Raw genomic sequence first — 71,469 nt, 5'->3', positions numbered from 1 at the left:
CTCCCATGTAGAGAAACAAACGGTCTTTACGTGTTTTGTTTACAGTTTCGACGTGGTTACTATGGATATGGCATTACAAAAGGAAACGACGTGAATATTTTTCCAATATTACTAGGTGTACTAGGTACTAATATTTATCTATATATAACTAGTACTAATATTTTATCTTCTTTTAATCGATTTGAGTCGTTCTTACGATAGAATCTAATTTAATCAAAATCGACTTAAAGAAGTCGATTTTGATTAAATTAGATTCTATCGTCTTTAGATTTGGATATAACCACCGCCGTAAAACTGCTATGAACAACAAAAATATTAAGTAGAAATTGTAGGTGACAAAATAATACTGAATTTATTCGACTAAGCCATCAATTATGTGAAGATTATTTTAGTCACAGTACATAAAGAAGCTGTTGAAGTTGCTGTTGTTAAACTTACTAACACGAGTAATTAGGGTAGGCGACATTTTTTTATTTTGTTAACTATATTTAAAGGCCCTTATATTATAAGAAACACCAGTGAAAAAATTGGCAATACTTTCATGATATGACTTAAAATAATTATTAATTTTTGTACCTACACGTCAAAACGCTCCATACCAAATGATACTCGAACGTGACCTCACAATTGATTAATATCTTAGCGAAAAAACGACAGCTACCTTTATGCTGATGAGGTTCTTAATAAAAGTTGTTGCAAAATTTTCGTTTTTTACGATGGTTGAATTTATTTTTATATTATACTAGATTTTTCCCGCGGCTTCGTCTGCGTCAATTTCTCACGATCATCGGTCGGAGGATCGGTCATCATTACTAGCAATATTTCACGAATGTCGATTGAATAGAAGCTCATCAGAAAAATGTAAATTTTGTATGTTCCTCACATACAAAATTTTTACATTTTTCTGACCCTATTCATCATGTCGTATCCACATTTAACTGTTTCGTGTACCGCAGGCGTCCAAGTAACTTGATCGTGCACGCAAAGCTCACAAGCTTGTTTAGACTATTGCATGTAACCTACGTATTTATAAGTTACCTCTTAAGAATTCCGCGCAGGGCCCACCAAATTTTATAACGCAAGGAGCGAAACAGGGAAAAATTCGTACCAACATTATGAAAAAAGAACGTGTTTTTCTTTTGTTTTTGCTTTGCTTCTTCTACATTCGTATTGCGATACAGAAGAGCTCTAGAAATACGGCTACAGAAATTTGTATCTGGGTACCGGCATCAGACATTGCAAACTTTTATTTATCTTCTTTACTTAAATGTTTGATTTTAGTTTCTTGTGGAAATAGAGGCCACACTAAACTTGTTCTATTACCAACTTAACGTTAATTTTAATATATGTAATTAATTTGTACTTCTAGTTATTGTAAAAATAATAAATACGTTAAAAGAACTCAGGTTCTTTTGAATTTTGAAAGGTTCTTTTGAAGATTTTCTGGAAAATCTTGTTCATTCGTCATTTAACATTTTTGTTGTATTTTCTTTTACAAAACTTGCGTTTCCGGTTTTGATTTTATTGTTAATCATTTCTATATTGGTTACTTACTTTGTTTATGGTATGGTTCTGTTGCAAATGAAAAAACCTATAAAGCCAGTCTTATGGTGTCAAACAAAATATACAAAAAAAAATATCTAGATAGAATAAATTTTCTCTTGTTGTATGACCAGGACCACACGTCGCTTTTCTTCTTAATTGGTAATTTTATATCAATCTATGATGTAATTTATACAGACGGTTATGTATACGATTCCAATTTACTAAAAATTAGAGTAGTTTAAACCCTTCTAGAATATATTCATAAAACGCTGGCAGTTAGTGTTGCCGCGCGTTAGACAACTATAGATAACATTTCGATAACTGGTTTTGGTGCAATACTATTGAAAACAATACCATCTATTGTGCAGACCATCCACGGTATCAATATTATATGTAAAATCGTAAATCAATAACGTAAATAAATAAATAAATCATTTCGGTAGTTTATGTAATATAGCAGACCAATACTATTACTAGTATCGTTAGTCTACTCATCATCACGGTTTGATCGATAGTATATTAGTTCTTTATCAATAATTGCTCCAAAATAGCTATCGATATCTATCTAGGCCTATCTAGATCTATGTATATTAAATGAAATGAATGAAATTTTTGGAGACTATGGCCTATATCCATTGACCCTATCGATAGTCAAACTATCGATAGTTCGGCAACGCTACTGGTAGTGTATCACCTCATCGGTTCAACAATTTAACTTTTTAATGGTGCAGTAAATCGTCGGAGCCAACATCGTGACGGACGACCTTCCGATCGTACAACAGTTTGTGACAAACTTGACTGTGGGTTTGTTTATTTTTTTATTTCTTTTCATGTGAAAGTCAGTGAAATCGAAATATCCTTGGAATATAACTAATCCATTGATTATCAAGGATTTCTCCAAACAATTGCGCTTTATCAAGAAAACGGCCCGTCCTGGCTTCGCTCGGGTAATACCATAAGAAATTATACAACCAAAGCTTCCTTTTGGATCACTATATCTATTATAAAAACCGGCATCAAAATCCGTTCAGTAGTTTTAATGGTATAACCAGAGACATGGATAGACAGCAGAGAGCAACTTTGTTTTATACTATGTAATGACGAGTAATCGCTTATCCAATTTTCAGCAAAGAATAGTTGTGGGTTATTAAGTATTTCTCTTCATCTGTATAGGGTTCATAATATTTCAAGATTTTCCGGCCCACTTGCATGTCACATTTGGTTATAGTAACAAACTTATCTTTGACTTTCTTTTCGACTATTGATCAACGTATTTATCATACTTTTTAGGCAATCTGAAAAAGTACTTTTGAACTTTCGCGTTGTATATTTATATATTAAACGTCAGGTGTTAAACGCGCACATACCTTTTTTATTTCCTGGATGTTTCGGACCTTGTTACAAAGGTCTGTGCGACGCCCAATCTACTAGTACAATTAAAATAATCTGAAAATATCTTCAACTGTTTTAGGACAGGTTACCATTGTAAGCTGTCCTAAAACAGGTGAAGACTTTGAAGCTGAAGACTAATTGTGTCGTGAAATGTACAGTAATAATGTAATTGTGTACAGTTGAGGGCAGATAAAACTAGCTCACCTTTTAACTATACGTGCTATAGCTATATATACTCAACCTTGACGTTGGCAAAATCATCATTTTGGCGAACGATGAAGATGTGTAAAACTAACATTGACGACGATTTGACGACCTCGGTGGCGCAGTGGTAAAGTGCTTGCCTCTGAACCGAGAGGTCCCGGGTTCGATCCCCGGTCGGGTCATGATGGAAAATGATTTTTTTCTGATTGGCACGGGTCTTGGATGTTTATCTATATATGTATTTGTTATAAAATATAGTATCGTTGAGTTAGTATCCCATAACACAAGTCTCGAACTTACTTTGGGGCTAGCTCAATCTGTGTGATTTGTCCTAATATATTTATTTATTTATTTATTTATTAACATTTTAAGATCAACTTAAAATTAATGTAAATAATTTAGTAACATACCCTTAACAACTGTTATATTTTATTTGTTTATTTTTACAATTTATTTCATCTCACACACATATTTACCGTAGTAATAAAGGCTACAACTGAAAACCAGTTTCTCTGAGTGGTAACATCGCTGAGTTATGGCCTATTTGAATTACTGCAGCATGCACATTCATTAGAATATCTGTGTGTGTTAGGATATTTAGCATGTAGTAATCCTCTTATTGATTTGTTTTTTTTTTTATATATATTATGTGTGTGTGTGTGTGTGTCTGTAGCGTTTTAAATAAACATATTTCTATTCTATCATTGTTATGTACATTTACTATAAATTATGTCCGAAATAAAGAATTATTATAGTGTTTCTCATCTTTATTATGCTCACGCGAAACTGATTTTTTTAACCCGACCAAAGTGACTAATAAGCTACTAATTAATAATTTAGTGTGTTTCATCATCAAATTTGAAGTTGTTTTTAACCGGCGGCGCTGACGTTTAGACAAAATTGCTTACTTTGCGTTTTTCTGCGCACGTTAAAGTTAACGCCAAAGTTGATGGTGCAACCGACTCTTCAAAGTTAGCAGTTAAAATTCTACGTAAGTACTTACTATGCGGAAAGTATTTAAGATAGTTGCATTTTGAAGAGTGAGATAAGTTAGTATTCAAATCTTAATAGGCGGAGTTTTGCTAAAGTGCTTGCTTCTGAACCGAGAGGATTCGATCCCCGGTCGGGTCATAATATATATATATATATATTTATAAATAGCTGTGTAATATTAACATGTGTAATATTTCGCTGTAAGACCACCGAAAATATATATATAACCTCCGAAAATAAAAAAAATAGATGTCCATTCGCTTATTACTTGCACCGCTGCATTGCTCCTTGGCAGTGACTGCAAATAGGTGGCTGCAGTACAAAGCCGCGGAACTGTTTTGGATGCAACAATTCCATTGAAATTAGCAACAGTCTGTGTGGTACAGTGACGTCTCTGAAATTAGATAACGTCCTTTAAATTAATTCCTTTGTAGCAGCACTGCTACTTTCTGTCTGTACTACTGTTAGTAAATGGCAAAAGATTCCTGAAATAAGTTGATCACTTTTTGTACTTACTCACGTTTTGTTTTTTGTTTTTTTTAATTATTATTTTTTATTTCTTTTTTTTTCTTTTTTTTTTTTGTTATTATGTGTGTGTCTGTAGTTTTTTGAATAAACTTATTTATATTCTATTCTATTCTATATTTTCCAGAAAAAATCCGCAATTTTGGCAATCATACCAGAGCTTTCAAAAATATTATCTGCCAAACATATTGTAAATGCCAAAGTTTGTGATGATTATTATGAAATTTAGTACATGGGTAGAATATAACCTGGAATAATGCACACAGGATACTTTTATAAGTGAACCAAATGAGCATTGTGTTAAATTGTACAAGTCCAAAAATATTATATGTACGTTGAATCGCAAAGACATAGCAATAATATGTATCGATTATTTTCTAAATTACGTTTATAAAAGGGTAAAGACACAGAAAACGCATTTTCTTCAAATTTATTAACAACATGTAAGACAAAATATTTCCATTTAGATCCTCGATTGTCCGACAAGAACAAAAAGCTTGGTTGTTGCTCTCCACTTGATTTGCATTAAATAGGAGATAGTGAAAGTGTAGAAACAAAGTTTGATCATTATTTTATTTCTAATCGAGCATGTATTTTTTATTTTATGTTGAGTATATGTAAGTTAGTGGACAGCCACCACATTTAAAGGTTATATTTTATTATAATATATTGTTTATGGTTATCTCATAGAGTGACATTGTTGTTGTGAAAAATGGTTTGAATTTGTAAGACGTTAAAATGTAGCTGATAGAAATAGAAGAGAAATAAAATGATTTAATATAAAGGAACTTTAATTAATTGAGGCATTCAGATCTATAAAGCCAATATTTTATTTGTTTATTAGTTTACTCTCTCTCTCTCTCTCTCTCTCTCTCTCTCTCTCTCTCTCTCTCTCTGAAGCACAGGGTCCACTTTCCTACATTTTTATCTTCACTTCACACGGTCGTCAGCATCCCTAATTATCAGACCATTGGCGGGGAGAATCATCCTTGAGGACATAAAGGTGTAAATATAAAACTCACAAATAGGAAACTAAGAAGAAAGTTACTACCTATTTTTATAGAAATTTCTTCGAGTAGACCCGCGATTGAAAAATGAAAAAAAGATTTGACTAAGATAAAATCAAACTAATACGTGTTTCAATTTTTTTTTCGTGTTTTTGTTCAAAATTCTGTCATAGTGCTCTTGACAATTACAGTGACAGACTACATTGTACTATAATTAATTAATTATACTGATTAACTTATGACAACTGCCCTTCTATGTAATTAAAATCAATATTTAAGTCATTAACTCTGGTAACTGGTAATACTCACTTATTGCTACTTGATATCTGTCCATTCTCCTCTCTTTATCAGTCTATCCTGTTATTTTGATGTAAATGAAATTAGAGTAATCTCTACGATAATATACTTTAAATAATTATTTTAGCTTTATTTCCGTACTAATCATTGTTTAGTGCATCGAATCCGCTCCCTGCAAAATGTCCCGGAAATTCAACAAAGTGCGGACGTACTATTGTCACGATTTATGCATCTGAAACAAGTAGTACTTTGCTATTTATGTTAATTTAATGTGGTCATAAAATTTAATTATTTTAACGTAATTATTCACTTACAAATACGAGTAGAAAATACTTGTAAGTTTTAAAATATTAATTTTAATTGCATTATATATGTGACTTAATTAAAAACGCGCATTCGCAACTCTTGAACCAAATCCAACTGGGATGGAAATAGGTAGTCCAATCTCTTTTCACGTATCCATGTCTCTAGTCTTTTCCTTCCAAGTCTTGTCGAAAACTCTTATGTTCATCCGACCGTCTCGTCCTAGGCCTGTCTCGTTTTCTGTGCTCGTCAATCGGTGGTATCCAGGTGGTAAGAATGTGAGCCCAGCTTTCGAAATGCATACGACAAACGTGACACATAAAGACTGTGCTATATAGCTGTAGTATATTTACTACAGCCAATCAAATCAAATTACCAATAGGTAACCAGACTAAATTTTGATTTGATGTCTCTTTGACGCACCTCCAAATTACAGAGTACACCAAAGTGATTGTTTTCAATTATGTAGTCATAATTGAAAACAATCTCTTTGGTGTTTAAAGAATTAGTCAAGATATAACAAACAACAATTTACATTCTTTGGCCGATTTTGAACTAATCAAAACGCCCTGTACTAATTGTACTTCCTTACGATGACTCCGTGAAGAAAGTTGACTTTGTCATAAAGTTTGATAGCCAGATTCAAGAAGAAAAATAGTAAAAATTGTATTTAACATACTTATTTGATCTAAAATATTTTTGGCAATTTATATATTCCTTGTCCGGTCCCCTAAAGCTGTGGCAAACGAATTGACACATAAATGACTAACGGAACCATGATCTATAAAAAGATCTATATTTTCCTGTATGGATCCCTAAAATGAAAGTAGGTATGTGTACCTACGCTCTTAAGGTTTAGAAGTAAGCGAGCAAATATATCTGGATACGCTTTTAACGTATTTGAATAAGGGGTGAAACTGTTTTGTCGTGTTATATAGGTTAAGTTTGAAATCATACTTTTCTTAAGATTTTCAGCTCGATTTATATCATTTTACTCAAATAAATGTTAAATATTTTTTCTTTGCTGATACACTACGTCATAATTTGTTACAAACGTTTTACTTTCTAAGGCATAGCCATTGTTTCTAAACGGTTAAAATTAACTATTTCTAAAATTAATTTAGGTTTCATATTATTGGTCAAATTTGCGCTATTACGTATGAGCTTCGCAATGGCTGTCCCATTCGTCAACTCGTGAAAGCTGCCCAGGGGAACAGGTCTCAAATATTTTTCCTGATAAAGTGCGTATGTATGTAATAATAAAGAAAATAAATATGGACGCTAGGAAACCTCTTTTTTACAATTGTGTTAACACAGGCCATTTTAATGGAACTCCAAACTTGACTGGATAACTAAATAAACGCAAGTCACTGGCCAATACACCGCGCTCAGCCGAAATTCTTCCCGGCAGCCATCTTGGAACGCCTAATTACAAAACTGTCATGGCGGCCAGACCCGCATTCCGCTTACAAGATTTACACTGAATGCCTGAATGCCACCCTGTGTCTAACACGTCAGGCAATCTTACGTCTTTGAAATAACGCTTACGAGGTATTCGCTGAGACATTTACTAGGTACCAGATTTTTTGTTAATTTATTATGAGACTATAGGTTTGTTTTTAATGTAGACAATAAAAAATATATATATTTTTATAGTAAACTTAAATTACCTATGTACCTAATTCAATTAATAATCTTAAAACTAACTAAAAATAATAATAACTGACTTAGTGATAATAAACTCTTATTTAAAGAGTTTTTTTATATTATTGTTGTAAATTTATGTTATGTGAAATTAAAAAAATACGGGCAATTACAAGATTTGCTAAACCACTATTTTTTTAAAACATACATCTATATTCATATTATTTATTCGCCAACCATGTGTAACAATTATTTTAAAGTAATTACAAATGTATAACTTAGTCACATTTTACAGGTATTTTCTAATCATGAGTAAAATAAATAACTAAAAAATTTCAAGACTGCCAATTACAAGTTTTCACTGTTTTCCTCTACAATATTCTATTTTATAAATTTAAAAGCGAAACCAATTCAATTCGAATAGTTTAAAAACGATTGTCGTAACTCGCAACTCAAATGGAGCTCGATTCATATTTTTTTTTCATATCGTCCAAATGCAATGTGCATTACTGAAATTGCGCCGGATTGAAGCAATTCACTCGAACATCACAAATGCATCGGCATTTAATAAAATGGACAAGACCGAGTTGCGCTTTAGCTTTTACAATTTATTGAACTTATAAATTAAAATAGTCTTTTTTAATTAAATTTCAACAATGTATTAATTTCACAATAAGAATACTACTACTTCTTCTTCATGGTCGTATTCCTCATAGCTGAGGGTCGTGGTCATTACGTAGAATGAAACACATACAACAACTTTCTTGGCATTATTAATGGAGCGGTTTGCCATTGCCTTCTCCATTTCACACACAAGTTAATAATAATCAACCAGTGTTCAGGTTTCCTCACGATGTTTTCCTTCGCCGGAAGCAAGTGGTGATCTATGAACTATACATGATTCAGATTGGTATACAAACTCATGTGGCACGAGTAGGATTCTAACCTGGAATCTTTTGATCCACAGGCGGGCGTTTTAACCATTACGCCACCACCGCTTCTATATCACGTTAATTTTAAAATATAATTGCGAAAGATTGTGAGTATGTCTGTTACCTCTTTGTACTCAAACGGAAAGGAAGACTGACTGCATGACTCTTTAAGTCTCACTCGAAAGAGTCACGCAAAAATCTACTGAACGAATTGTTATTACATTTGGTTACACGGATAGAATAACACATAGGGTACTTTTTATTCCGGAATTCCCTTGGGAGCGAGGGCCCGAGGCGCAGCTAGTCTATAGGTATTATTATATAAAGAGGTAAGCATTTGTGAGTTTGTATTTTTGAGGCGGGTAATCTCCGACACTAGCGAAAATTCAAAAATTAAAAGGTACATTATCCAAGATTGCTATAGGCTATAATTTTATCTCAAAATTCCCACGGGAGCGAAGCCCAGGGCAACATCTAGTATAGTATATATCTATAGCAAATGTTAGCTCAATACAGGTCATGACCTCGAAAGCTTGTTATTTATTCAATATGCTCGTGGCCGTCACTCTCCGACGTGTCGTCTCATTAAATTTGATTTTATTGCTGCAAAAGTTACAATATTGTAACTAGATATAAATTATATTTATTATTATCCATACTTCCATACTAATTATATAATTATAAATGCGAAAGTCGTGTCTGTCCGACCGATCTTATTCTCTATCTGACCGATTTTAATGAAATTTAGTATGCAGTTCAAACATAGGCTACTTTTTTCCAAAAACCAATCCCCAAATGACTATAATGGGGATGAAAGTTTGTACGTCGTATATATATATATATATATATATATATATATATATATATATATATATATATATATATATATATATATATATATATAATCAGCACTCTGATCACAATCATAACCTGTTTTGATATACCTTTTGACTATGTACATTATGTACTTTTATAATATTATTAGAAAAAAACATTGTAAGAAACAATAATGGTAAGCCCTTCTGGCATGATAGGGACCAACACTGTTCAAATGAGTTTCTTCCGGCATTTTTTCTCAGCAGTGGTCGTTCCGAAATGCCAGTAGTTTGTAGCTTGTGAGAAATAACTATAAATATAACAATTGACGAGAAAAAGTGCCTGTGAAGGTCTAATTTCTAAAGAAATGATTTGAATTATGAAAATCGTCTGTTCCGCTTTCGCAGATAAATTCACGCGGACGAAGTCGCGGGCAAGAGCTAGTACTTTATAAAACTACTAAATATATAGTACTGGAGGCGTGTGATTCCGCCCTAAAATAGCTCCTTATCCCCCGTGGATGTCGTATGAGACTATAAGGAAAAACATGCCCTGACGGCTGATGTGGAACGCAAGCATTCTCAGTTGACTTTAGGCAGACGTAGAGAGCGGGTCGACGCAAAACTTTGGCCACATCGAATAGAATTTTAATAAAGTAAAGCGGACCCTGGGCTCCCTCTCTTTGTGGTTGAGGAAGTAACGGGGACAAAACTCAGTTCAGAGACTTCTCTATATCGTCGTTTAATTTCAACAAATCCTTTATATTTTTAAAGTGTTAATCGCCCCTTACTAACAATATAGCTGCACAAAAAAGACCCGAGTTTTATTTCTAATTAAAAACCTTACCCGCCACAATGACTACTTTTCAGTAATCACTGCCCTCAAACGTCTACTTAAAGCGGCTATAAAAGCACTGGCCATTAAAACAATAACTATTAAACTTTAAAATTCGAACATTCCAGAAGTACGCAGTGTTGCCAGTGTAGGGTCGATTTCTGTTAAATAATAAATGTTGCCCCACGATTCCCAAGTCGTTAAGTCCAACCGGGTGACCGGTGGAAACGTGACATTCTGGGGGTTAATAAATTATATGTCTCGAATATAAAGTGTGGTTTGTTGCTTGCAATATTTATGCAAAGTTGCGTTTATTGCCTCCTTAAGGTTTTGGGATGCGACAGGGTAAATAATAAACATGGTCGGTATGACGGATTTTCTTGTCCAAATGTTCCCGCATTTCGTCCAATCCATACGCATTTCATTATCTTTATCATGCACAAGACAAAACGTCACTTAGATAAACTAAGTACAGAAGAAAGTGAGGCGGTAAAAACTACCATTAATAAGAATAAAGTGAATGCTCTCTGACATTAGATACTTTTGCTCGAAAAACGCATTCACAAATGTTGCCAGAGGAAAATAATTGAAACAGCTTTACTGTTTCTTTCTAAAATCTATGATTTCACATTTTTTTTTACTCATTATGGCATATAAACTATGAGACATTTAAACTGTAATTACTTAGCTTAGCCAAAAAACTTCCGTACCATCAACGTTCATCGCAACATAATAATAGTAAAAGTAATTCAAGGGACTTATTTTATCATGATTATGCCTAATTATCGAGTTCATACGTCCAAGGGTTTGACTAGTAAATTGGCCCTAACGATATTAAAGATCCTCTGAGGTCAAGAAGATAATATTGTGCTTACAATATATTGTCCAATTCACGCAACAACGAGTCAACTTTCGTATTCCGCACACGTACCTCCATTTTTTGCGGTCTATTGTATCGGAATGCGCGGGAAATTTGAGGTTATCTTGATTGCATTATACGTGAGTATTATTTGGAGGTACTATCAGATTATTTATATAATAATGTTCTTAATTTTGTTTATAAAAAATATAATTGAACCAGTTTATGAAGTACGTACGACATCGACTTTGTGTATTATGCATTTAAAGACGTCATCTGGGTACTAACGTGAACCCCGTCGAGAATTATATCATTGCTTGTCATTTATAGTGGTTTGTACTATGGAATTAGTGTGGTGCCTACTAATTCCATGTTTTATACAGCGACTTGAATTTAAAATGCCATATAAAATGAGAAGCACAAAAAGCGAGCGCCGCAAACGTTAAACTTATATTAACAAGCCCTGGTATGAATATGATAAACTGCAAGTTGGCGTAACGTTTGCAGTGTCCCAACTAAAACTTATGTCATTAAAATCTTTGCACACTGTAAACTAGTAGGGATAACAAACAACAAAGAAATATATTATATCACGGTCGCAAACAACAAAAATATGTACCAAATTCATACTGATAATATAAATGTGAAAGTATATTTGTTTGATCGTCCTTTTACATGAAAACGTAGATACCAATTTTGTTTTTATACGCAACTTTTAGCACGGGCGGAGACAACCCAAAATTGTATGGAGATTTGACTTACGTCAGCGCAAGACGATGTCAATACCTATCAAAAATAAGGAGCCACAACGCGGTACGTCGAAGTAACGCAGCAATGTGGCCTGGTAACTATTGCAAGGTAATAGGACGTTTCGCCGTAACGTTTATCATGTAAATTACGCTTTATGACGGCATTAAACATAATCCAAATAGGCCCAAAACACAAACATAATAACAAAGACTATAGAAATAGCATCTAAACACAAAGACTTCCAGAACCAACAATTAAGATGCAGTAATCATGGGATCTGATAATTAAGATGACTAGCAAAAATCTGAGATAACTTCGCGAGCAGATGCTGTGAGAACAAACAATACGTAGTAATTATAGAAAGGACTGAGATTCGAGGAGCGGAAAGCTTTAACTTTTTCTTCGTGTCGATTTACATAGGTACATGTGTTGACTCTAACCTGGCATGTGGTTCCTACCCTAAAATAATACCACTCCATGCCTTTCCGTTAAAGTCGAACGAGGCGACTAAGGGATAAAAAATCTTCACAAAAGCAACGAGAACATTCTGAAAGAAAATTTACCTGAAAATTTTAGTGTTTCTTATGCCTCGATTGAATTCGATCTGGTGAGACTAGTCTGGTAAAAATAGCTGTGTCATGTCATGTCATGTCATATCTTGGGCCATGAGGTTCTAATGAGCCTTTCCATATTTAAATAATTGTTACAGTTTTTCAGTTACGGTCACTTTTATTTAAATGACTTGCAAGACGAGTTACATAGAGCGTGTTTCACCACTCTCTGAGAAATTATATTCTATATCTTATTATAATCTGACAGATAAACTAACTGCGACATAATCTGCTTGAAGTGTTTGACTAGTTATCCCTATACAACACTTGCGAAACACAATTTTTGACGTTTAAGTAACATTACAAGCAGTAAAACCGATCCTTTATAATAATACATACCTATAAAATTCTATGGTTATCCCTGATGTATTTATTGCCTTTATTCATTAAATAGTATATAGTTTTTACAACGTACATAGGCGTACATGTTATTTATGTACATACTAGCTGCGCCTCGGGCGTCGCTCCCGGAATTTCGGGATAAAAAGTACCCTGTGTGTTATTTCAGGTTATATTCTACACGTGTACCAAATTTCATAACAATCCGTCCAGTAGATTTTGCGTGAAAGAGTAACAAACATTCACACATACATAAAAACTTTCACATTTATTAGTAGGATGTTATCCACAGACATTCACACACACTTGCTCACAAACTTTCGCATTTATGATATTAATAGGATCCGCCTATCTCAGCCCTAACCCCAAGTATTCAAAGCGATGACGGGCGGGTAAGCACGAAGCAGTTTACTGCTTCCAAACGTTCTTACTGTACACAAAGCCTTTGGTTAACTGCCCTAGACTACTAATATATCGACTAAAGTAGTGGTATAACCACTTCAGTGGTTTATAACATTGTGGGGCGTATGGTTCCAACCCGGGATCGTATCACTCGACATCCTTCCATGGACGTCGTTCGAGGCAAATAAGAGACACAGTCTTAACATGTAATAGACAACAACAGTGTTCCCAAGAACGTTTGACGTTGAGACGAGCGGCAGGTTTTAAAATTACAGCTGAATCGTCAAAATCGGAAAGTTTAATTTTTACGCTGATTCTAGTCTTCGCGGCGTCATAGTCCCGAAAGTCAAATTCAAATTCAAATCATTTATTCAGAAATTAGACCTTCACAGGCACTTTTTCTCGTCAATTTTTATATTTATAGTTATTTCTCACAAGCTACAAACTACTGGCATTTCGGAACGACCACTGCTGAGAAGAAATGCCGAAAGAAAACTCATTTGAACAGTGTTGGTCCCTATCATGCCAGATCGGTTTACCATTATTGTTTCTTACAATGTTTTTTTTTTCTAATAATATATAAAAGTATATAATGTACATAGTCAAAAGGTATATCAAAACAGGTTATGATTGTGATCCGAGTGCTGATGTGATGTCACTGACCAGGTATAAATAAACAAGACATCATGGCCAATCATTTCCTCGTATTTTCAGCTTAGGTATATTATGTATATATATGTTAATCAGCAGTCTTCGCAATTTTATTCTATTACTTATGTTGCCCCCTCTCAATCGAAGTGGGTTGGTCATCTGAAAACGTTACGCACTGTGGTTACACTCATCCAAGATTACATAAAAAAATATTATTCCTAGCTAGCTCATTATTTATTAAATTGTTTTCAATTAAATATTACTTGACTAATCTGTTATATTGCAAGTCTCTGGTTGCGACGTGGTATCGCGGATTTTTAAAGCTTTGTTTTGAAAGGATTTTAAAGTTTATTTTTATTAATTTTGGTTTGAGTTATTCTTGTGGATGGAAAAAAAATTAAAAATTGTTTTTAATTTCAAATTTTAACGAACAATCAAGTGATTGCTCGTTGAAATATTAAAGATATACTTAAATAGACATTTTCAACGTATTTCTGTCCTTGGTTTTTCTATCGAATCCTTTTAAATGATAATATGGACTGTAGGTCTGAAATAAACAAATTTTAGTTTATTTATTTATAAGTCATCCGCTTTTGTCTTTCTGAAGGAAATCATGGTGTTCTCATCCTTTCTGGGAGGCTTTTGCCCAGAGTACTGAGGTCGAGAAATTTCCTTATTAAATAAAATAATTATTTAATAAGGAAATTAGTAATGTGAGGTTGCGCTAGTGCAGGGTGTAACCGCCTGAAATAAATCTGAACTGTAAATATCAACTATACTACTTCGAGCAGAAGTTTGTTTTAAAAACAAGAACGCAGACTGCATTATTCCCACAGGATCCTCGAACTACTTGACGATCAAAATCGATCACCATCAAATAGATCTTTGGTAGAAGTTTCCATCATAAATATGAAGCTTATCCGATAACCGCTTGCCTCCGGTTCATTAACTAATTTATACTTGAGAAAGTCCCAGCGTTCCGGAGTCGTCTGCAAGAAACAAAACTAATGGTGTTGGCAACACGAGAACTGTAGGGAATGCGGTGTAAGCTATAAGCGGAGGCGGGAGCGGGTGCAGGATCTAGACTCAGTTGAACCGAGTCCACACGCTTCTAAAACATATAAGGTAGTTACAAAAGCATAATTAAATTCTCTCGCGCTTTGAAAACGTAAATATAATATGTATATTTTGAAGAGACTTTACACGAACTTAATAATCTCCGAAACTACCGAACCGATTTCAAAAATTCTTTCACCATTAGAAAGTTACATACATACATTATACAAGATTGCTACAGGCTAAATTTTATATCTAGTACTAATATTATAAAGAGAAAATATTTGTATTTTTGTTTCTTTTTTGTTTGTAATGATAACTTAAAACAACTGGGCCGATTATAATGAAATTGGCCACAAATGGTAGACAAAACTTTCCGGAGTGACATAGGCTTTTTTTGTTTTACCCGAGCGAAGCTGGGGCAGTCCGCTAGTCTCTTATAACTCGCAACACACAATAATTTATGGAAGGAAGCTAGGACAGCGACGGCGCAATTAGCCGTCGTAACGAACGCTTGAAATAAATATCATATCTTGATTAATGCTCCTGATAAATATTCTGATATAACTCCTTGTCACCCGCATGTCTGAAGGGACGTTACTGGGCCCTTGTGATGGAGGAATAGCCCTTCAACGGTCGTATACACGTCCTGAGGTCTAAGACATCGGTTACACGCTAATTCTGGTGTCAGTTCAGTCTGGAGTAGAGTTTTGACTGATGCCAGAATGGTGGAGAATGGACACGGTTACATGATCAGTCTACACTGACAACAGGCTGATAAAAATACGACAGTCGCCGTTTGGACACAGAACGCAACAGTCTTCTAGTCTAGTATGGATATCGTAAAGGGAAAAAGGCTTGTGCTATAATAATTATCGCTTTAGTTTAAAAAAAACGTATACGAAAACAACGTTGGATGAGAAGAAAATAGATCAATACATCTAAATTTAATTAATGAAATAAGAGTACTTAAGTACAGAAAGAAGAAGACTTTGAACTATCGGATGAAAGAAGCCTGCTACGATCAATTATTGCGAATGGTCAAACCATAACGGCGACTGACGCGAGCAGGTTACACGATCAGTCACCTGTCAGTTTTGTCATTCGAAACGGACTGACGAATATTATTTAAAATATTTGATTGTCTAGACCATCAGTCTGTCAGTCCAAGGGTAACACGATAATTCTCTCGTCATTCTGACCAGAATGATGGACTGAACTGACGCTAGAATTAGCGTGTAACCGATGTCTAAAACATCAAGTGCCACAACCGCTCCACAACTAGCGAGTAGTAAAGAGTCTCTCTTGCCCTGTTGACGGTTACATTTTCAGCTGTGGCGCCTCGTAGCTTAAATCAACCTTGGAAAAGTGAAGATTTGACTGTGAGACCACAAATATCGGCGTAAAAATATAATCTTTACAACTTTGAAGATTCGGTTGGCAACGCTATTGTTGAAAAGCCTATGTGTTCTTTAATCGCCTTATACGACATCTACGAGAAATAGACATATGAGGTAGAATGGCCTAATCAGCGAAGGCAATCAAAAATTCATTATCATAAGTTAGCTCAACCGCTGAGCAATGTGAGACCTAATAATGTTATCTATCTACTGGGCGGGTGCCAACCCAGAATGTGGCTTCTTTGAAGGCACGAATCTACCATGTCGTTACCGCCATGTGTTAGTGTGTATGTTACACAGAAACGTAAATAGAGCAATTCCACTAGAAATGGCATCTTCTATAAGTATTACCTATAGGTTGTCTGACCGGCACTTGAGCACAGTAGGTATATCAGGCTAGTCAAGCAGGAGTTTGTTAGACAATATTCGAATGGAATCAATTTCCATTATTTAGTTCATATGAATCAGGACTTTCAACCTCGTCAGTTTCGTTCATTTCGAATTTAATAATAGTAAAATAGTAGCTTTTCTAAAAAAACATAAAACACGTACTTAATCGAGATTTTTAATTTCAGTAAAGAAAGAAATTATACATAAACAAACCAAACGTAATTTTGAAAATGGGATATGGAACACACAGCGATCGGACTTTCTTATTTTTTTAATAACACTGTGTAATAAATACACTGACCAACCTATTGACATTCATCTTGGTTATGCCAAATTTCTCGAAGAAAAATTCAATTCTATTTTTAAAATTCTCTTCCCGCCTCCAAGAAGGATGGTAGTTTTTCACGACCGAGTGCCATCCGAACCGAACATGTGTTTGGCCAAGTATGAAAAAATTAAAAATTTGTAGGCTGCACATTCAACTCGTCCGCTTTCCGTGAAAATGACATCACATTAAGCAGGGAAAACTTGACGATATCTCCAACCTAGTTAACTCGCAGTAACTCACAGTTATCCGTACAAGGATTGTAAATGGCCGACCTAATATGGATTTTTGTGGAGTCTCAAGATCTGGCAAGCTTCCAGGTTCTAGCAAACTTTAAAATGTACTACCATTAGATTGAGCCCGTGAGAAATCTTCCGCAGTATTAGGCTAGTTTCGTCTCGCTTGGGAGTTAAATGTATGTTGGTAAGGTTGGACCTTGAATCCTTGGTAACATTTTAAAAGGGTTCTTTATATGTCACTTGATTTTGCCTGCTGCCCGTCTCAGTAGAAATCACATATTTTCCGGTTAAAAAGTACCTACAACACATGCTAAATAACTAAAAATCATTTGTTCACGACAAAAAAAATGTTTTTGAAACCTTTTCTTTAAGATCCAGCGACTATGATCAACTGAATCAAATGATATTTTCTCCTAATTTAATTTAGTTTCACCTGTCACGCTGTTTGTCTGTCTGTAATCAAATATTGCTAGTATATCACCTACTACAGCGGAAGTAGGTAGGTGAAAAACTAGCGAACAGAATTTTCCACGTCGTTTCAGTATCCATGATAAAGCATTATCATGATAAGAATAAACTAATGGTGCACCCAGAATCGGCTCCCGACGAGGCAACTCCTACTAGCACGGGCATGATTTTTTTTGTCACGCGTTGAATATAACAAGATCTCTGACGTCAATGAAAGCTGTCGCAAAAATGTCAATTTTGTGAAAAAAACTTTCAATTGGGGATCTATCAAGGCATATTTATTATATTAGAACAAATAGAAGCTGTTTAAAATAAAACAATAATACACAAAAAATAATTGTATTTCAACATCTTACAACTAGATGATTTACATTTTTAATGAAATATTATTGCAAACACTTCGTATACACTCATCCCTATCATAAACACACCACAGAATCACACTATAAGTCATAGTATTTTTCTTTTAATTAGGAACAAACAAGACTTTATTTAAAAACAGGAATCAAATAAATTTATCATAATTTTATAACTCATCTGATTGTATTACTTTGAAAGGTTATTTATTCATGTATTCAGTAACTATTTCATAATTACTATGTATTCGTAGTGATAATTAAAATTTATGAATTGATGTCCACTGCCGCAGGTAACGCACGTCAGGGTGTTAAGGACCTGTTTCCCTAATTATAATAAGTAAAAATTATTTAATTAATAAGGAATAGAAATAAATATTAATGAAATATTGTATGGGTATAATTAGTATATTAATATACCTTTATATATTCAAATTAACTTCTCAAACGAAGATATATATGTGTGTATACATGTATAAGGGCCCGGCCCCATTGCTGCGTCGTCCTCCGTTGCGTTGACGTCCGTCGACGTATCAAGGCAGAAAATAAGTTTCGACACATGTCATTGTCAATGTCATTGTCAAACCTATGGAAAACAACGTAGCGGCAACGTGATGCGTCGATGCACCGACGCACGACGGAGCAATCGAGCCGGACCCTTATAGTACTATTAAATAATAGTATGAATTCTGACACAACAGTACAAAATGGCACACGCTCCAACACACATGGAATCACTTTCATAAGCGTAGCAGTCAATGATCATAATTAAGTTTAATAATATTTTAACTCCATCATGTATCAAACACACCACAGACGTAATAGTAATGTTTAACAGTGCTTAAACACCGCCCGCCTTGCTCAAAGCTTTATTTTTTTACTTTAACATTCAGATTTTCAAAATTAATCAGTCCTCCAATCCACATACTATAATTATATTAAATTTTTGGTACCGCATTTGGTACTATGATGTGCGAGTCTAGACCTTATAGAAAAGCGCAGAAAGGAGCTCATAGTTTTAGTTTACCTATAGTATTGCGTCTATATGACTATCACATTACGAATTTTATTAAGACTAACCAACCCGGACACTAGCGCCAACATTACAATTTTATCAATACTAGTTTTATATACCTAATTGGTTTTGTTATACATGCGTCACACATGCTTTTTAACTTATTTTTGAAAATAATAATGAGATGAAAAAATTCTGGTATCGAGCGGGAATTGAACCCGCGCCCCCGTTTATTCGGGACAGTGCTCTTGACCAGTGCTCGAGACCATGCCAGTTCGGCTAAATGTAGAATAGTTTTTACGAAACTATACTTTATCTCACAGAGTTTTCGCTAAATTAAAAGAAATTAAAATGTTATGGAGGCTCTACTGTGCGGGTGGCCCTGTCTGAGACATAATGTTTAGCGAAATTTTACATGAGTCCTAATATGTATAACATTGTATATAATACGAATGGAACATTTTAGCTATTACTACGAAAATCGTTGTCATATTTCATATTTATTATATATAGAATAATTAGATATTATTATGTGTCTATATTACATTAACTGATATTTATAAAACGCTTTATTACCTAATTATTTAAGGCAGATGAAAGTACAGCCGGCAATTTGGGCCTTTATTTTTATGATTGATTTATTTATTAAACTTAAGTCGACTTGCATAAAGAAATACTTTTGGCATTAATTGAAAGACTGAGATAAAATATTCATTTTGTCATTTTGGCACTAAACAATGTTTAAGCAATACGGAAATATATAACTAATATTGTTGTAATAATTTTCACAAATAATATTTTCTATAAAATAATGAAAACTTCAACTGATTGAATTTAAGACCGAGCCATTTGGACATGACAAAAAAACCAGCGAATCATTAGATTAGTTCCAAGCATCCAGGAGCAGGTGGGCCATGACCTATTATCATTCTTCTCCAATTCATAGTTTATCGTGTTCTCACGCTCTCGCGTGCAATGACCCTGGCATAGGCAAAAACTATATAAATAAAAAAGAATTGCCAGAATTAATTAATGAAAATCGACTTTGTGTGAACCGCTGCACTGAACCTACCTTTACTATGAAGCGTAGTAGTCAGGTGGCACACTCCAAGTATTATAATCAATTATTATAGATGATTTTGGATAAATTTTGGATTTCGATTTTTTATGTTTTGACTATGCACATATTATCAGTAAATAGGCACCGATGGAAGACTGGTGTTCAATTTCATTCAATGAAGCCGACATATACGACGATGCCTATTTCGAATTCGATAAATAAATCACGATATAATATATGAGTAAATCAAATAAATAATGTATTGTAGTAAACACTGGAAACAGCAATGAAGGCTTATTTTATTTTATTTTTAATGCAAGCCGACTTAGTCGAAACGCATGAGAAAACATTGGAAGTAAAGCGTGCGTTATATGTCTTAATTTAAATATTCTTATGTACTTGTAAAATGGGTTTACGCCCACCATCGAATCGATTCGAAGCGAGACGCAGCGAACCAATCACATTGCAGTGTGGTTGTCGTTGCGTCACAATGGTGCAAAATGTGATTGGTTGGACGCACTTCGCCCACAGTACTTGACTTTATTTCCGAAAAGCAAACACAGCGTATAATTGGTAAACCCATGTCTGTTTGTAAACCTTTCAAACCGTCGAAAGAGAAAACATTTCGTCATATTTTCCATTTCGCTCAGATAACAGAAGTTCGCTTCTGTTCTTCGTCTATTTCTAACGTCGTTACGTCTTTCTCCTCGTGTATTTCTAATATTCGTATTAGAAATACACGAGGAGAAAGATAGAGCGCTAATATATTGTCTCACATCATGTGCCGCGATTACACTAGAGAACATTTGACGGCATCACAGCGTTCTTTAATTTTCATTAAAATTTAGCCACGATTACTCTATAGAACATTTGACGCGCAATATATCGTTCTTTTCATTACAATTTACATGAGTGAGATCGACGATGTGCTATTTCACTCGTGACAATGAAAATGAATTAGAAAGAGCGACTATGTTGTGCATGTACTACCGCCATCGTATTGTATATTCTATCTCATGTGGCTACGTTAGCTCCTTGTCTTTTTCATTCGAACCCTAATGAGTAAATAAATATGCTCAATTGCTACTATTTTATGGCTCATTTTTTAAATTCAATATCCATATTTCTTCGATCTTGTCGTTTTTATACGAATATAATACAGTACAAGTACATAACAATAATTTCATAAAAGCCTTATAAGTATAGGAAAATGTTGTATTAGTATATCACACATATTTTCACACATTATATTTGTGTAGTGTATTAAGTGTGAAATTAATGATGGTGACAATGAATAATGATTGTGACATCAAATTCAATACAAACATTTTAAGGATAGCGATGTGGCGTGTGGTTCCGCCCTAGAATAAGACCACTTCATATCCTCCCGTGGAAGTTAGGAGGGTTGACGTCAGGCAGGCGGCTGGTCGTAAAATTATTTTTATTTTGATATAACCTCGTCTTCAAGTATAATTGAGACTGAATGTACTTAATTTGAAATCACATAATGGATATTAAAACGCCATGAATATCGACAAATGTGAACGTTACAAATATCGATTGCAAAAAAAATGAAAATGGTGCAAAACTGAAATTAATAAAATCAATGTAAAATGTATGTACTTTTTTATATAATGATCAATATAAAAGTGAGTCGTGGTACGAGAATCGATTATAAAGTTAGTGCAGAAAAAAAATTGTTTTAAAATGACAATATCCGATGAATAATTTTAAGTTTCTCTTTTTTTCTACTGATTTTTTATATATTTTCTACTAAAAATGTTTAAACGCTTGTGCCTTAGCTTAATAGTTTCCAAAACTATCTGCACTCCATGTAGAAACAAATAATGGGTATGAGAAAAATAAACAAAAAAATAATCAAATTAATTAACCTCTATATTTGTTATCATCACATCGCATAGCGAATCAACATTTTAAATCATATATCGACAGTATAAACAATGGACATGCATTACAAAATGTACAGTACAATAAATATAAACATAGATTAAATTGCTTAATTTAGTTGCTTTCGAAGAGATCAGAATAGGAAAAAAACAATAAAAGATCGCGACGAAATTCAGAACCTCCTCTTTTGAAGTTGGTTAAAAATACATCGAACGTGATTGCAATCGAAAAAAAAAATTAAAAGATAATAATTTTAAATTATTGAAAAAAATATACGATTTATTATGCCATTATGGTCTCTCTCACATACACATCTGAGCGTTTTTACATTTGCATCCTCAGCGAATTCGACGGCGCCCCAGGTCCACTTTCCTACTCTATTGATTACTGGGCTGAGCACATCTCTCTCTCTCTCTCTCTCCCTCACTCTTAGAAAAGGAGCTCGTTAGAGACATCTGCCCCCAGGCTTTCTCTATTACCTCGCTAAATTGTATCACTTGAAATTGAATCCTATTATAGTAAAATTAAGGCAGATATTTGCGTCAGTTTTCAGCAGTCAATGTGTATATATATTTTACAGCCTCTAAGATTTGTTTCAACGACTCATATGTAGGCTTCACACTATCGCCGAACTCTAAGACTTGAACAGTTTGTATCAGCAATTTTATTTACCCCAATGTAAAATCTGCAATGTATACCGATTGTATCAGCCAAAGTTTAGCGAGCTGTTCGCGGATAGTGTGTAGCCAGCATTAGACCTTAAGCTAGTTAGGACCTCATCAAGTATTCAAGCTTCTTAGCACCTTACATGCGAGAATATATAAATCAATAGGCTCATAAATATACACCTTTATTTATTTGACTGTATGTTGTTCGAATAAAATAATATATACTTCCGATATCTTCGAAAGCTAATTACCGTCATAACAAACGCTGCGTCACAATTCAAAGAGGTACATATTCCCTTATCTGTTGCAGTGTTTCGTGGTCAGTCGCTTGTATCAGCCGCTCGAAGGTTTCCGCGCCAACTTGGACTTTTAATGTTTCCAACTGTAACAAGTTTTTTTACAAAAATATAATTTTTGCCACAAGCTTTCATTGTCGTCACAGTAATCTTACATGGCAATAACGCCTGACAAGAAACCCATGTCCGTGCTGTAAACGGTTGAGGAGTTACCTTGTTTGGAGCCGATCCATGCTGCACTATCAGGTCATACTTATCATAATAATGAATTTTCATGGAAACTAAAGCGACGTGGGAAATTTCAACTCTTAAGGTCAACTGGAAGTAGGGGAAGTCTAACTTGCAAAATTTGATTACACGACAGACAACGGGACAGGTGAAACTAAATAAAACCTTGTAAAAAAACAAATCTGAATTAGTTTAAAGATAATATCACTACGATAAATTTTGTTAACATTACGTTACACAACAACCACAGAATATATGAATATGAATAACAAGAATCAGTAATGAAAAAAGATATGAGACAGAGTGCGTACATCTTTTGTCCCTTATCATGTGTCCGGCCCATTCTGTATATAATATAAATAAATAAAATTTATCAAGTCACGTCAGCCCGTGTACAGGTGTTTGGACACTCGGGGCAGGCGAGCAGTTGAGCCATCGATTGTGAGAATTATCGAAATTAACCTAAATTTTATTTTGTCTACAGGGTGACTTTTTATACATTGGCAATATTTTGTCTACACGCTCAGTCAATGATTCTGAACAACTTTTAGTATGGTAGTAACTCCGAAATATAGCAAAAATAAATCAGCTGTTCTATACAAAATTAAATACCTATGTTGTGAAAACGTATGGATCAGCTGATTGTCTTTTCGCGATTTCAATGTTGCTTCCATACGAAAAGTTGTTCAGTATGGACTGAGTATGTAAAGGTATACATAGGTAAAAAGAAACACTTACCTACATTTATAACAAAAGCGAAATTAAAAGAATTCATTTTTCGGGGAAAAAAATGTGTGTGAAGAAGTCAAAATAGAGGAAAGTTGATTCAACATTCCGAATATTTGTTTGTTCACGCACCATCGACTGAGAATACACCATGTTATATGTATGTATAGATTATATATTGTCAGAAACCTGGTGGTGCACGACGGCGCGCAGGTCGATGACGCGGGCGGGATGCGCGGCGGCGAGCCTGCGCCTGCGCAGCTCGTGCGGCGCGTGCGGCGCGTCCAGCGCGCGCGCGCGCCCGCCCTCCTCCCAGCGCGCCGCGCCGCCGCGCCCTTCCAGCGGGGACGCGGGCCGGGACCCGGGCGGGGCCACCAGACCGCTGACGAGGTCACAACGAGGTTTACTCAACTCTTGTTCAAAAAAAACCGGCCGTGTGCGAATTGGACTCACGTGGAGATGGATATATACAAATAATACATACGTCCAATTTCTCTGCAATTAAGCATATGGACGATAGCATACGCAAATTTAAAACTAGCGCCATCTAACAATTTTTTCTCGAATTAATTTATAACGACCGCTCGTTTAAAAAAAACAGTAATGTTGGACTCGCGTGTGAAGAGGATTACGTACAATTAATACATCTTCCCAATTTTTCTGCAATTAAGCATAAAGACAACATCGCGCATATTTAAAACAACGCCATCTAACCAATTTCTCTCGAATTAATTAATAAATAATGAAATTTCCTAATTTAATCCCCCCCCCCTCTGGAAATCACCCTTTATTTGAAAATTATTTACTTCCTCTACACATATGTGTTTAGGTCATAGGATTACACCATCTTATCAATTTTCACCTGATGATCAAGTACACCAAATCGGAGCGAATTGGCCGTGACAGACGGACAAACACGAATGATTTTGGACCGAGAATTTTTTATAGAAATCTTCGATCTTATCTGGTTACGTCCGTCGACTATATAATTATTGCTTTCTTTAAATATGTTTTCCTTGTGCAAATAAAGAATTTACAAACAAACACTAAAGTGAATACTTACTCAATGTAAGTGCCGTTGTCTTCAGACTTCATGACGTCATTTAACACCTCGGTCAAGTTGAGGAGTATCGCTGGAAAGCGCTCCAGTACTGTTGCGTTTTGCGTCGTCAGTAAAGCCGCTAATCCTAAACCTATGAACAAACAAACAAACATACGTGTTTCACCAATAGATAGTGTAATTCCTGAGGAATGTTGAGTGAATGTAGGAGTATAATTTATAATGTGTTTACCCGAGCGAATCCGGGACAGGCTATATAGTATGTAAATGATCATCATATCGAGTGTGTTATTGCTAACAATGGTGGCAGATTCTATTATCTGTGTGATTTGTACCTATATATTTATTTACTACTAGCTGTTTCCCGCGGCTTCGCCCGCGTAAATATCCCAAGGGAATTTTCCGGGATTAAACGTACCTTATGTCCTTCTCCATGCTTCAAACTATATGAAACGGTGATGGTGTCTCTGGTCCGTACCCTACTCGTGCCATATGAGTTTGTATACCAATCTGACTCATATATAGTAATTTTCATGCGGCTACCTGCCACTAGGTGGCGGTAAGTAGTGATAAAAGTCATGTCAGATGCCTTTAGGCGACTTGAATGAAATTTGACACCAGTGTTATTGTTAACACACACGATATGATGATGATGACTATATGTATGCAAAAATTCAAGAAGAAACAAACTTACTTTCGCATTTATAATATTAGTTAGGATTCAAGTCGTATATATATAATAGTATATATAATATATATAACTCGGTCATTTTGGATAACCCTTGGAAATAATTTAATTGAGAAACGGAATCAAAGCTTATTCTCATCATACTCACCCACTACTTTCCACCTCTCGACTTGTGTAACCAAATTCATATTCTCAGTCCATACTTGAAGAAACCTGTAAATAATAAATCACATCAGCGCCATCATCACATTTTTATCAAGTTCTCGTAACCTCTATACCGAGAGGTCCCAGGTTCGATCCCCGGTCGGGTCATGATTGAGAATGTTCTGGTAATCCCTCCCTCCTTGGGAATGTTGTTATACGGGAGTATAGTACGACGTCCACGGGAGGATACGAAGTGGTCCTGTTCTAGGGCGGAACCACAAGCCACACTGTCACATAACCTCCAAATAAAATTTAGTTTTTGACATTAGTTAAAAGTATCTAATTTGACAAGTTGGCAGTTTAGTCAATTGTTGATAACCAACCTATTGAGTACTTTCCCCGGATCCCGGTCATACTCAGCGCAGTTGCTGGCGGCTTCCTGTATCGCTTTGTAGAAGAGATCGGACGATAGCAGAATAACCCTCGACACTAGAGACAGCTGCACCGACAGGACCATTGGGAGATCGTCACTTTCTAGTAGGCAGCTGAAATTATATCATAATTATATGAGGCCGCTGTCTCCCGTTGGCCGGCAACACAGAGTGTTTATCAACCAATCTTGACCATTTTATTTAATACTAGATGTTGCCCGGGGCTTCGCTCCCGTAGGAATTTTGGGATAAAATATAGTCTATAACAAACTTGGATAATGTACCTTTCTAATGGTGAAAGAATTTTTGAAATCGGTTCGGTAGTTTTGGAGATACCCGCCTCAAACCTACAAACTCACAAACGCATAAACGCTTACCTCTTTATAGTAATAATATTTAGTATTGCAATGACAAAAAAATTTAGTTCACTTTCTTGACCGTAATTAATTACAGAAAACACCATCTTTCTATTCAAATTCCAACTAATATTATAAATGCGAAAGTATGTTTGTTTGTTTGTTACCTCATCACGGTCTATCTACTCAACCAATATTTCTTACAGAAATATAAAATTTTGCATACAGATAGTTCGAAGTACGTAGAAGGACATAGAGTACCTATCGTCCCGGAAGACTAACTGTTTCCGTGGGAAATGACGCGGGCGACCCCGCGGGCAAAAACTAGTAAGTAAAACGAAAATGCTTACTGTATAACCCTAATTATAATAGGCCAAATGACTTTGACTCCTAAGAAGGCGTTTCTCTCCGGGAACGTGACGCTGATGCAAATCTCCGCCATTTTGAGAACAGTTATAACACCTTCGATCCTCATATCACTGAGCATATCTTCAAGTAATGCCATACATTTCCCACCAGCACCGGTAAGGAATTCTTCAGGACATAATAGAGTGTATGCTTGCATTATATATACGACTATTCGGAGATGTTCTGTAGACTGTTCTGTTGACAAAAAAGGCTTTTTAATTCGATAGATAGATAGATAGATAAAAACTTTATTTGTAGCCACAGTACACACACATACATCAATGTCAATACAAAAAAATAACTGACACAATAAACGGGTAAACAACAATCAGACGTAAGAAATGTGTATGTGTGCTGCAGCAATACAAAAAGGTCATGGCTCAACGATGATGTTGCTCCTCGGGGAGCAACGCGTTGATTTTCAGCCATAGCCACAGTAAGTGGAGAGCAAACAAGAAGAGTAATCAATCAGTAAATCAATAAAGTTACTTACATAGAAACAGACATGGAAACAGGAAAGAGACGCAACGATCGATCGTAACGAGATTCGATCTTATTCTTAAAAATGTCAAAGCGTACTTCAAAGTATGTTTTGTCTCGATCTGTCAATGTCTAATATTGTACAGTGCGATAGTGACAAAACATAGTTTAGATTTATATATGAGGTACTTGGGGGCGCTATGGTTCGCGCTACGTAGAAAAACAAAGGAGATGCTTTATTGCTATTTCTCTATAAACGTTGTGTATTGATACGCGGGGCTGAAACAGGCGAGTGGGGAAGCGGTTTGGCCATGATTCCGCCTCTTTCCATACGGAAAGCTACCTCTATTTGGGCATATTAAATATTAAGCTATTAAATACTGTTTGCCCTAAGCTCTACAACACAAACAACAAAGATAAGATCGAAGGCAAGAAGATATATTTCAGGACCTATACTGATCTGCATCGCAAATTAGTACCATCGACTTAAAGTTTAGTATAAATGCGATTAATTTTAGGTTCCTAAATTGAACTGAGTTGCATATGAATCATTGCGTAAAAGTTGATGGTTGGCCAGCTGAAGCTCATTTTGTAATGATATCTAGCATATTCCTAGAGTTCTATATAGATGATGATTTCATAATTTTACTAACCTAATATAGGGCACAGGTTTTCAGCCAACGACAACAATGGCGGGTCGGGCGCTTGCGAAGTCTCCAATATCGCAAGCCACAACTCCAAGGCGTCTTCTAACAGATAAACATGAGCTGGTTCTGATAGGCGGGTGGATTCGTTCACCACGCTCACGATCCAGGGGCGAACGTTCGGCGAACATTCGCCTATTGCCTGCGGGGAAACAATATATATATTTGATGTCAAATATAGAAAATCGTCACACTTTATTTTAAACAGTGCAATCTATCTATACCGTAAATATCATCAACGTAGAAATTATATGAAGTTTCGAGATACGTCAACTCATGTCAGTTTCAAACCCTACAGAAAACAACGGAGCGCGAATGAGCAATGGGAACGCGCTTTTACGCTCAGTCGTCCTCTGTCACATTGACGTCCGTTGACAGATCAACACAGAACAACATATCTACTCATCCCGTCACATCTTCATAACTTTACACGGCGCCATCTATCCGTACCTTGAGTAAATGCACAGTAGCGGACAAAGCAGCAGCCCTCAGCATGTTGTGGCTGGCCGCGTGCTGCCACAGCTGCGGCAGGTAGGCGAACAGCGCCCCGGTGCCGCCGCTGCGGGCCACGTGCGCCCCGCAGCGCTCCATCACGTACGACACCACGTGTAACACGTGCATTTTCGTATCACATTCTTCCGATTCCACCTGAGATCAAAATTATATTATACTAGCTTCGCCCCGGGGCTCGCTTAGGAGTTTCGATATGAAAGTTACCCTATGTGTTATTCCAGGTCATATTCTACCCGTGTACCAAATTTCATAACAATTCGTCCAGTAGACTTTGCGTGATAGAGTCGATTATTCCCAGTAGTCCCTTGTAGCACTGATCCCCGGGGTGACAACTATGAATTTTCTTCCCAGTTGTCACCCGGATAACAAATTTTCCCACCTGTTCCCTTCCTATCTGAATCAGAGGGGACAACTGGTAATATTTTTTCTTAAATGTCACCCGTGACACCGGAAGGGGTGACAATAGCTACGATTCCTTCCCATATATGCACACATCCTCACAAACTTTCGCATTTACAATATTAGTAGGATATCATTGATGTTCTAACTAGCGGCTCTTCCCGATATCGCTAGGGATAGGATATCGCGAAAACCATGTTATACACCTAAACCTTCCTGTTGAATCACTCGATTTAAAAAAAAAACGCATCGAAATCCGTTGCGTAGTCTTATTAATCTAAGTATACATATGGACAGACAGACAAGCAAGACAGAGAAGCATGTTTGGTTTATCAGTCATTATACGATTATACGATCCCGTGCTATAATATGCATGTACTTATATACATATCTATATTTGACCCGAAATCATTCTCTCTTCCATTACCAACTTTCTCCGTTGGATCTTACCGCATAAAAAAACTCACCAATAAATCATAAAGCGCTGCAATCGCGTGCGGAGCGTAAGGCGCAAATTGTTCGACGTCGAAATTGAAATCGTCTATCGTGCTTCTAAGCGCTTCAGCGGCTGCAAGTTTGACCGCTGGATCTTCGTCGGATTGTGTTAATGGCGCTATAAGCGCTTCGTACATAGCTGGCCTGAGTGATTGTGAGGCGCGAACTCCACACCAAATTCCTGCAAACATAACTACTTTTAAACCAGTCGCCCATTGATTACGGACCTTTGTAACAAGGTCCGAAAAAAGGTATGTGAGAGTTGTTTAGTATATAAATAGACAAATGTAGTATGTAGTAAATGTAGTGGCAGATTAATCTGACCACCCTGTGGGTCCCCCGATACAATAACACTTTATTGCACACATATCACGGTCTTATCGCTGTTAAAGCGATGGTGGTGTAATGGTTAAGACACCCCCCTGTGTATCTCAAAAGGTAAAGGTAAGGTAAAGGTCTCAGGTTCGTATCCTTATCCGATTTTAACCGGCACGCCGCTGACGTTTAGACAAAGTGGTGTACTTTCCATTTTTCTGCGCACGTTATTACCAACGTCAAATTTGACGGTAGGGTGAGTTGCAATTAGTACCACTAGGTCTCTCTATCTTAGACTTCTATTCATCATGGCTTGTGGTGGTGTAATAGCGGTGGTGGTGTAATGGTTAAGACGCCCGCCTGTAGATCGAATGGTCCCAGGTTCGAATCCTACTCGTATGAGTTTGTATACCAATCTGACTCACATATAGTAGTTTTCATAGACCACCACTTGCTTCCGGTGAAGGAAAACATTGTAAGGAAACCTGCACACTGGTGGACAGTTTTGTTCACTAGTGTGTATGCGACTACCTGCCACTAGATAGCGGTAAGTAGTCGTAAAGGTCATGTCAGATGCCTTCAGGCGACTTGAATAAAATCTGACACCAGTGTTAGCAATGACTCGATATGATGATGATGATCGCTGTTATAATTTTCGCAAATTTTGAAGAGGTTTTGAAGGTGACAGATGGCACGACGGTCGACTCACTATAGAAAGCTAACAGTCCTAGACCCCGCAGACAGTGCGTTTTCGATTAGAAGCATATATACAACCTCCGACATGACACCGTCTGTCGCGCGCGGTCCCCGGCGCCGCACCTAACCTGGCGGGAAGATCTGCCTTGCGGTGGCGGTCGAGCATGATAACCTACCTCCCACTACAAAGTTGGTTAAATGGTGGGTTTGTTGCCCTCGACAGTACTATATTTGAAGACTATATTTTTTATGTTAAAATGTATTGATAAATTGATTTAATTTTAAGACTAAGTATCTATACTGACCTATAAGCTGGCAGACTCTTCTCCTTATTATTCTATAGTTATTATCTTTCATTTTTAATTCCTGGCTCAATACATTTGTAAACCATTCGTCAAAGTCCACCTGAAAAAAAATTATTTAATGCCATTAAAAACGTGATTTACGAAAATCTCGAGCCTGATAAACTTTAAAGTCATCTTTTTACACTTACAATACTGAAACTTAGTGCATAGTAATATAGCTTTTATTACTATTGAAACAAAGTTTGTTCCGATTGTACAGAGCAATAGAAGCATGAACATAAAAAAATAACTATGTTATAAATAAAACACTACTCACGTCGTCATACAGATCGAATGCTGCCAACCTAACGGCATTATAAATGGCGTCCTTCTTCAATATGGCGTTCAAATCGTCGGGCGTGATTGGTCCTTGCTGCAGCGACGCCAACAGACGAACCAATTCCGGCGCGAGAACGTTTCGAAATTGGAACAACTCCATGAATAAGGCTTCGGTGCATGGCTACGGAACAATATATTATTACAGCTGGAAATGTACAGGTTAATATTAAGATTTTTCACGCCTTTCCAAAAGACAGATAAGGGCGTTCGCTGCGTCCAGCTAGCGGGAGGGTTTCCCATCTCACTCACAAATCTTACGTGCGAAAGAGATGAAATGACGACCGTATTCCCAATACGTAAATTAATCTAAATCTCGATGTAAGGTAAGATCAAGCTAATAAAAGAGAAATATCGTAAAACTTTAAAGTATTTGTGGGACTTTTTGCCAGTGAAATTATAGTACAAACCGTTTTTAACATATATATATATATATATATATATATATATATATATACGCATACACAAACACGCATTAGCGTAAACTGTATTAGGGTTAATAACGTTATGTGCATAAAAACTAATATTTCAACGTCATACTAACCCTAAGACTATACTTCCAAGATTCCCCGGCCTCGTCTATGGCGAAACTCTCTGGTTCGGCGTCCCATAGAGCTAAATCATCGGAGCTTAGTAAGAAGTAGTGCGTCACTAGATGGCGACACATGTGGCACACGGTGTTTTGGTCAAGAACTTCCATTTTTATTTGGTGGGCTTGTAAAGTCACTGTGGAAGATTTGAAATATAAAAAACTAGTTGCGCCCGCAGCTTCGCCCGCGGTAGCTCTGTTCTGCTCTGTTCGTTAATTATATCTATTCCAAATTCCTTCAAATCCGGGCCAGCGGTCTAGCCGTGAGGCGTGACATCGAACGAAATTTTCACATTTAAAATAATAGTATGATAAAAATAAATCTTACCATGCAGAATTATGAGGAAGTTAATGGACAATTCATGCACATATATTTTAATATGAAAAACCTTTCTCTAATGTCAAATGATACAGTTTTAGAAATATGTTTTTTTACAAAATAATTTTGACACCGACAAAAGCCCTTTAAAAAGAAGTTATTTGAAAAACGATATATTTATTTTAGCTAAGAATGACATTGTGATAAACTTACACGGATCAGAAACCTGGTCGACCCCTTTAGGCAGTTTATACTCAACGCATTGCAATATTCCTTTCACTATATTCAAACATTGAATCGTGAACCTTTCATATATCAATGACATGCCCTGAAAGAGAAAACAGACTTTTAAATAGTGAATACCATTTTAGTACAATATTTAATACTATTATTAAGTCCAGTGATATCTATGTCATATCTTTTGTGTTTAAATAAATGTTATTTCTTTCTTTCAAATAATTTGACAAAAATCCATGGAACAAGAGTTGTTCTATTAAACTTAAGCTGCATTAGATCACACTCAACTTTGAACCATGATACCTATTACAGAAGGATCAATTTCCCGTGTGAAACCTTCATAGGGTAATTAACTGTCATCTCCGCATGTTCCTGGCTTCATTCGGGGCTGTGACGCTGCAAAGCCCAGGTCGGCGTAAATAATGGCGTTAACATTTTGAACATCCGGCCTGATTTTACAACCTGCCGCCTGTCTGACGTGATGTCGTAAACCCTCCTTGGGAATCCCGTTGTCGCTTATCAGCTGTCTAGGCTTTGTATACTTCACTAGTCTCACGTCATCCACGGGAGGATATTGAGTGATCCTATTTTAGGGCGGAACCACACTCCACATAATGTCTCATTACAAGGTAATATCTACTAATAGAAACATGTAGAAAAACTCACTTGTTCCGTGAAACAGTAATAGAGCGCGAACTCCAAAGAAGGTCGGATTAGAGGCACATAAGAAAACGGATGGAAGCCCAAAACACCAAGCGCCACTTTGGTCAAGTGGATGATGAACTTCTCACAGAGCTCCAGCGGATATATGCCTCGTCCTTTCAGTAGCTTGCCTGTAAATTTACATTAAATGAAATAATTTACCGGAGGTAGAGGGTTGTTCGCAGAGCTTTTCGACCGCTGCGGCCGCGCTGTCATCATTTCCAAAATTAATCATTCATAAAATTTTAATTACCACAGTAAGTACAGATTGATTATTTTAAGTCAGATAGAAAAACGAATTCTTAACTTAGTTACAATGTGCAAAATTGCAATGACATCTATAATAGAGTAATAATATAATAATTAATGTATAATAATTATATAATAGGGTTCTCAGAGCGTTTCAAAGGTCGTCCGCATGGGTAACTCTCATATATGACGTGAAAAAGTGCCTGTGAAGGCCTAATTTCTGAATAAATGATTTGATTTTGATTTTGATTTTATATTTCTATCGCCAAACAGCAGTGCTTGCATTGTTGTGTACCGGTGTGAAGGATGAGAAAATCAGTGTAATTACTAGTGAGAGATTAATTATTCTCTAGTATTAGACACCTGGTATTTGAAACTTTGTAGAGTGGCCCCGAAGCACACAAACTACAAATCTTTATTTTTATAATATCAATGTACAAATGTGGATTAGTATACAGCCTGTCTAGAGGTGTTTATCAAATAATCTTGACCATTCTGTATTATATTCCAATGACAAAACAATATTAGGTCGTTGAAATTGTTAGGTAAGTGTTGTGTGGTAAATTAAGTGTGGATCCTATAGACAACTTACGGCATTCCAAACTGGTCTTAGCTCGGTCAAACACCACATTCAGAAACGCCACAGCGTCTTGGCTTTCATGCGCTTTCTTAAATCCGAAAACTGTTAACTTCCTCAGTATACGAAGGCAGAGTAGCGCTTTCTCCAGGTGTTCTGTTATGAGCGCCGTTGTAGCCCCCTCTTGTATATGGCGCAGGAACAACTCTGTGTTCTCATGCCACAGGTTTAGTATGAACGCGTATACTGAGTTAGTTAGTTCCTGTAGATGTAAAATAAATTAGCCATCGTACAAGGAGGTCAAAAAGATAGTTGAGGATAGGGAAACATGGAAGTCACTACACTGACAGAGTCTGAAACGGTTCTCCGACAATTGCTTCGACAATTCGCCAATAGAATATCTCCTCTATTCTGTCGGCGAATCGATCGTTCAAACGCCCGATGTCGAAACATTCTGTCGACGAAACGTTCGTAGGCGAATCAACTGTCGAAAAACCGTTTCAGACTCCCACTGACAAGAATAGTGTTTCAGAATTAAATTAAAATGAAATTTCGGAATTCGGTATCTCTCAACTTCGCGCGTTCCCCATAGCATTCGGAGCAGTGAAGCCACAAAGCCCGGGGACAGCGTAAAAAAATTACCCATTTTAAATTTTAATATTCGGCTGTGATTTTACAACCTAACTTAAGGAGGTGCTTGATCTAGGGGAATACATACAAATTTTAATCAAAAACGGTCAATCAATTTAGATGTTAAAGTGTACAGAGTTCTTCTGTGTGTCTTCTTTCGATATATTCATGGTTATATATTTGAAGTATGAACGCATATGCATAGTGAGATCTAGTCTAAACTAAACAAATGGTTTTAACATTATAAATTAAATAAATGTAAAAAGGTCACTTGCTTGGAATGTCCTCCGATCCCCAATGAGCCTCTTAGAAGCCAATGCCTTGACGACATGATGGAAGATCAGCAATGATCGGTGTTGCACTAGGGGCTGTGGCGCCTTAAGAGCACACACCAAATCCGGCACTAAACTGGGCCAGTTATTTGGGCAATCAAACCTGGAAAATATTAAATATATTGTTTCTTATGTTTTGTCAATCTCGTGTGTTGCAGTTGCAGCAAGCGGTTGAATGGGAGGCTGAAAAGCCCGGAGTCAAAATAAAAAAATAAACCAACTGACTTTACAACTGGCTACATGCCTGAAATCAAACCTCCCTGGGAATACTTTTCTCTATCATTCAATGCTGCCTGTTTATTATTCAATAAATAAATATGAGAGTTAAGTCATATTCTTTCTTATGTCTTCTCTCATCGTAACATGTTGCAACAGGTCTGTGATGACGCAAAGCCCGTGTTTATTAATAATGAACCTTAATATTTAGATTCAGACTTGGGTGCCAGTCTGATGTCAAAATGTCACTCTTTGGGAATGATATTGTTAACTACCAGCTGCTAAGACAACGTGTCTCTTAGCCACCTCAGAACTATAGCCACGGGAGCAACAGTCCCACAAACATGAGTGATCTATACAAGGATGCCGCGACATCCTGGGGCGTCGCGGCATTGCCCCAAGGGTCCCAGGAAGCAGAAATGGGAGTGGCAATTTCTAAACTAAAGTCGCCTAAAGGCATATGACATGACTTATACTTACTGCTACTTTTACTACTTACTAACGCCATCTAGTGGCAGGTAGTCGCATACACACTAGTGAACTAATCTGTCCATCAGTGTGCAGGTTTCCTTACGGTGTTTTCCTTCACCGGTAGCAAGTGGTGGTCTATGAAAACTACTATATGTATATGAGTCATATTGGTATACAAACTCATATGGCACGAGTAGGATACGAACCTGAGACCTTTCGATGCTTAACCATTACACCACCATCGCACCCATCTCATTAAGAGCCAGGCAGTTCGATAAATATCTCTCTTTTTATTTTTATGCTTATGTTTTGAATTGTTTTCATTTAATCATTTAATAAAAAATATAAATGTCCAATTCGTGTCTTCCTGATAATCTATTACTAGTCTAGTACCTACAAAAACTGGCTAGTATTTTTGAAGACTGGGTTGAGGAGCATCGTAAAAAAATGGCAAAGACCCAAGGGAGTCACAGTACGAATAAGTTTGGGTAACCCTGATTTAAACAATAATACAGTAAATATACACACATTACATACACAGCCTATAACTTAACCCGTCAATTACACGGGCTAAAATAACAGAACTAAATATATAATTTATTTTGAGACGTAGTAGATAAACATAAATGATACATTGGAATTTTCAATTCATTGAGAAACAATAACAACTCATTGTTCACACTGCGATAAATTATTTTGTGTCTCATTGTCTTTCTTAAAATATACAAATCAATATAAAAAAAAATATTAATTTGCTAGGTATATTGTATACATTCATTGAATGGAACCACTTTTAAGAGGAGATAATAATAAATAAACATAAATAAATAGTAAAGTAAGTACGAAACTTGTGTATGGGATACTAACTCAACTCAACGATAATGATATATTGTATAACATATATACATAAACATCCAAGACCCAGGTCAATCTGAAAAAGATCATTTTCCATGTTGACCTAACCGGTGATCGTACCCGGGACCTCCAGTATAGCAATCTGGCATGACGTCACAAATCCTTGGAAAACCTCTGTAAGTATAACTCAGTCACCCTCCCAATGTATTAAAGGTCACAGCAATTCGCTGGGCAACGATGCAGCAGACGAGCTTGCGAGAGGGGGCTCTAGCTGCCCCACTGTGGGCCCTCTGCCTATGGCTCCGACCCCTTTCGCGCAGGTTCGTTCCTGGATCCGCTCACGCATAAGTGAAGAACAAACCCAATTATGGCAGACCCTGGAGACATGTCGACAAGCCAGGAAAGCACTACCTAACAGGGACAGTCGATACTCAAGACGTCTGATCTCACTACCAAGAAGGTATCTACGTATCATGGTTGGTATCATTACCGGTCATTGTGCACTAAACAAACACCTTTTCACCCTAGGTCTTACAGACAGCCCACTATGCAGAGCATGCATGGAGGCTAAGGAAACTGCAAGCCACCTCCTCCTGGAATGTCGTGGCGTTGCATCAACAAGACAAGAGTTCCTGGGAAATCCAGGGACCATGAGCGAAGCCTGCCGTACACCATCGGCGGTGCCCCGCTTCCTGAAGGAGCTGGGCTGGCTGGAATGATCAGCGGCTCAGACTCCGCACGCAAAAAAAGCGCAGACAAGAGGCCTAACTGCGGAAAAAACAGTCCTCGAGAAGTAAGAAGTAAGTGGCATGACGACCATAGGCCACGGAGTTCGTCGTCTTATCTGCATCACTACATAGCATAAAACAAAGACAAGAAGGAAGAAACCTTGTTTTATACTATGTAGTGATAGTGATGCAGATAAGAGAGACAAATATCAACGTGACACCTCAACCAATATGTCAGATGCCTATAAGTGAGTCGAGGAAAATCTTATACTATAATGCATGCTACATTACCATGATCAACTGAAGCCTCGACAAAAAATAGATTTAAAAAAAAATACATTACCATGATACAGTTTCGGCATACATTGCTGATTTTTCATTGCGGCAAATAAAAGCTCTCATACGAACTACGCAATGTTCGTGCATTCGCGTCGGCATCTGTTCGACGATAGTGAGTACACACCCGGCAAAGCACACATGATAAGACTGAATAAAAGGAATGTAAAAGTTACCTAGCTATTTTCGAGATCAAAACTGCCTGTTGTGTGGCAATCTGTGCAACCGGCTCCCCGAGTATATTCGTTGTGAGCAGCCCTTGTCTTAGCTTCTGTTTCTCCTCTTCTGATATGGCATTTGGGGCATTACGTCTCCAGTACCGGTCGATGCCATTTTTAAAACACATCACTGCTAACCAGCGAACATTTACGTCAATGGAATGGTTTGATAATATGTCCTGAAAATGCATTTATACCTAAATAGTATTTGAAGAACTGAATGTCAAGAATTTTAAAGAATCTTGCTTAATTATTCTTCAAAAAACCAAGGTAGATTTGTTGAAAAATAAATGAACAGTCAGTGAGGCTCATTCAGTTTAATAAAATTGAGACAACATTTTATTTATGTATCTCTCAAATTAACAGTAGATCTTTGTACGGTCTCTTTCTAAACCATACCATCTTGAATGATAAGTTGATGTGATTGATACCAACTGAATGATTTTACGATGTTTATTGATAAAATTGATAATTGATATGAGTGCACGTGATGAATGATATTTGTGTACTAGTTAGATTACGCCGCGGCGCATGTAATGCTGATGCAAGTAAAATGTACCAAGTGTTTGCACTGTACAATCTTTTAAATTATCTAATAGAATTTAATACAATTTTGACTATTATTAAAAAAAGTGTTGAATATTGCTTGTGAAAAGAGAGAGTATTGGTGGTATTAGATTTTGGTGTAACTTACAAACTGTTTAAAAATATTTGTTAAGAAAAAAACTGTATGGGATCATAATACTTAGAAACTAGACCCATTACTCATAAAACAGTTAAAGCATACATGAAGCTAAAATATGTTTTGTCACTATTGCACTTTATAATATTTGATGTTGACTTCTGTCAACTATCAACAGAGACACATACTTAACAGCTTAACGTGTTATTCCACTTTTTGGTAATTAGATCTATAAGCAATCAATTGAAATTCAATATAGAGGTTTCATTGGAATTTAGAAATTGATGTAGTTCACAAAAAATCTATTGAATTACCAAGAGAACAGAATAGAAACCGGGCTCTATCTCCCATTCCTGAAGCTTCTTCTCAGCCGGCTTCAGCACCTCGGCGTCCTGACTTGTGGCCCGGTTCAGGGTGTCCAGAACCATCACATAGATGTTTGGATCCATGGTGTCTGGTCACCAAGTCACCTGTGCATTATACAAAAACAAAGTTCACATTTTAAGCCGGTCCCTCTACTGGGCAAAATCTCTCTCCATTGTTGCCATCCCTTTTAACCTTATTTATTTTATTTTATTTTATTTTAGAACACACTAGCAATAAATTAATCTGAAGTGTGTCTGTGCCTTGGGGTTTAAGATTTTATGTAATTGGTTGTTTAAACTGTTGAATGAATAACATCCATCATTGTGTCCCAAATATTTTTAATTATAATTTCTTAATTCAATAAAATATTCTTCTTGTCCATAAGTCCAGTGATAAAAGGAAATAATTATAATATAAGAAAATAAATATAATAACTACCATATTTCATGTACAGTCAACCACACATCCAGTTATTCTTGGTGAACATCAGTATAGATAGTGTTTTTGTGCTATGAACTAATGTATATATGTAGATATAGTTATCTACATATATACTAATGGGCCCAATACATATAGTTAAGAGAATAGATACTATAGGCAATTATGCAATGATTTTGGATACCTATTTTAATATGCTGAGAATTGTAATGTGAATTTAAAACAAAAACCGGCAATGTAAATACTCCATTTTATATGCTTACCCAAGAAAATAGAGGGTTAATAGGCATGTTTCTAGTACATCAATAAACACTGAGGGTAGACATAACGGTAGCATTAAATATTTAAATCTTACAATATGAATTACACATTCCTACGAAGTACACGGATTACAGAAAAATGTAGATGTAATAATAAAAGTACTTCGTCATCGGTAAAGTAAACATCAACACATCTTTAACGCGATGCAAATTTATTGCATACCTAGCCATCGATGATATATATGATAATTATGAATGTTAATAAAAGATACTATAACTTAAAATAAACTTACCTTTTATCTTGAAAACGCTAAAGGCATAACATAACCTAACACAACTCGCGTAGGATAATGTAGATATCCTACAATAAAACGAAATTGTTTATTTATCCATCAAGTGAAGGAAGCTACAACACCGGTAAAACCGAAGAATCGACAAATTAAACTACACTTTTTGTTTGCCGAATCATTACGAAATACATTAACGAAAAACACCACGAATTCCGACAAAAATTGACAAAATGTACTACATCGATTGACGTCAAATTTAAGTGACTTTATTTGTCTTCAAAATTGACATTGACGTATATAGCGATACGCCGTTCTATGGTATGATGTACCTCGTTATTTTATTAAATGGAAATCACGGAACAAAAAAACAATGTTAAAAAATTGGTTTTTTTTTTCCTTTCCGGAAACGTACAGGACATATTCTTGGGAATTTTCTTCAGATTCAGAGAAATCGCACAATGTGATGACAATGCAGTATGCATGCACGGTCTACATGAAGTTTTGTCATTATACATAGAATATATTTATTTCTAATATCGAAGCTTGAATACATGAAATCATAAAATTAACATAAAATAAAGAATCAATATTATCAAAAATACTTTACAGCAACCTGCGTAACAAACTTTGAAGTTTTGTAGAAGGACCGCGGCACGCTTCGTCAAAAAATGTAATTTCTTTATTTAAGAAAATATCAATAATACAGATTGAAACCAAAAAATAACTTGAGTTACACGTAACATACGCTTTGTACATTATTTACTAAACTTGCGAGTTATAGTGGATTATAATTTGAAACTTGGGAAGAATACAAATGGTAACCCAAATAACTGTCTAATATGGATGTAATACAGATTTAAAACCATCACAATGTAATACTATTACTACCACAATGTAATGTTTTTATATGATTACTACCAAATTACTTTACCTAGGGGCGGCGCACGCGGCGACTGAGCGCTAGCTAGGCAGGGTGGCGCGTAGTAGCAAGCGATCCGCAAAATGTTGGTATATATACTCACATATGCCAAATAGCTGACACTATTTGTATTGCATGTACGTTTTGTGTACCTATGTGGAATTCATGCACGCATGACATCTACGCTCGCGTCCAAAAAATTAAGAAAACTTTAAAAAAATATGATATGACGGAGGTTGATGACATTGACATCTGAGCCGAGTTGGCTATTTTTTAAGTTTGTGTTATTTTGATGTAAAAATATATATTTTTATAAATAGAAAGTACTCTGTGGCTATAAATTTAGTACTTATTATCATAACATGCTCACGTACATAGTTAATTGTATTACTAAGTAAACCTGGCCCGGCGAAAAGTCACAGGAAAATGTCGCAGCCTAATTTACTAGACATTAATCCTGAGGAATTGTTCCAAAACTATTTTATCAGTGATGTTGACCAAGTTCAGAAGAAATTACAATATGAAATCGAGAGGAAAAGAGAAGAATTACGTGCTATGGTTGGGTAAATATCGAGTATTCTGGGTTTAAACAGTCGAAAATCAATTCTCTCTCATTTGTGCGCCTTCCTGGTTCTTTCTTTAGCTGTTAAGCGAGCGAGCCCTGGGTCCGCTCTCCCACTTTTTTTCTACACTTCGCATTGCGGCAGCCTTCTTTTTTGCTCCTTCTGCTGTTTATAAATCTTATAACATGATAATAATATAAAAAATAAGTATATTTCTTTTTAGTCTATGAAGTTTTGTATATCTGTGTTGGAAATTACAGGGAGAGATACCGGGATCTAATACATGCAGCAGATACCATAGAGGAGATGAAAGTGACTACATCAAGCACCCTCAATCACATCACTGAAATGATAGGCGCATGTAGAAATCTACACAACACACATTTGGTGGGGTTCAAGTTTTATAAGAAGCCAGAACAATTACAGAGGTATTTCAGTCTGATAATAAAACAACATAAGAAATGCTTATTAGTTGATTGCAGAGTCATTATTAACTCAAATAATTGAGTTAGTTATTAGATTATATTTATATATTCAACACTAATCAAACTTTATGCCAGCTTTCAGTTCAATGCCAACCCAGCCCAGAGCATATCGTTGCAAGTTAAACTTTTGTTAGAGATTCCAGAAAAGATATGGACATCAATTGAAGTCGAGGATTATGTGAAGGCTACACAGCTGTTTATCATGGCCAGACATATCAATACGGGTAAAACTCTTAGATACAGATGCAGTATATTAATTCTTTATCCGTAATCTAAATGATCTAAAAATTTGTATTAATTAATTGACCGAGCGAGAGAAGCGAGCGATGTCTACAAATCAACTTGAGGCAATTATACATTTTTTGGATGTATTTGTTTGTAATGTGATAACTTTCAAACTGTTGGTCTTATTTGGATGAAATTTGTTTGGATCTATTGATATAATTTTTAAGTTTGTGGGGCAAAATATTGCATGTCAAAACTCATCAAAATTTATTGTGTTCGCGAGGTCTAAGTTTGTGGCGAACAACTAGTTTAATGAACATTTTACTGACGGAAAATGTACTATTCTGTTTCAGGTTTAAAATTACAAATGGGAGGTACCAGTGCCAAGCCGGAAATGCAGTCAATATGGAGACTGGTCCAGCAGCAGTGGAACTCAATATCCAACTTTAACCAGACTATCATAGATGTCTGCAGAGAGAAACTCCAAGATGTTGACATTACAGTAGAGGTATAATTGCTGCAGAAATACATGTTTCCAGCGCGTTCGAGGTGTGATGCTGTGAAGCCAGGGGTCAGCATAAAACTTAAATTTCGCCTGCCTGACGTCAACCTTCCTTGGGAATGCTATTGTTACCTTTTAGCTGCCTAAGCTAACATACCTTTAAAATCTTGCATTTGGAAATTTTTGTATCTATAAATTGAAAATGTCTTGTGTGTCCTTCTTTCATAATTAAACACATACATATTGTGTTAACGCGAATTGGCATTGTCTACCAGTCAACCGTAAGACCAAACAGAAATAACAATGTGGTGTGATGATGTGCGTTTAATAAATAGAAAACTAACTGACTAGTTTTTCCAGGTTGCTTCTTCATGTCTTGTCAGTCTATATCTTCTGGACTCGCAAACAATGGTGGAACTCCTCAATACATTGATAAGTTTACAAAGCAACAGCAGTCTCAAGTCTACTCTGGAGTTTGATTTGACCAAAATCTTGGAAGGAGACGTCAAAGCGCAGATAAAGGATAAAATTGTTAATGGAGTTAAGATTGTGTTGAAGACTGTTGTTTTGGTCTATGCCTGTTTTGTGGGTATGCATATAAATTTTTTCTCTAATATTACTCCTTTAATCTTTAGACGACCTCAGTGGCGCAGTGGTAAATTCCTTGCCTCTGAACCGAGAGATCCTGGGTTTGATCCCTGGTCAGGTCATGATGGAAAATAATATTTTTCTGATTGGCCCGGGTTTTGGATGTTTATCTATATAAAATATAGTATTATTGAGTTAGTATCCCATAACACAAGTCTTGAACTTACTAGCTATCGAGGCTAGCTCAATCTGTGTGATTTGTAATAATATATTATTATGTGTATATCTGTTTTTATATTTGGCTCATATTATTGCCTGGCCCGAGTGCCCAAACACCTATACTCAGGCCGATTTGATGGCAGCTGATGAAGACATACAAGTGGCTCAGTTGCGTAACTTCTTTAATGATTATCTGTCACATTTGAATGGTATTGTTATTATGTTAAAAAAAGAATTGTATCTGTTTCAGACAATATAGGCGGAGAAGTGAAGAACAAATTGCAGAAATTGTTTAGCAAACATTCACAGCCCCTTATAGAATTAGTGAAATTCACGGATACGGCTGGATTGAAATTACTACCATCAGGAATTTCAACTTTTAGGTATTATCTTTATTATTCATCTTGATTATCGATACACTGTCTTCGAAAATGCTGGTTTTAAATAGACATCATAATGACTACACAATACTCACGAATTCGCGCCAGCATGTGACAGACATCTGAGTTCGGCGACAGTGTGGAGCAGGCGTTATATATTCTTTTAAGAAGAGGGGTTCGTGTCTGTCTGTATGTACGCGATAAAGTCAAAAATGAATGGATTTTTGTACTGTTTTTACCAATAGACAGTTTTATTATCCGAGTGAAGCTGGCACGGGCGTTTATTTTCTCTACACAAGAATTTCTTAAATAATATATAACTAGTTTTACACACACTTAGCTTAATAAGTATGTTGTAAACTCCGTGAAGAGATTGTATGATATACTAACGACTCGCCCCGGCTTCGCACGGTTACGATATTACACGTGTAAACCTAATCTTCCTCTAGAATTACTCTATCTATTAAACAATCCACATCAAAATCCGTTGCGTAGTTTTAAAGTTATTTTTTCGGGATGAAAGGTGCCCCATGTCCTCCTCCGTACTTCAAACTATATGTATGCAAAATTTCAATAAGTTTGGATGAGTAGATAGAGCGTGAAGAGGTAACAAACAAACTTACTTTCGCATTTATAATATTACTTAGGATTTGTTGTGAAATTTCTAATGTTTTCAGATTAACCCCTCAAGAGCCGATCAAGTTGTTAATGTCAAGAGAGATAACTGATTGCGTTCAGAAGTGGGGTGTGTGGGTGAAGTCCTTCATCGAGGATAGCGTTCAGAAGTTGTTGCAAAACATTACTAGGGTCAAAGTCCTGCATGAGATCAGAGAAGATTCATTTCGAGTTGGTGAGTGTAATATTAAATTTATTTAAGTTATAAACTTTATTGTACAAAATATTAAATTTTGGATGTTGAAGGAAACTTTTTATATACTTTGTGTGCCCCAAGGCTTCGTACCTCGTAAGTGCTTATCCATGTATCAAATTTGGTCAAAAACAATTCATCAATCACACATCCTCACTCGCAACCAAACTGTCGCTTTTGTTGTAATAATATTTGTAAGATTGACATGGCGTCTTACTGACTTAACGATATGCGGGGCTGAGGCAGACGAGAGGGGTGCGCGGTTCCACCCACGACCCACTCTTTTTCGGGACGTCGGTGCACCTTTCATTGTAGCTGTGTACAAGATAATACTCCGAGTCCTTCCCTATATTTGTTACGTAGTTTTTACTTGAAAATCTATTTCAGAAACCCCATCAAATTGGTCCACAATTTGCTCCGCTCTCGCCATACCTGAAGTCCATGTATGGTGCCACTACTTCCAACCTCTATTAACGGCCAGAGTGAAAGCAATCATAGACAACCGCTGGGTCAAGATCTATGACTCGTTCAAGACGCAGATTCTCATTGATATGACTAAGGTATGTGTATATTTATGGCTTAAAAATATATATTTGTTGGAACCGATAAAACAAAAACAACAATGTGTAATAAGGAGGAAGATTTGTTACATGTCTTGCTGGAATGTGGTCGATATTCTGCCCTACAGATTTTTAGTCAAATTGCCCGTGTGTAATGGATTTCTGAATATAGTGTTGAGCAATCCATTATCACAGGTGGCTAAATCTATTTATATCTTGTAGACAAGCATTATGAAAGCTAGATAAGTTTATATTAGAGATCCCCCATGAGGCTGACAAAGTGCACTGAAGCCTTGTCAAAAATTTAGAAGAAGAAAAAACCGATAAAACTATATTTCTGAGCCTATTTGTGCTGTTCTTTATTCAGCTATGGAAAAACAATTAGTATAAAGAGGAGCTCGAATGACGCAGTGGTTGCGCTCTGCCTGTAATAGTGGCGGTTAAGTCACTCTCACAAAGGTTGGTCATTGGCTGGGTGACCATGTAATCTTGAACTCCTCCGTGTAGTACCCATATAGAGCGCAACTGGCATGTAATTTTTTATAACCTTTTGTATGTGTGATTTTGAAAACATGTTATCTCCCTTATTCAGGTATCTTCGGAAAGTGAGACAGAGAAGGAATCTGACATAAACTGGTATGTGTGGAAGGACCTCATAGGGGAGACTGTTATTGAGTCCAGGAATGATGTCATCAAAGTCATGAACTCTCTCATGAAAGGTATGATTTTTTAACCCCTTGACGCAAAAAGAGGGGTGTTATAAGTTTGACCGCTAAGTGTGTCTGTGTACATGGCATTGTAGCTGATGAGCTAACAACGGGTGAACCGATTTGGATGCGTTTTTTTTTTAATTTTGATAGCTAATTATTACGCGGTTCTAAGATAGGTTTGATCAAAATCGGTTCAGCCGTTCAAAAGTAGTAGCGAAATGAATATTTAAAGTCGGGGTTTTTTTTTTTCGAGGTCACACTGTCTTTTCTATTTTTACATTGCTTTTATTTAACTTGTGATGTGTCTTTCGTGTGACATATTGTTATTATTATGGAAGGCGAAGGCCTAATGTTAAAATCAAAATCAAAATCAAATCATTTATTCAGAAATTAGGCCTTCACAGGCACTTTTTCACGTCATATTCTAAATTAAATTATGTTTACCAAAGCTACAAACTACTAGCATTTCGGAACGACCACTGCTGAGAAGAAATGCCGAAAGAAACTCATTCAAACAGTGTTGGTCCCTATTATGCCAGAAGGGCTTACCATTTTTTAAATATAAATTTATGTATAATTTTTTATCAGTAATATAACAATGTAAGTACACAATAAAGTACATGGTCAAAAGGTAAACTGAAACATATTATGATTGTGATCAAGTGCTGATGAAAGGAAAATGTATATATACCTATATATATATATGTATAATTAACCAAACAGGTGAAGGCGGCCATAGGCTGCAGTGATACTAGCCTGTTTGCCTTTTTTTATTTATAACTAGCGGTCCGTCCCGGCTTCGCTCCTGTGAAATCACAATAAATTATACAATACTTCATCGGGAATCACACAATCTATTAGTGAAAACCGTACAAAAATCCGTTCTGATAGTTATCTAGTTTATAGCGTCCATACAGACAGACGCGACATGGGGATTTCTTTTTATAATACAGTAGACGTTGCCCGGGGCTTCGCTGCCGTGGAAAATTTGATATAGCCTATAGCAATCTTGGATAATGTACCCTTCTAATGGAAGTGAAAGAATTTTTGAAATCGGTTCGGTAGTTTCGGAGATTACACGCCTCAAACATACAGACTCACAAACGCTTACCTCTTTATAATAATAGTATAGATATAAGGATTATTTGTATGTATTCTTAGACATGGCCCGCCAAGATCGTGGTTTCAGTCCTACTTTAGAGAAACTCTGTCAAAGCCTAGACAGCGAACTGCAGAAGCTTCTAGAAGACTTGAAGGTCTATCTCTATCAGGACAAGAAGAACAAAGACGGAATTCTGTTCTCTTATGACGAAGAGGAGGACCTGGATCAGATGTATATTGATAAAGGGGATATTGTGGTGTTCTTGAGGGATGTCGCTGATAAAAATATACAGAGGTGAGTAGCACATCAAGTTACCCTGCATTAACTTCTATGGCGCGGTAACAGCGGCGAGTTTGCAATGAATTTGGGTAGGTTGACGTGCTGTTGACTGTACATTCAATAAATATAAATATATACTTCTATCGCACAGATTGAGTTAGCACCAAAGTTCGTCACGTGTGTTACAGGTATCCGTGACGAATTTTAACTCACTCCCGCTTAATATAACTATATTTTATAACATACACATATATACGTCGGAGAGATACAGAAGGAAAGTACCAAAATAATAATAACAATATGGCGAACTCTACAGGGATGTTAATACGAACTGTGTTACCGATACTCTCAGCAAAGATAAAAAAATATATAATAAAGTTAGCACTCCCTGGTATAGATAAATATCCAAGACTCAGGTCAATCTGAAAAATCATTTTAAATCTTGACCTGACAGGGGATCGAATCTCCGGCAAAGCTATTGTAGTAATGTAGTCAATAAATAAGCACATTATTTAGTATATTTAGTTTCATTGCGGTTGTAAACACGCGACACAAGAAAGGTATTTCGGAAGAGCAAAATGGAGGATAGTGGACACACACAGCGCCGCTGCGGACAGAAAAAGAACTACTAGGGTTGCATTCCATTCTTCCCATCAGCTATGGAGCTGAGATGTTATAAGCCAAACTTATTTCAGATTAATAATCCAATATGTTTTAACTTGTCTAAATTTCATCAAAATCGGACTAGTAGATTACGTGATAGAGTGATACACATCCGAGATAAATGGGAAAACGTATATAAATATAGTTGTTTCAGTTTGTTTTTGTATGATTTTTAAAATTTAAATAAAAATATATTTTTACAGCATGTTGCAATACATAAAGGTGTGTTTCGAAGAACAGACGTTACAATCGACAGACATACAAAGAAAAATAACTGCTATCTACACGGCGAGATTCATTCAAGCAATACCCAACCTTATGCCACATTTACGCAAGATCTATATTCCCGAACAGAACCACCTGGAGTTTGAAAATATCGATGACAATGCCAGCAAAAGGTGGTCGAATTTATGCGATATGTTAAAGGAAAATTATATTTATTGTTGGAGCAAGTGGGTCGATATTGCGATGGCTAAAGTGCAGGACTTGACCAAGGATTTGCCGCAAGAGTTTACTTTGGAAGCCAATGTCGATTACTTGATGATGGTAAGATTTCTTCTTTTAACTTGACAGTAAGAAATGTATAAAAAACCAATAAATAAACAAATAAATGTCACTACAATTAATCAGTTTTAATTACATAATTTACATTTTTTTTATTAGCAGAGACTATATTGACAGAAAACTAGAGACAAAAATAGAAATGCTACCAAAGACAAATAATAGATTAAGGCATAAATTACTTTAAAGTACTTACCATTATTAGGGATCTGCACAATATGTTTTATTCTTCAACAAGTCTATGTTTCCTGTGTTATTCTTATTCATTCCCAATTACTTCATAGCCTCTAGTTCCTCACGCCCCAACGTTCCCACGCAGTCCAACCGTCTTATTTTTATTAGCTTTTATTTAACTATTATGATAAGCATGACATGATGGTGCAAGCAGGAACGGCCCCATACGCGGGAAATCCTCAAAGGTTTACTGCACGGACACATTGAATGCAATAAGATCTCTCTGACAACAATAAAGTCTCGTGTCAAAAATGACATTTTAAAATAAATAAACAATGGTCTTACTTTGACCTAATAAGTTCGTAGTGAAATATGACTCAAGATCGTACAGTCTTTGAAGAACGAGACAGGTATGTGTACATTTTTGTAACATTTTTGTAAACATCTTTTACAGCAATGGGACGTAATAAAAATCGAAGAGAAAGACGAAGAAGGTACCTCAATAGAATCCATAATTAAAGTGCCCGCCGGTCCTTCACTAAAACTACAAGAATTCCTTTATTCCAATAGCCGAATATTAGACGAAGTTGTCCCCCACACGTTACCTGTCGAAATCCACACGATGTTCATAGAAAACGTTACGAACATCACTCTCGCACATTACGACAAAGTCATAAGAGGAAACGAGACGGATATAAACCAGAGATGCGCGCTCCAATTGCTAATGGACGTGAGGCATTTGACGATGTTATTGGTGCCGCGGGAGAACAAGAAATCTATGGAGTTTTCGCAGAATATTTGCGAGTTTTTACGACAGAAGATTGATCCGTTCGACTATGACGTGTTCTATCCTTACATTCAGACTAATTTGAAACGATCTGTTCAAAGAGTACAGGTATTTTTTTTTTTGTATTTAACTGTGTTTGAATTACAGATATGCTTACACTGATGATATTCCTCTTCACGTGGATTACGGGGCGACTAAAGGATGAAAGGAAAGCCTTTACATTTGGTAGGCAAAAACAATCTCAAAGAGCGTTGGCGTCAGGCAGTTGGCCGGTCATAAAGTCACAGTATATGTAATTTTCAAGATTGAGATTTGCGCAGACTTCCGTCTTCTAGGCGTTACGGCCGTGAATGAAATCGGGACAGAAAGGTTTAAAACCATAATCGAAACAAATCGTTACTCCACTAGAAATTATACATGCCAAAAAATTAAATGGGGCTACCAGTACCTATTACTGAATGTGCATAGTGAAAACATAAAAAATCGAAATCCAAAATGTCTCCAAAAAAATCTATAAAAATTGGTTATAATACTTGGAGTGTGCCACCTGACTACTACGCTTCGTAGTAAAGGTAGATTCAGTGCAGCGGTTCTCACAAAGTCGATTTTCATTGATAAATTCTGGCAATTCTTTTTTATTTATATAGTTTTTGCCTATGCCAGGGTCATTGCACACGAGAGCGAGAGAACACGATAAAATATGAATTGAAATAATTGGAGTTTCGAACTACGTCCATAAATTCGTTGTTATTTTGGGATAAACGCAAACCTCAATAACTTTGGTGATAAACGATAATATTAAATTTTGGTTACTCACATGTATTAATAGGTTCTTTAATATTAAGCCTTTAATTTTTTTGGCATAATTAAAAATTTATGGTGTATATGTATAGCATTTTCTATATCCATTATCTATTTGTTTGTATTTTCAGACCCTCCTAGGCAGTCTAATCCTTCATCATGGCCAACTGACTGGTATAATCGGGTCCAAACCGGTTCTATCCGGTGGGAGTGGAGACAAAGCGGCCGGATTGCTAGCGTCGAGCGACTCCCATTGGTTCTCGCTTCTGCCGGTGGCGGCGCCACCGAGCCATAAGAAACTAGATAAACCGGTTAGTTGTTTTTTAACTAAATATTATTTATTATAATTTTGTACATTAAGGGTTTTAGAACTTAGGGATGGCCTTTACCCAGTTGGACGGTTAAAAAAATTCAAAAAATATGAAATTAAGACAATGGTAAAATTTGTTTTAAATAAAATTTGTCTTTTATTAAGCGGTCGCCATATAATATCGAATAATATGACTATTAAATTACGAATGATGCTGCTGTTATGCCAATTTAATATAGGAGTAAGTATTATTAATTATTCACATTATTTTATTTATACTTTTGTAATTTTCTTGAAACAGAATGAAGGTGTCTTCATACTGTGAAATTAAACTGGTATGAAAAGTTTGGCCTTGGAATTAACATATAGCAATATATATTCTGATTTTTTTTTGGAGTGTATACTAATATTAATTTAATAATGTGTCATAATGATTTAACTTTCTGTCACTCGTTAAATTTTTTGTGTAATTCAACAAATCAAGAATGCGAACTTTAACTTTTTTTTAACAACTCCATTTATTGCATGTTTGTATTTTAAAACTTCACATACCTAGCAGAATTGACACAAGGACATTTTTAATCCCACGTAAATCCCGAATAATATTATAAATTGCGAAAGTAAGTCTGTTACCTCTCCACGATTTTTCTATTCGATTTTATTGAAATTTCGTATAAATATATAATAAAGTAGCACGATGATATGGTACCTTTTATCCCGGAAAAAGCACATTTCACTTAAGAAATTTACGCGGGCGAAGCTGTAAGCAAGGGCTAGTCCAGGAATAAAAAAATCTAATCTATCTGATATATATATGAATAATGATATGTTTGATTGATTGATAGAGAATTCCATATGGCGTTAAGTCCATAATTGTACATATTTATTGTAATTTTATTACACGAATAAACTCTGCGAAGTTCAGTACCTAGGTATTATGTGTATTCTTGAATGACGACCTCGGTGGCGCAGTGGTAAAGTACTTGGCTCTGAATCGAGAGGTCCCGGGTTCGATCCCCGGTCGGGTCATGATGGAAAATGATCTTTTTCTGATTAGCCCGGGTGTTAATATAGAAAGGTATTTGTTATAAAATATAGTATCGTTGAGTTAGTATCCCATAACACAAGTTTCGAACTTACTTTTAGGCTAGCTCACTCTGTGTGATTTGTCCGTATATATTTATTTATTTATTAATGTTGTATTAAAAGACGTAAAAACGTTTTAGCTAAATAAATAATATTATTCTATTTTTCAGTCAAAGAAGAAGCAATCAACGGCAAGTCCCAGCAAATCCAAGTCGGAACTGTCAGAAATAATGACAAAATCATTGCCACTGAACTTCGCGAATGCCCGCTCTGGCGCGGCGTCCTTTTTCAACTCTATGACTTCGGATTGGTTTAGTAGTTCATAGGCATTTGATTAGAAACTGTGTGACTACTGCCACTAGATGGCGGTAGTCGTAAAAGGCATGGTGCCTGTAATGCCAGCTCCACACTGTCGCCGAACTCAGTAAGTACTTCGTACAACAGGATAGATGACTGCGAAATACCTGACAAACAATAATAAACTCAATTCGCAAGGTACTAGAGACTATTTTAGAAAGTTATTATAGACAGGAGACGAAAAATTTGTCTTGGTGTAACCCTTTCTTAATTTAATCATAAATTTTGGACACCAACGCGAATGCGTGAACATTGCGTAGTTAATATGACTGCTATTTAAGGCAATGAAAAAAACCAAGCAATGTATATAGAATCTGTCAAAGTTTGGCAAACTGTTCGACGACAGTGTGGAGCCAGCATAAGTGACTTGGACAAAATCTGACACCAGCTCGAGAAGACTTCAAAAGGTAGGTAAGGTATATCATGGCATTATCAAACAATAGGTAATAATTCACTGTCGTAGTCAAAACGATTTTTTACAGTCTATCATTACAACAGCCACCCGTTCAGCACATGCCTTCCTTATAGATGGATAAGGGATAAGGGCAATGACCCACCACGCGAGCTTTATAAGGAGTAGGAAATTGTTGTAGTTGTTGTGTGTCTTTCATTCCACCTAATGACCACGACCCTCAACCATGAGGAATACGACTATGAAGAAGAAGACTAGACTAATTTAAACACTTGCTAAACACATTATCCTGCCATATTAAGATGGTATTTAAACACGTTCAAGGTCATATATTTTGTCGAACATGTTTTTATTCTATGCGCTGTGTTATCATCTCCAACACATCGTCAAGTAGTAAGACTATTTTTTCATTACAATATGGCCGTACTTGATTATTATTATATTGGGATAAAAATTATTCGATTATATTTCTGTTACAGTACCTATTTGAGTTAATGATAATTTTATTTCGTTCCCGTATTGTAATTATATAAATGCATTGAAGTAATATAATGTAATTCTAATAAATTATTATAAATTTTATGATTTGTTTTAATCTTTTTTACCTGTCAATTTACAGTTACAGTCACCAAATTGGTTATTGACTCGTAATTTTAAAGCTCAATTTAGCTTGAAAAGGTTCTAAACTATAACAAGTTCTAACCAGTCAGTTGCAGGTTTTCAAATAAATGAAACAAATGTGTAATTAAATTAAAATATAATAAAACAGTGCAGGTACATACTTCTATAATATAATAAATAAACTATTTTACGTCTTTTTCTGTTGAAGCGCTCTTTTCCCCCACTTTTCTGCCCAAGAGCCTAAAGTTATCATTATAACCGTCATTGTAACCTCCGAAATAGTTGCCGCTGCCCTGGTAAGGGTTATACCCGGGCCGGTTTTGGTTGTATCCGGGCCGGTAACCAGGGTATGTTCCCGGGTATGAGTTGCCTGGGTATCCGCCTGCGCCTGGGTATCCTCCGATAGCGCCTGGGTAACCTCCGTTGCCCGGATAACCAGGTCTGCCGTCAAAACCTGGCCTGTTATAGTTTGGTCGATAACCTGAAAAAAAATTGCTTATTTTTTGTAGAGATTTTTTATGTAAGTCTGATATTATGGATAAAGAAATTGCTAATCACGCTATTAATATTTCTCAGGAAGTCGTGTGTATCATTCCACGTAATTGCCACGACCCCCTGCCATGAGTAATACGATTATAAGTAGAATTGTTAACAATTACTTCGACACAACTTATACAAATAATAATGTATTTTTTAATTGTTTTTTACGATACGAAATATAAAACTGGAAAGGCGAATGATTTTGTTTCATTGAAATAATGAGTTTTGTGTATTTGATTTAAGGTACTTTATCCTTCACGGGGTAGACAAAACTTAGAATTAAGAGTTAAGTTTTTACGAAAATTATGGTATTGTTATACACAATGATAACAAACCTCCGTAGCCAGGGTATCCTGGTGCTCCGAAGCCTGGGTTTCCTCCTAGGTAACCACCGTAACCTACGCAACAAACAATATTTTTCATAAAAAAATATTAGTTACTATAGTGATTTTTATTATATTTATTATATCATTTTGGGATACTGTTATGATTTATTTCGATTCTAGTAGATTAGTTTTAAATGAACCTGCCATATTGAAATATGTTTAGTTATAGACATCATTATTTATTTACCGCATATTTTTATCTAAATACTAGATGTTGTCCGGGGCCTCGCTTCCGTGGGAATTTTGAGATAAAATATGGCTATATTTTAATAAAAATTCTTCAAAAATTCAAAAATTCTTTCACCATCAGAACTCTTTTACTTTTTTAATGGTGAAAGAATTTTTGAAATCGGTTCGGTAGTTTCAGAGATTACCCGCCTCAAACATAGTCACAAACGCTTACTTCTTTATAAATAATAGTACATATAGGTAAAACAGAAAAATGTTGAGCATTTGTTTTGCCAAAAGTAAATACGATGGGCCACCGGCAAGAAAGTGCCCGTGCTCCACCCAGGTGAACTTAGCAGGTGAACCACGACCGACGTCTGATAAACAATAGCAACATAGAATATTGTCCGTGACCCTGGATAAGTTCTATTATAATGCAACTTTTTCCCGCGTTCAGGAGCAGTTTACAGGCGTGGCCTTTCATTGAATATGTACATTGTACGTACAGATATGTGAATCGATTGTGTTCATATGTGATTCGGTTCAGAAAATCCGAGAATATAAGACCCAATTTGATACCTATATATTGGACAGACATGCCTGTGAGGCGAAAGGCGATAACAAAAAATGCAAGTAAGTATACTTTATTAATTTATATTACTTCTATACTATTATTATAAAGAGGTAAGCGTTTGTGAGTTTGTATGTTTGAGGCGGGTAATCTCCAAAACTACAGAACCGATTTCAAAAATTCTTTCAGCATTAGAAAGGTACATTATTCAAGATTGCAATAAGCTATATTTTATCTCAAAATTCCTACGGGAGTGAAGCCCCGGGCAACATCTAGTATTATTATAAGGAGGTAAGCGTTTGTTAATTTTTATGTTTGAGGCGGGTAATCGTAACGAACGAAACTAACAAATCGATTTCAATATTTCTTTCACCATTAGAAAGGTACATTATTCAAGATTGCTATAGGCTATATTTTATTTCAAAATTCCCACGGGAGCGAAGCCCCGGGCAACATCTAGTATTTCATAAAAATAAGGTAAAGTACATGACAAACTATTTTGCCGCGCTGGTTGATTTATGTAAGTACCTACTTATTTTGAGTGCTTGTCCTAATATATTATTATATATTAATATATTGTTATATATGGTAAATATATATAGCCATTAATATAATGCAAGTGTATCCCCAATTTCATCGTATTTACATGTCGAGATTTAATCGTAATCATAACTTAGTAATCGTAATTAATATTATAAATGCGAAAGTAAGTTTGTTTCTTACCTCTTCACGGTCTATCTACTCAATCAGTTTTATTGAAATTTTGCATACTTGTAATTTGAAGTATGGAGTAGGACATAGGTAGGTACATAGGTACCTTTCTTCCCTGAAAAATTTACGCGAGCGAAGCCGCGGGCAAAATGCTAGTAATTCATATAGGAATGTAACGTTACTGAATGTAAATATTGGTTTAGTGCAGTCTACCATACCATAAGACCTTTTTAGGTTAAGTACATAATATTTTGTGAAATGTGTTTTATATACCTATACCTACTTATAACAAACTGCCCATCCCAGTTCGCGCTTCTAAAAATATACAAAATTATCCCTTCGGCCGTGTACAGAACCGGAGTTCCGGAACTGGTTCTTATACACTTAAACCTTCAACAGAAATCATATCTAATGGTGAAAATTGTACCAAAATCCGTCTGTTCGTTTTTGAGTTTAGCGCGTTCATGGGAACAGACAGACAAACACGACAAGGGGATTTCTTTTTATAATATGCAAGGATGTTATTTGTGGCACAATGTCTGTGCTTAAAACATAGATAACTCACCTCCACTTACACCACCCGGGTATCCACTACCACCGAATCCACCCGGATATCCGCTTGCACCCGGATAGCCACCCGGGTATCCGCCATATCCACCGCCATACCCCCCTCCGATACCCCCCCCGTAGCCGCCATAACCTTGGTTATAACCTGCTTGGTACCCGGGTCTCAGCAACCCATAGCCGCCGCTCCGTCGAGTTGTGTCCAATTCACTGCTGTTTTCTCCTAAAGCTTTTGCTGTTGCTATTGAGCATAGCAATATTGCTATTTTCTGAAAAGATATGAGAGTTTGTTATTTAATTTTCATGTGAAATCCCATGGTATCTAATAAACGGTGTATAAAAAGAGTGACAAATCTTGTTCTACTTATTTTTTAGGATTCCGTAGCTAAAAAGTTAAAAACGAAACCCTTATAAGATAGGATCACTTAGTTGTCCGTATCTATGTCTATCCGTTTTTCTAAATAACGGGTAGTGGTTCAATCCAAACTTTAAATTCATATGATATAATGAGAATTACGCTCTCTTTTTGTGGTAAGAAAATTAACTTTTAAGTAAGTTAACGCTCTTAAAAGATCATTTTTGTCGCATAAGTATATTAGTACGATTTCACAAGGGAATCACAACCAATAGAATACTTCTCGTTGACTTTAGGCAAGGGTTTCGTTTTTATCTTTCGAGGTAAAGAACCTCAATTAAATTATAATAAAACACCGGATTAGGATGAACAATATAACGAACGAACAACTCACAAATTCACAAAAAAAGAACAAAACAAACTTCATAAATAAACCAAATCGAACACTGGCATGAAAAATATATCATCGAAAAATAATTTAATTTATTCCTAAATCCGATTTAAAATTCGCATCACTACAAAACAATATTCAAATTATCTCACCATAAAACTCATATTTAAATTAGACGCGCAAGCCTCTCGACAACATATAGGCAGAATGAATTTGTCTTTGTATTGTCGACTTTTATATGAACAGACAGATTGAGTCCCAGGGTTTTTGTGTGATGCTATTTATCTAGTGTTGTTATAGTATAGCATAATTATAGCCGCCGAAAGAAAATGTAACATTTCCTGTCAGTTCTTGTAACTTTTACAGGAACATAGTTGTTATGTGTAATGATTGTTGATATCAAAGTACTGTTGTCTAATTGATTTGGGAACTGTCTATAAAAAACTGCGATTTTGTTTCATTTTATACCCATTGTTTCTTTTAATTACATTTCACGAGACAACTAGTTCTACTTGTATGGTACATAGAGAAATAGTTATATTTTTATTTTATGTTCATGAGGCTGGCAGTGTGGCATTCACACTTCACAGCCCAAAATTGATATTTTTTATCTAATATACCTATAGACATTTACTGACATCATGGGATCCGCTGATTGCCGCTGATATAAAATTTTCGGGTTACCTATAGTTGATCAGTCACAACAACTATAATATAGGTAAGCCGATAAATGCCTATTAAAATGTGGCAAAAAATCCAAGGCCGATAGGTTGTCGAAAATTCACTCTTAATGTTTGGAATGAATTAATAGGTACGTGACAAACAAACTTATAACTCAATTTTTCGCGCCTAGACCAACACGAAAGGGAAAATTGAAGGCAAATTAATATTTTGCTCACAGATTAGGCGCTATGGGAATAGGTATATTGTCCGTTATGGCTTGTAAGTAATTGTTTAATATTTAACAATGAATATACGGAAGACCATATACGTAGGTACTAATAGTCCCGTAAGACATTTAGACAAGGATAATGTGCGAAACAAGCATTGAATAATAAGGGTTTTATGAATCATTTGTCATTTCATATCGTCATATGTTATTCTTATATGGAAACTCGTCTGGGATGCATTTTTTTACTGTTCTTCGTGGAACATAATGTAAAAATTAGTTTTAGTCCACTTCGCGTCTTTTTGTTGTGCGCAAAGCTCGGGGTTAACCTAAAAAAAATACCTTATGAGATTGGGCTTCGCGTTCTTCCTGGAGCCCACATGAACGAAGAGCGCCTGCGAAAAATAGGTGCGTTTCGTGGAATAGGCTGCTAGGTGCTATTCGCCAGGTGCTCTAAGTGGAATACTGAATTAAAGTTCATCAGTAGTATAACAGTATTTCTCCAACGACAACATGACATGTCACGGTTTATCTTAGAAAAATAAATTATGTTTATTTACAGCTTGTGGTAAAAATTAAATTTTTCTAAAATAATGTTCTGTAGGTATATTCTGTGCAATGAACCCAGTTCGCCATCCGTCGCATCCTAGAACGACTTATTTGCACATTACTCAGTCAGTGTTAATACGTTCCCATTCTCATATAAGCATGGAGCCGTAACGAAGAGATTTTATTGCGCTCTAAAATGACGTCACAGGTCTATCTCGCCTAATGTAATATTCGCGTGCACGTCCCGGGAATTCGCTTATATAGCTTTATACCAGTTACGACCGTTAAATTTTACCTAAAAAGTGTCGGCGACAATTTTTCAGTTTTTCCCATTTTCCTGCGGGGTCAATGTCTTTCTACATAAAAGAGTTTACGTGTATGAATAAAGGTGCGAGTACATTGTTTTTATTATAGGTTAAAAGTTAAAGCACAACGTTTCAGGAAACATATTTCGGTGTTTTATTTTGCCACAAGTAGATCTTGGTACTAAGATCGTCAGTATGGGTACAGTCTAGGGGTCACACTGGCTGTGGTGACCACATACCATTAGGTGAGCATACCTCATCTCTGTGTCTGTGTGCGTGCTTGACTTTCGTCTATCATGTCTATAAGCTGTTAAACAAATAAATATACATACCTATTTCCATTTTGTATTATCGAGCCATCGTGTGGACTCGGTGTTTTAAACTTTTTGTTTCATGCAATTTGTGGTCGTCAAACTTTAATATATTTGATTGACCATAATTTATGGTAGATACACTTTTTGTCACGTACCTATATGTATCATATTTTTATTTACTTAAGTACCTACCTACAAAGGTTGTTGACTGAAGGTGGCGTGTGTTTCCGCCCTAAAATAGGACCACACCAAAGTGGATATCGTACGCGGCGTCTAAAGGCACACAGCTTTGGAAGCTGACAGCCAACAACCGTATTCCCAATGTTGGTTGGCGTCAGATAGGCGGCCGGTCATAAAATCAGTGCCGAATCTACAAAGTTTTAAGGTTATTGTTTACGCTGACTGGGTTTCGCGGCGTGACAGCTCCGAGCGCAACCGGGAATATGCCAAAATGAGAAGCAAATGTAATGTGAACCAGCGTTATTCACCTCTAAAAAACCCTTAGCTCAGCCAAGCTATATTATAATGAGGGCTGAGTGTGCGATGAAATAAAATAGGACCGCTCAACATCAACAGCATTCCCAGTGGCAGCATCACGAAGGTAGATTTTGATACATTTTAATAGAGAGTATTATATCAAATATATATTTTTTATGTCAAAGTCATGGTCAAAAAGTAGGTAATATTATACTTATTAATTTAATTGTATTATCTCGGCGGCAACTACCTATTATTTGTACTAAATGGATTCAAAATAAAAAAATGTTATCAAAATTACAAAATTAACCAGCAATGTTTAATAGATCTAGCATTGCATCGGTAGAAAATTCTAAAAAGTAGCTACCTCAATGGAATTCAGTTAATTAGTTCCTCTGATGTAGGGTGGCAACGTTTTAAGTATTTTTAGGAAACACAGATTAAAAAATCCCCTTTGCAGGGGATTATTATGGACTAGTGGCCCGCCTTGGTTTCGCACCAATACAACATAGGTACATGTTATTATTATAACAACCTTCCTCTTGAGTCACGTGTGTAATCGGCGCGTAGTTTTCAAGATCTAACCTACCTACCTACCTATAGGGACAGATAGCGGGAAGCAATTTTGTTTTATATTATGTAGTGATGCGAAGGGGATTATTGGACAAAAATTCCCTTCGCTGAGGATCGTATTAGAGGATTTCTGCAATAAGCCAAATTGTCACTTACCTTCGTCAAACATTAAGGAACTCCTAATACCATCTCCTTCAAGCCATTATGGGAAAGATTGCCAAAAAGTATTTTTGTGTCCACCATGTCTTTGATCAGAAACATTTGAAAGTTGAGGGGAGTAAGAACAGACAAAAAAATGTTCAGAGATTCTAAATTTAAACAGCTGGCGGCCGACATAAACTGAAGGAACGTAAAGAAGTACACGTAGGTACACTATTTAGTGAGCAGTAGACATTCATTGTCATAAAATACAGCAAATTCCAATTCTGTTTTATTATTTCGATTTCGGTGATCGTCTTCCATCTGGCCTGTGTGTATATTTATGAAGTTAATATTCGGTTTTTCCATGAAAACATAAACATAGTACTGGAATATAAACAGCTTTAACTCAGGTAGGTACCATTTTTAACTGTAGGACTCTTTCGTCTTAATTTATTTAAACAATAACGTTTAAATCGGGCTACAATCGAGCATTATATATACCAACCTGGTGTCAATTCATTGTCAAAAGAAACCATTAATAAACGTGCTATATGCAATTCATACAATATTTTTACACCTGATTAAGTACCTACTTTATTTGGCGTAGTCTCTACCAAAAATCTGCTATCCTTTAAAATTTTTTGGCATTGTCTGTGCTGAACATTCGGTATACGTTAAAACTTTGTATTTCGCTTTCTCCCCCATTTTTTTTTTATTTTTTGACATTTCTTTCTGTGTAGTCTGTACTAATGGTTTGTTATATGCATTACTTGCATTAGTTTTTACTGGAAAATCGTTATTCCTATACTTATTCGGCGCACGTTCTACATAAAATCTGTTGTCCCTTAACATTTCATTCAGAGTAATCTCAGGCTCCAAACAATTTTTTTTCTTCACTCCTTCATTAGGCGTAGTCGTTTTTAAAACTCCGCCATCCTTTAACATTTTATTCGGCATAGTCTGTACCGAAAATTCATTGTATGCTCTTTCAATTGGAGTACTCATAACATAAACTCCGTTATCCCTGTATACTTTGTTCGCCGTGGTCTGTATTGAAAATTCATTATGCGTTACGCGTTTGTTTGCTACATCATCCTGAGCTGTCTTTGCCAAAACTCCATTATCCACGTATACTTTATTTGGTTTAGGCTCAAAAAAATCTTTACCCCGTAATATATAGGTCGACGTAGTCTGTACTGAAAATTCGTTACCCTTCGCTCCGTTTTCCCTTAATACTTCATTCCGCGTATTATTTACTAAAACTCCGTTATCCTTCACTACTTCATTTGTCATAGTATATGCCAGCAGTCCGTTATCTCTTACTTCTTCATTTGTCGTAGTATTTACTGAAACTCCATTATCCCTTAATACTTTATTCGGTGTAGTATGTGCAAACAGTCCGTTATCATTTACTACTTTATTCAGCGTAGTATTAATAAAAACTCCATTGTCCCTTACTCTTCTATTGATCGTAGCATTTCCATAAAGTCTGTCATCTCTTGTTATTTCAGTGGGCTTATCTACCGAAATTCCATTATCCCTTACCACTTTAATCGGCGTAGCTACTACTCCATTCGGCGTAGTGTTTGCCGAAACTCCATTATCCCTTACCACTTTATTCGACGTAGTTATTACTTCATTTGTTGTAGTATTTTCCGGAATTCCGTCAACCCTCGCTACTTCGTCAGCCGCAGTATCTTCCAAGTTTCCGAAATCCCTTAATACTTTATTAGGCAGAGTCGTTTTAACAAAGGCCAATCTGAAATGATAACAAAAATTACTAATCTACTTAAGACCATAAAAACAGCCGACCAAAAATAATTAATAAGTACGACTAATATACCTAATTGTAACATAATTATTGTTATTTTAATAACATAATTAATACGATATATGTACTAATGTGAATACTTAAATTCACATTTAATATCATAAATAAATAAATAAACGGAATTAAGTGCAGCTGCAATAAAAAGTGAGAATCAATACAATTGTAACTTTCCAGAAGGACAAACTAAACCTCAGCCTTGCCAAATTTATTAAACAGCAGCGACACAGAAAAAAATGCAACCAGTATTAGATGGTAACCCTACTCCGATGGAAATGTGTTGATTCTACCTCCATTGTTCTTCCGTTCGAGTCTCCGCGATTTTTGCCAGCCACTCGGAACTAGTCTCGACAAAAGACACATTTAGATTCACCCAGCCAGACTTGGTGCGGCAAAAAAATACTAGGTACTAATACTATTACTGTGGAGTTAGTAGTTAATTATCTATGGTATGGGTAACAAATAATATTTTAGCTTTTAGAAAAGCATTAGTTATTTTAACGTAATTTATTTAAAAAAACATATCAGACAACTAAATAATTGTTGTTTTCTTTTATTTTTAGTACAAATTCAAAACGTTGTTACTAAATTAAGCATAATGTATTTATATGATGTATGTATGTAATTGTGCATGTATGATGATATATACGGGTAGAAAATGGGGTACTTTTTACCCCAGAACTTTCTCCCAAACTTTCTACCGGGAATCGAATCGCTGACGAAATAAATGATTAATGGTTGATTGCTATCATAATCTTAACTAAGACTATAAATGTGAATAATATAAATGTAAAGTAAAATTTTTTTTTAAATTGTGCATGTATACCTATAATGTACTTTCAAGTACGGAGAAAGACATAGAATACTTTTTTTCGTCCCGGAAAATTAACTATTACCGTGGATCATTTACGCGGGCAAAAGTTAGAATTACTACATAAAAATCAACTCAGACAAATTACATAAAGTAACAAAATATCAAACTGAAACACAAATGATTGAAGCTCACTTTTGTGAATTAATAACTTCCCTCTCCCCTTGTTTATAAAGCGTCGTTTCTGAAAGAATCTGAGACTTAAATGAGAACTTCTAAAAGGCACTAGGAGGTAAAACTTTCCACTTTAATAGAATGTTGTGATGTATAATCTTCACTTTGTAACGACTTTATCCCGCGATGAAAAACAATTTCTCTCGTATTAGAGGCGCAAAATTGGGTTTTCTAAGACGCTCAGCACCGATGACGGGATTTTTCCCGGGTGAACCAAAAAATATTATTTATTATATTTTTTTCTAAAAATAACAATTATTACCAGTAATTAATGACAATTATTTACTTTAGACTTTACAAATTGAATAGTAAAAATAAAATTACAAGATTGATACGATCAATATATTTAAATAGTTTTATTTTATTTAGTGGTGATCAATGTCGCCTAGTATATTATTGTCCGTAGACGAAAATATGTAAATTGTAAAACTTTGATTTTTAATTTTAAGCAAACATTAGATTTCTTGATTTTTTCAAAAAAATCTGCATTTTTCTCTGTTTGCAATTAATAAATTCCAAATTACCGGATCGATTTTAATCGGATTTAGCACAGCGATATTGATGAAATGTGAAACTTACAACAAAATATTTTATTGAAGAAACTAAGTTTTCAATCTTGCCGGGAAGAAACCCATCTGTATTCTGCACAGATTTTTTTAACAGATAAAAAATAACACGTCCCGAAAGAAGAATGTACCACTTTTGTTTTTTTACACACTTTATTACACCTATTCGGACAGATTGGGGTAATTTTTACTTTTTAGAAAAATGGCCAGCTAATTTTATATTGTCAGGAGCTTAGATCAATATTACTTTTTATTATTTAGGTAGTAAGGAAGGCGTTCTGTTCTTATAAATAAATATATTAGGACAAATCGCACAGATTGAGTCTAGACAACAATAAAGAACAATCAAGTCTAGACTTCGTGTTATGGGATACTAATTCAATTATTATCCCGACCCGGGATCGAACCCGGGACCTCTCGGTTCAGATCACTTTACCACTGCGCCACCGAGGTCGACAAATGTAATGTCGTTATTATTCTTCCAAATGCAAGTTTATAATTCAATTTGGATGTCTATTTATATATGTTTGTTATAGAATATAGTATCGCTGAGTTAGTATGCCATAATACAAGTCTCGAACTTACTTTGGGGCTAGCTCAAACGGCGGTATGTTCTACAGATATATGTATTTCATTCCAGATTTACATAACTAACGGCTATGACTGTTTTAGTTACCAATACCTATATTCAACAAAATACAATCCTGAATATATTTCTTCATTAAATTGATTTTGTATGATTGGTGATCAATATGAAAAATAAAAACTAAACCCATCATTTTTTCCAAAAAAAGCTAAAAGGTAAACCGCATCGAGTGCCTTTTTCTTTTGGCAAAGGAAATTAGAGAACTTGAAATACGTAACAAAAGGAAGTGAAGACGAAACTTAATTAGGCCTTTATTATAAAGACCATAAAGTCTAAATTATGTCTTAGGAAATACCTATATAGCTGACAATAAGACGAAAACTATAAAATTACCTTGCTGGCTCTGAAGCTTGCATCGAACGCAAAGATGGTGTTACGTAAATACCTCCCATAGGTGGATATAAAGGTTTGAATGGTTTCAGATCCTTCTTCTGTTGTTTCTTCATCGAATCACAATTCGGGCAAGGACAGACAATGCTGATTTTCCCATCTTTTATGTCAAGAATCTTCTGGGGGGAATAGCCTAAGCATTTGAAATGTGCCCAACATGCACACTTTCCCTTGCACTGTATACCACTTTTGTCAGCGACTTGCAACTTGCAAATTCTACATGGATTTGTTATATTTTTCGGCTGATTGTATTTATTGAGGAAGTGTCTCGTGATGTGTTGCATCCTGTCAAGTTATTGTGAATGGGATAGGCGCACGGGGCTGAAAATTTTTTACGCTCGTAAATTACATCTTGATGAATTTGACCGGGTTTCGGTTACAACAATGACGGTTAATGATATGACAGATTTCATACAGTCTTCCGGACCAGAGATAAGATCACAATGTCTCCGAATCGAAAGGTTTGACGTTGTTTATATCATGGTATGCGGCCAGGATTTTTGTGATTATATTGTATAAATGGCGCATGGATTTAGTAAGTACCGGAGTACATACTAATTCCATGAAATATATGGCAATCGATTTAAGTACTGTATCTGAGTGCGAGTGCTTTTGCCAGAAAAAATCTACATAGGTACTTTCCTATTTACAATTGAACCACCAATTACTGACTTCCAATAGACAAAAACCTTTGTGTAACATTTGTACCAAAGTTAAAGGAGAAAAATATTTTCATTCAGAAATCAAGGTTATAACTTAGATAACGAATTTTAACGTACTGGATTTTTTGCCATTGTAACACTACTTAATGTTCATGATTGATTGGTAAACGCGATGAACGCTATGTTCATCTGTGAAACTGGCAACACAACACCCGGGTTTGCCAGTCAAGACACAATGAATTTGTCTTCTACGTTTTATATGTGTGTAGTAAGAGAATACCATAGTAACCCTTACAGTTAGATTACATAGCGAACTTAATGGATAACGTTTGATCACCAAACGAAATATAAGTGACGATGAATTTAACAACCTATATGGCATAGGTTACTACGCAGTACGATAGTCTTGGGTTCGATTCCCTTACCTGCGCTGATAAATTGTCGTAATTACGTCAGAGATTGCTGGTTCTGGATGTGTTGTGCTCACTCCATCAGACACACGATGCATAAGTATTTACTAAGACTGTGAGCCGCTGGGTATTGTCCATTTATTTATAATTGGGTCGGACATAATTAAAACTTGCGGGTAAGAGTGCCGCTTGAGATAATTGGTAGGGAAAGCGGAAAAACAGGAATTAATGTGGCACCATCAAAACACTTCAGATGAGCTTAATTAAGCACCCACTCAGAAGCTTTGTTTGTTGAATGTTGTTCAGCGAAGCTTCGGTATTTGAATTTGAAGACGATTCATTGTTTTATAGCCACTTAATGCAAGTCCCCGGTGTGAAAGATGAGGTGTTATATTTTATGCTTCTCAAGAAAAGACAAAACGAGTAAATTGTGAAAATATTGACACCATATTGTAGCTAACTACATTCACAAATGATAGAAGAACATATCTAATCTAATTACATACCTAAGTACCTTTGTATCTTTAGTAGTGACAGAGGTTTGGTTTGAAAAGACATTTTTTTTGGGTTGAATTAAAATTAAATTATATTTTAGGTCAGTAAATAGGTAGTCACATCAGTTGCCTTGTCAATGCCTTCATTCAGGGTCTCCTATGGAGAAGGAGATTTCTCATTAACGATTTCACGATGACTTAGCTGGCTGTCACTATTTTATAATCTATGCCAGTTCCACCAATAACTCCTATATCCAACTAAATGTAACGGAATACCCTCCTTGGGAATGTTAAAGATTTACAAACCTTTAAATTAAATTAATAAAATAATTAAAGATTTAGGTATAAATTCCCAAGGACGTCAGGCAGGCGGCACGTTGTAAAATCAGTTGATTCTTCAAAATTTAAAGCTTTATTTTTAAGTTGACCTTGGGTTGTCACAGTCCCGAATGCTACCCGACACGCGAGATTGTGTATCTGGTTGTCTTATGAAGGTCCAGATGTAATTATGTCGTTCTAATTTGATTTTGTAACAAATGAGGCCCTAAAATAAATAAAACCTATCTGTTTTAGCCAATCAATTTAGGTATAACATGTTTCATTCTTCCCATTCAGCAACAGCTAAGAACTTTACACAAGTTAATAGATTATTATAAGTGACGTCGTATTTAAATTAGTTTTTACCAAGTTGTTATCTAATACAATTATCTTTGCATGTTTCGCAACATCGAATGAGTCATACTCGTAGTGCTCACAATCAGCCAAGTATTACGTGAGTCGTATCGAATTGGCCACTACAAGGTTGAGACGGTTTTTGGCCGAAGCGAGGTCGCTGCCCACGTGGAGGTTGAGGTCAATGGTTGAGGTGCCTCATAAAATTCACTTGGCTACAACTTTTGAACGGCTAAACCGATTTTGATCAAACATATCTAAGAACCACCGCATAAAAAATAGCTATCAAATATTAAAAAAAAACCGCATACAAATCGGTTGATGAGCTACGGTGCCACGTACACAGACAAACAGACACACTTACCGGTCAAACTTATAACTCTTTGCGTCGGGGGTTAAAAAAAATAAATTTTTGTAAACATGCTATGTAATAACAGTGGAACATGCTATTATGAACTAGCATTTCGGAGCGACTACTGCTGAGAAGAAAAAAGGCCAAAAGACTCGTTTAAACAGTGTTGGTCCCTATCATGCCAGATGGGCTAACCATTGTTTGATAATATGAATGGAAATTATAACAACCTTTTTAACGTGTTTTGACCTTTTGACAAATCACCAAACGTGACCTAGAATTTTTTTTATAAGACACAGCAATTCTTTTGAGTTGTCATGGAGATGACAACTCTTCAGGCATTGTATGGTATTGTGCACCCATCCTGACCTTGCATACTCTGAGTTTTGACGTCATCCATGTAAGTGTGTCAAGATCGATGCAATATTTATATGGGGATAATGTTGTAAACTTAATTAATATCAGAATTATAAGGCCTTTTGATATATATTCAATGTTATTGTGTTTACCATGAGTCGTTGCTGGTTTTCCCCTTTTGGAGTTTAAAAAAATCCTTTTATTAATTTCCATATCAATAACTTGAAATCCTTGTAACCATTTGGCTTCTAAATAGTAATAAAATATTACATATACTATAATATTATATATACTGATACGTAGACGTCCTTTTTGTAACAGAAATGATTTTTCAACCCTTGAAATAGCAGCGTTTTACCTACCAATAAAACGCTTATTAATTTACTTACCTTATTCGAAGCTTATTTAATTTGAGATAGGCATTTCCCTTCCCGCCTTATATTTCTATTTCTTTCTACCCCATATTGCCCCCTATTTCCACCCCCACCACCTGGCAGTGGGGATTGTCCGTTGTTGGACAGTTCCCCATTTCAATAGTCATTGAGTCGAAAATATACCAGGCAGAGTTTCATCATAAGCTTCGAATAAGGTAAGTAAATTAATAAGCGTTTTATTGGTAGGTAAAACGCTGCTATTAATTTGACTTGACCGTTATTCGAAGCTTATTTAATTTGAGACTTGTTTGTTATCGCCTGGTGGTGGTGAATAATAAAAGACGCCTAATGTGATTATGTATGTAAATGAGTATTCATTTCAAGTGAGGCTAAAATAAAACGTTCTGATGTAATGATACATGGGTATTTATATTATGAAAAAATAAATAATAATTTCATAACCAACTTGAAATTATATTAAGCAAATAGCCATCTATAACAATAAATCAAATAACAATATATCCATTGCTTATGAATATACCCACATTAAATACATTTTCTAATCAGCTACACTAAAAAGTGCAGTTACAGAAGGGGTGACTGATGCAGGCATAACTTCTCGTCTATAAAATTTACAAAAAGTGTTACTTGATCGCCAATTTCCTCTTGACAATACATCTTGTAACGGGTAATTGTCCAACCAATTTTTCGAAGCTACAGCTGATCGTATGCTTCCTGGAGTAGCTGTTATGCCTGAATCTTTCATTATGGTTTTAACCCAACCCCCTATGATAGTTCGAGAAGCTGGTTTTGGCTTGCCTTTAGTATTTACAAACAATGTATTACATTTGCTGGACTTTCTAATGTCGTTCAGTAAATCAATTGTATGTTTTATCCAAAATACAGGATCCAGGTTACGACTTCCTGGATTTGTACTTAACCTCCAGCCTGATTGCCTATAATCTACGGAATCTGTCTTAGATCCGAATATTGGCCAAAAAACAACTGAATCTTCAAAGAGGTTACAATGATTTGGATCTACGCTAAGTAAGGTTAAATCATGAACCCTTCTGCCTGAACATAACAACAAAAGGACAGCGGTATGACGTTGGGTCTGAAAAATGTTAGTTACATCTATGTTATAATTTTCTATATAAGAGGCTAAAACATCTATGTTCCAAATTGGTGGTTTTTGATGGCACGGTTTTTGTAATGATATAGATTTCAAAACTTGTTTAACCACAGGATGTGAACTCAAAGTCCCTGAACATTCTACATTGCATAGAGTGGAAATTGCAGATTTATGTACTAAAATAGTGTTGTATGATAATTTATGTTGCAAATGTAACTCAGCTAAGTATTTAGCAAGGTCATTGCCATTAGGGCTATACGGGTCAATTCCCTGGTCTCTGGCCCACACTAACCATTTTTTCCAGGCGCAATCATATATTTTTCGAGTTGATGGTCTCCAAGATTTTTGGAGAAGACTGATTTGTTCATTACTCCAATCTTTTAAATTATTTACCCACCCCCACATTTCCACACTTCCAGTGTCATATGGTCCACATTCGGAGGTGGGAGGCCTGTCGTTACGTCTATTAGGGCTTCTTCTAGATTCAGAAGTGTAAACGGAGGGGCTAAAGCTCGTGCTTTCACATCTGCTCTCCAGAAAACTCGTTCCCATCGGGGAACCACTAGTAGGTAAATCCCCTGGCACTGGTTCAAATGACTTAATACCCTGGGAATGAGAAAAGGTGGGGGGAATACCCACGCCAGAGGATAATTCCAAAGCTGTGAGAATGCGTCGTGAAACAATGCTTGACGATCGTTCATGTCTAGGGAGACATAATTGATTACTACATGTGCGCGACTGGACGCAAATAGATCGATTAGGGGAATTCCCCATTTCTTGAATATTTTCTGAGTACTGTTGGGAAGGAGATGCCATTCTGGAGTTTGTCTCAACCTCGACAGATGATCGGCATGTCCATTGTACATCCCTGGGATGTGATGTATTTTTAGGTGTATTTGATATTCTTTGAGAATCTGATATATCCGGTAAGTCAGATTTAACAGAGGAGTCGATCTGGTACCTCCTTCGTGACGGAGATATGCTATTACGGTTCTGTTGTCGCACTGCACTAAAAGAGTGCTGTGACTCAGGCGTTGACAATGATCTTGTAAAACTTTTAAGATTGCGAGCATTTCTTTTTTATTGCAATGAAGGTTTTGTTCGAAATGTGTCCAAAACCCCGATAGCGCTAGGTTGTCTAATCGAGCTCCCCATGCCAAATCCGATGCATCCGTGGTAAGGTAGTGTGAGGGTGGAGACACATGAATGAGCGATGGGCGCCTGCAGTTCAGCAACCACCACCTCAGATTCTCTCTGGCGTCCAGAGGGATCTTGTGTTGATACTTGGGATTTCTTTTCACTAAAATATTGAGAAGATTTAATAGAGCGCGATAATTCAGGCGACCCAGTGGTACAGTGAAGCTGGCAAAATTCAGGAGGCCCACTAGACTTTGCAAGTCCGCGAGATTTGTGCTGCCTCTTTCTAGCATCGATGTCAGTTTGGACGTCAATGAAGGGAGCTTTTCCTCGGGTAGTTGTTTCTGATTGATCCATGGGTCCCAATTGATGCCCAAGTATGTTAGTGATTTTGACGGCACTAGGATCGACTTGTTGTAATTTATAATCCATCCTAATGTCTCTAAAGTTTGTATTGCCAATCGAACGTGATGTTGAAGTGTGGTCCTGTCTTGATGAGCGAGCAAAAAATCGTCCAAGAACACCACTATCCGGACATCCTGCTGCCTGAGTACTTGGGCAATCCAGTTGGTTAAACTGGCGAAAGTTTTGGGTGCCGTACTCAGGCCAAAGGGTAAACAAGTCATCTCCAATAACTGGCCTTGATACATTAGCCGAAGGAACCTCCTGTGGCTGCGGGCGACAGGAAGATGGAAGTAGGCCTGTGATAGATCTACTTTGCAGAGCCAATCTCTCGGTTGCAAAAAGTCTGGAATTCGGGACATGTTGAGCAGCCGGAATTTTTCTGTCATTATAAATGCATTTAGTGCCTTTAAATTGAATATCGGGCGAGATGTCCCGTCGCTCTTGGGAACAAGAAAAATTGAGGATAGAAAGCTCGGTCCTGGCACTGCTTTTGCTAGGACTTTTTGGTCTATCATTTGGTCTATTATTGCAGACATTTCGTTTGATGGTGGCACACTTGGATGGTTCCTCAAAGCATCTATGTGAACCAAAGGTGGCTTGCGACAAAAGGGTATGCGATACCCTTTTAGAATCTTTAATACATAATTTGGAGCATTTAATTGTTCCCATTCGCGAATGAATTCTTTCAGACGGCCCGCTCGAAACTGCTTCGAGTCAGAATTTTTTTCGCTTATTATCATTGTTATTTTCTGACTGCGATGCTGACCTTTTTTGACCAGATTTGTTTTGA

At 36.1% G+C, this 71,469-nt stretch overlaps 4 protein-coding genes across 9 annotated transcripts; 1 reads left to right on the top strand and 3 right to left on the bottom strand.

Moving 5' to 3' along the window:
* Nucleotides 1–18,307: 18,307 nt before the first annotated feature.
* On the bottom strand, nucleotides 18,308–40,347 carry Impbeta11 (Importin beta11). 2 transcript variants are annotated; one of them, XR_008405333.1, is made up of 20 exons: nucleotides 40,107–40,347; nucleotides 39,064–39,219; nucleotides 38,026–38,246; nucleotides 35,187–35,346; nucleotides 34,297–34,543; nucleotides 33,420–33,586; nucleotides 32,730–32,844; nucleotides 32,153–32,334; nucleotides 31,550–31,732; nucleotides 31,234–31,333; nucleotides 29,890–30,098; nucleotides 28,961–29,158; nucleotides 28,460–28,652; nucleotides 27,269–27,521; nucleotides 26,515–26,676; nucleotides 26,136–26,200; nucleotides 25,303–25,432; nucleotides 24,429–24,621; nucleotides 21,870–23,371; nucleotides 18,308–21,836 (listed from the first exon to the last, which is right to left on the bottom strand). XR_008405333.1 is itself a non-coding variant. In XM_053755496.1 (19 exons), exons 2-19 carry the CDS (start codon nucleotides 39,196–39,198, stop codon nucleotides 23,267–23,269), a joined length of 3,018 nt encoding a protein of 1,005 aa, XP_053611471.1. In that variant the 5' UTR covers nucleotides 39,199–39,219; nucleotides 40,107–40,347; the 3' UTR covers nucleotides 18,308–23,266. The 2 variants fall into 2 exon arrangements, 1 of the variants encoding a protein (XP_053611471.1); XM_053755496.1 differs by having other exon boundaries at nucleotides 18,308–23,371.
* Nucleotides 40,348–41,265: 918 nt separating this feature from the next.
* On the top strand, nucleotides 41,266–53,236 carry Cog1 (Component of oligomeric golgi complex 1). 2 transcript variants are annotated; one of them, XM_053755498.2, is made up of 15 exons: nucleotides 41,266–41,585; nucleotides 41,846–42,013; nucleotides 42,146–42,294; nucleotides 42,649–42,803; nucleotides 43,158–43,386; nucleotides 43,855–43,987; nucleotides 44,662–44,834; nucleotides 45,240–45,412; nucleotides 46,005–46,131; nucleotides 47,284–47,518; nucleotides 48,370–48,712; nucleotides 49,356–49,796; nucleotides 50,621–50,800; nucleotides 51,101–51,134; nucleotides 52,056–52,193. In XM_053755498.2, the coding sequence occupies exons 1-14, from the start codon at nucleotides 41,449–41,451 to the stop codon at nucleotides 51,122–51,124; spliced, it is 2,667 nt and encodes an 888-aa protein (XP_053611473.1). In that variant the 5' UTR covers nucleotides 41,266–41,448; the 3' UTR covers nucleotides 51,125–51,134; nucleotides 52,056–52,193. The 2 variants fall into 2 exon arrangements, with proteins under 2 accessions (XP_053611473.1, XP_053611472.1); XM_053755497.2 differs by lacking the exon at nucleotides 51,101–51,134 and having other exon boundaries at nucleotides 52,056–53,236.
* Nucleotides 53,237–53,396: 160 nt separating this feature from the next.
* Nucleotides 53,397–57,249, bottom strand: LOC128675815 (prisilkin-39-like). 3 transcript variants are annotated; one of them, XM_053755503.1, is made up of 4 exons: nucleotides 57,114–57,249; nucleotides 56,217–56,484; nucleotides 54,151–54,213; nucleotides 53,397–53,756 (listed from the first exon to the last, which is right to left on the bottom strand). In XM_053755503.1, exons 1-4 carry the CDS (start codon nucleotides 57,123–57,125, stop codon nucleotides 53,458–53,460), a joined length of 642 nt encoding a protein of 213 aa, XP_053611478.1. In that variant the 5' UTR covers nucleotides 57,126–57,249; the 3' UTR covers nucleotides 53,397–53,457. The 3 variants fall into 3 exon arrangements, with proteins under 3 accessions (XP_053611478.1, XP_053611477.1, XP_053611479.1); XM_053755502.1 differs by lacking the exon at nucleotides 57,114–57,249 and adding an exon at nucleotides 56,965–57,012; XM_053755504.1 differs by lacking the exons at nucleotides 54,151–54,213; nucleotides 57,114–57,249 and adding an exon at nucleotides 56,965–57,071.
* Nucleotides 57,250–60,224: 2,975 nt separating this feature from the next.
* Nucleotides 60,225–65,110, bottom strand: LOC128675814 (uncharacterized). Of its 2 annotated transcripts, XM_053755500.1 has the most exons (3): nucleotides 64,628–65,110; nucleotides 60,803–61,968; nucleotides 60,225–60,535 (listed from the first exon to the last, which is right to left on the bottom strand). In XM_053755500.1, the coding sequence occupies exons 1-2, from the start codon at nucleotides 64,966–64,968 to the stop codon at nucleotides 60,834–60,836; spliced, it is 1,476 nt and encodes a 491-aa protein (XP_053611475.1). In that variant the 5' UTR covers nucleotides 64,969–65,110; the 3' UTR covers nucleotides 60,225–60,535; nucleotides 60,803–60,833. The 2 variants fall into 2 exon arrangements, with proteins under 2 accessions (XP_053611475.1, XP_053611474.1); XM_053755499.1 differs by having other exon boundaries at nucleotides 60,225–61,968.
* Nucleotides 65,111–71,469: the final 6,359 nt, after the last annotated feature.

The sequence above is a fragment of the Plodia interpunctella genome, chromosome 15 (assembly GCF_027563975.2).
Source record: "Plodia interpunctella isolate USDA-ARS_2022_Savannah chromosome 15, ilPloInte3.2, whole genome shotgun sequence".
NCBI classification, from domain to species: Eukaryota; Metazoa; Arthropoda; class Insecta; order Lepidoptera; family Pyralidae; genus Plodia; species Plodia interpunctella.
This window is presented reverse-complemented; position numbering and strand designations above follow the sequence as displayed.

Bases quoted from the DNA above. Each gene is read 5' to 3' on its own strand.
- LOC128675815 (XM_053755502.1), bottom strand. From the start codon at position 56,997: ATGAAGTTTGTTTTGTTCTTTTTTTGTGAATTT. The intron at 54,214-56,216 runs GTGAGTTATCTA...TTTGTTGCGTAG, and splicing joins CCCGGGTGGTGTAAGTGGAG to GTTACGGTGGTTACCTAGGA. The intron at 53,757-54,150 runs GTTTGTTATCAT...ATTTTTTTTCAG, and splicing joins AGGATACCCTGGCTACGGAG to GTTATCGACCAAACTATAAC.
- Cog1 (XM_053755497.2), top strand. From the start codon at position 41,449: ATGTCGCAGCCTAATTTACTAGACATTAATCCTGAGGAATTGTTCCAA. The intron at 43,387-43,854 runs GTATGCATATAA...TATCTGTTTCAG, and splicing joins GGTCTATGCCTGTTTTGTGG to ACAATATAGGCGGAGAAGTG. The intron at 43,988-44,661 runs GTATTATCTTTA...TAATGTTTTCAG, and splicing joins TCAGGAATTTCAACTTTTAG to ATTAACCCCTCAAGAGCCGA.
- LOC128675814 (XM_053755499.1), bottom strand. From the start codon at position 64,968: ATGCAACACATCACGAGACACTTCCTCAATAAATACAATCAGCCGAAA. The intron at 61,969-64,627 runs GTAATTTTATAG...TTATCATTTCAG, and splicing joins CAAGCTTCAGAGCCAGCAAG to ATTGGCCTTTGTTAAAACGA.
- Impbeta11 (XM_053755496.1), bottom strand. From the start codon at position 39,198: ATGGATCCAAACATCTATGTGATGGTTCTGGACACCCTGAACCGGGCC. The intron at 31,334-31,549 runs GTGAGTAGTGTT...ATTTTTTTTCAG, and splicing joins CATTCGATCTGTATGACGAC to GTGGACTTTGACGAATGGTT. The intron at 25,433-26,135 runs GTGAGTATGATG...GTTTGTTCATAG, and splicing joins CGAGAGGTGGAAAGTAGTGG to GTTTAGGATTAGCGGCTTTA.